Source organism: Paramormyrops kingsleyae, chromosome 19 (assembly GCF_048594095.1).
Source record: "Paramormyrops kingsleyae isolate MSU_618 chromosome 19, PKINGS_0.4, whole genome shotgun sequence".
NCBI lineage: Eukaryota > Metazoa > Chordata > Actinopteri > Osteoglossiformes > Mormyridae > Paramormyrops > Paramormyrops kingsleyae.
The window spans coordinates 16,172,645-16,225,047 of NC_132815.1; the positions used below are offsets into that span (position 1 = coordinate 16,172,645).

General features: G+C 43.7%; 3 protein-coding genes and 1 non-coding gene across 5 annotated transcripts; 3 read left to right on the plus strand and 1 right to left on the minus strand.

Moving 5' to 3' along the window:
* Positions 1–3,901: 3,901 nt before the first annotated feature.
* rnf8 (ring finger protein 8, E3 ubiquitin protein ligase) lies at positions 3,902–14,025 on the plus strand. Of its 2 annotated transcripts, none has more exons than XM_023799754.2 (8): positions 3,902–4,147; positions 5,189–5,317; positions 5,400–6,062; positions 8,537–8,596; positions 8,663–8,743; positions 8,824–8,928; positions 9,163–9,367; positions 12,871–14,025. In XM_023799754.2, exons 1-8 carry the CDS (start codon positions 3,968–3,970, stop codon positions 13,479–13,481), a joined length of 2,034 nt encoding a protein of 677 aa, XP_023655522.2. In that variant the 5' UTR covers positions 3,902–3,967; the 3' UTR covers positions 13,482–14,025. The 2 variants fall into 2 exon arrangements, with proteins under 2 accessions (XP_023655522.2, XP_023655530.1); XM_023799762.2 differs by having other exon boundaries at positions 9,163–9,374; positions 12,871–13,039.
* A 4,834-nt stretch (positions 14,026–18,859) lies between these two features.
* On the plus strand, positions 18,860–28,425 carry tcte1 (t-complex-associated-testis-expressed 1). The gene is made up of 6 exons (XM_023799793.2): positions 18,860–18,939; positions 19,741–19,869; positions 21,024–21,222; positions 22,363–22,922; positions 24,157–24,606; positions 26,029–28,425. Exons 3-6 carry the CDS (start codon positions 21,030–21,032, stop codon positions 26,233–26,235), a joined length of 1,410 nt encoding a protein of 469 aa, XP_023655561.1. The 5' UTR covers positions 18,860–18,939; positions 19,741–19,869; positions 21,024–21,029; the 3' UTR covers positions 26,236–28,425.
* Positions 26,609–38,696, minus strand: tmem151ba (transmembrane protein 151Ba). Its single transcript, XM_072702508.1, has 2 exons — positions 36,709–38,696; positions 26,609–32,612 (listed from the first exon to the last, which is right to left on the minus strand). The coding sequence occupies exons 1-2, from the start codon at positions 36,790–36,792 to the stop codon at positions 31,185–31,187; spliced, it is 1,512 nt and encodes a 503-aa protein (XP_072558609.1). The 5' UTR covers positions 36,793–38,696; the 3' UTR covers positions 26,609–31,184.
* A 12,815-nt stretch (positions 38,697–51,511) lies between these two features.
* trnas-gcu (transfer RNA serine (anticodon GCU)) lies at positions 51,512–51,593 on the plus strand. The gene has a single exon. It is a non-coding gene; the product is annotated as a tRNA-Ser (tRNA).
* The last annotated feature ends 810 nt before the right edge of the window (positions 51,594–52,403 follow it).

The window sequence follows — 52,403 nt, forward strand, 5'->3', positions numbered from 1 at the left end:
ATTGTTATTAACCCATGAGACCCCCTGAAAGCCTCAAAAGCAACATTTTAAGGGGGTCTCAAGATCGGTATTGCGCAACAATAGGGACATGGGGAACCCCCCCCCCCCCGATTATTGACGGGTTTTTCGCACACTGTGTATAATAATATAATAATATATTAAACATAGTGGCTAAGGTTATATATGAAGCAATGGCAGATTTTTCTGGATAGAAAAGCAGAATGTTTGTTCTTCTATCAAAATTATTATCTAAATTAATGTTGTGGTAATTGGTATATAATGTTTTAAAGGTCTTAAAAACAGGAAGGGAGGTGGCCTACCTGATGTTCAAGGGCAATTCATTCCATAATTTTGGTGCAATGACTGAAAAAGCACGATCACCCCTAAGCTTCCTCTTTGTCTTATGGACAACTAACAACGAATGATTTGCCGACCTGAGAACACGTGGAAGAGCGTACGGCTGAAGCAGTTCGGACAGATCCTGTGGGGCAAGGCCATAAAGTCATTTTAAAAAAGTAAAAGTATTTTTAAATCAATCCGAATACGAACTGTGATGCTAGCACTGGAGTAATGTGCTTGTGTTTGTTTTGTACCCGTTAAAAGCTGAGCAGCAGCATTTCGCACCAGCTGTAGTCGGTCAAGTGACCTCTGGTTACGCCCAACATAAAGTGCATTGCAGTAATCCAGACGAGTCGTAATAAACACATGGATTAAGATCTCGAAATGATGCAGAGAGAAAAATGGTTTCACTCTGGACAGTTGTCAATATTCTGTTGACTCAATAACTGCCGAGCTCCAAATTTCCTTTGGCATTAACCCCAGCACATAAACAGTGCATCAAGAGCTTCATGGAGTGGGCTTCCATGGCCGAGCAGCTGCATGCAAGCCTCATATCGTCAAGCGCAATGCCAAGTGTCAGATGGAGTGGTGCAAAACATGCTGCCACTGGACTCTGGAGCTATGGAAACATGTTCTATGGAGTGAAGAATCAGGCTTCTCTGTCTGGCAGTCTGATGGATGAGTCTGGGTTTGGCAGATGCCCGGAGAACGTTACCTGCCTGACTGCATTGTGTCAACTGCAAAGTTTAGTGGAGTGATAATTGTATGGGGTTGTTCTTCAGGCGTTGGGCTTGGCCCTATAGTTCTAGTGAAGGGAATTCTTAATGCTTCAGCATTCAAAGCCATTTTGGACAATTTCATGGTCCCAACTTTTGGGAGTTTGGGGATGGCCCCTTCCCCTTCCTGTTCCAACATGACTGCGCACCAGTGCACAAATGGCAAGGTCCATAAGGACATGGATGAGCGAGTCTGGTGTGGAGGAACTTGACTGGCCTGCACAAAGTCCTGACCTCAACCCCATCAAACACCTTTGGGATGATTTAGGACACAGATTGTGAGCCAAACCTTCACGTCCAGCACAAATGTCTGACCTCACAAATATCCTTCTGGATTAATGGGTAAAAATTCCCACAGACACTCCAAAAACTTGTGGAAAGCCATTCCAGAAGAGTGGCAAAAGGGGGGACCAACTCCATATTGATCCCAATGGATTTAAAATGGGATGTCGTAAACGTTCCAAGTGTCCCAATACTCTTGTCCATATAGTGCATTTCCCCTACACTTCTTACTTTAATCTTCGGTGACACTTTACTTGAGGGGGCACAAATAATGTAGTAACACACTCTTAATGTATGAAGTACTTAATGTATAAATTAATCAGAAACTAAATGGTACATACTGGTTCCATGTTTGTTCATCATAATGGTTTATGCATTTCATGTGGTTACTATGTTCATGATTTGTACTAGTAGGCTTAACTCTGTTACTAATTAAGTTACTTGTGCATGTAAAGCTCAGTGTCACACCTCCTGTTTTTTAGTTGCAGATTAATGTTTTTATTTTTTGGAGGGTAGAGTAATGAGAGTTATTCGAGAGAAAACCTGCAATGGTAACAAATAACAGCCAAATGAGTCCCTGTAGTTGACCTTGTTTGTATTGATCATAAGAATCACTTTCTGCCCATATTATAGAAACAACTGCATAACAACACATGTAATTTTAAATATGACCATTAACGAAGACCCAATGAAAACAAAATTTAAAATTCAGTAGTTCAATTTATGAGTATAAAATTTAGCCCCCACACTGATATTAAATCAGTTTTGGATCATACTATTTATAAATGGTGAATTTTACAAACACATACACAACAAACATAATTTATAATTAGTTCTTGTAGATTCTTTATCTGTACCTCAATTACAATTTCTCACAGTGTACTCTGATCAAAGTCAAGTCAAGTTTATTTCTATAGCACATTTACAGCAGTTGTAACACTGCACCAAAATGCTGTACAAGGATCAACAAATCAGTAGTCAACAAATCAGGCTGGCTTTGAAAGTGTATAAGTAGGCCTAAATCATTGTGGTAGGATAAAGACCACACAGCCACTAATGAGAATTCTGATCCAGAAGGTAGATTAGCTATTAAAAATAACGCTCTTATTAAACTTTATTGGTACCTGGGGATTGTGAATATTTTCCCTGGACACGCTGGGACAGTCTTTCCAAATTGGCTGTTAATTCACATTACAATTTTATTGTTAAGGTAACTCAGAGAGTTTTGTTGTTGTAATTATTATTGTAGAGATAAAAATAACCTGAACCCATTATACTTTCAGATTTTACATCTACACTCCGCAGATTTCTGAAAACAGAAATGTCTTTTATAATATTGCCATCTAGTGGTAGTTAGTTCATTTCCAATTTCGGTGAAAGTTTTACACCTCTGAATCTGCTATGGTGCCTCTGTTGAGCCCCTAGTTTAGGGCAAATATAAATATTTAAGTTGGTGAGTAAAAAAACTAGGCTGAACAAAAAAACTCCACCAATGCCAATCATGTGACAATGAGATCAATCATAAAATTTGCCTGGTGTACTAAAATATGCTGAATCTTGAAAGCAACAAATGATCAACTATTAATGATGTTGACATCACTGAGAATTTTTGTGTTCACCTATTTTGTGCATTTGTTTTTGTTCATTTGTACTTGGTTGGGCAAAGTTCAAATGGCGATGTTTTTGTCTCTGTTGAGCCACCTCTGATTGCTATTATTGAGAACATTTTGCTATTCTTTTTATTTGTAACTTGTCAGAAGTAAACGAAGATAAAGTCCATTTAAACTTGGGTATCTTAAATCGTACAAGTTATACATTTAAGTAAGAAATCTGGCTTCGTGATACAGGCCCCAGGCATGTATACTGCCCGGTTACATTTGAAAAAGATGTTATTCATTTTGAAGGACTCGCAGATGTGTGCTTCGGGAGTAGCGCTTGTGTGTAATTGAAAGTGTTATAAATATCTGAGCTCTTTTTCAATAAAATTGTATAAAAACATAAATGCTTGATGCGACTACCCGCGCTATTTTTCGTTCTAGGAACGAAATAGAAACGTTCAAATTGGCCAGTTTTCCAGATGTTCCCAGAACACTGGCCTACTACTTATTACAACTGCTACCAGCAAAATAACTTCAAACAAAGGACATGGTAGAACAGCGGGTAACACTGACGCTTTTTACTTCAATGATAATGTGCTCGAGACTGGACGGTGTATTTGCAATATACAGGTATATATGTAGCATTTTCATAAAATGTTCTACTATAAAACAATTGTCAACATTAATTGCGGGATGTTCAGGCTGACATCGGCAGATCCTTTCTTAAAATGCAAAACTTAGAAATAACATTCCATTAACGTTACACAACGTTCTCTGCCTCCATTTAGAAGACTTTCACATAACGTTCCCTTTGATTATGCGTTACGATTATCAATGAATTAAATTCATCAAATTATGTGAGTATAACCTATGAGTATAACGTTCAAGAGCGATGCATCACGGGAAGTGGTGACGCTTTTCCTTTGCGTCATTTCCGTTGTGTCGCTGTAACGGACTAGAAGTAGAAAATGGATGTCGCTGAGTTTGGTCTTTTTCTGCCAGTGTTTTGAACATGATGTGGACGTAATGGAGCAGGAAGGTGTATCGAAGCCCCCAGCTGCCGAGAGCAGTAGCTCCACAGACAAAGAAATATGGTGTTTGAAGCGAGTCGGAAAGAATGCCGAGTGGCTCCGGCTGCCGGAAGATACAGAGGTAGCCGCTAACTGGAATAACTTTATTTAGTGAAGGATACTTTAATTGTCTGTTCTTCCAAGTTGGGCAGCCGGTTAGCAGTCACCACTCTTGGCAGACGCATAAGCCCATTTTATCATCTTAGTACACATAACATTTAGACTGATGTGGGACGCGGTGGCTGGATATCTGCTTTAGTGTGGATTCAGGACTGGTGTTGCCGTTTTTCTGTTATCCTGACGTACCACATGTCTTTGCCATAAGACTATGCTGCTCTACCTCGTTCTGTGTGCAGATAGATTGTCTCTGGTTGGTGTTGGGGTGTGTGTGTGTGTGTGTGTGTGTGTGTGTGTGTGTGTGTGTGTGTTTGTTTGTTTTCAGCAGGTTTTGTTGCTATAATAGGTGAGACTTATACATTAAACAATGAGCAGTGAAGTGTTCATTTGGCTTATGGAAATCCTTGGTCACAACTATTGCAAAGATTCTTCATGTACAAAACTGTACAAATTCTTTAGGTTTGGGTCACAATTTATTTTAGTTCTGAAGAAATATTCTATTCTGCCTGGTACCTCTTGAGTCATTGGTTAATTTCCCACCCCTTGGATTGTGGTGGCTGGAATTTACATATTCCCCTGGACTCCAGTACCAAGGTGCCAGTGCGCATGAGCACTCTTTATTGGACAGGAATTCCTTTCAGTGTGTACCCAACTCCATGAGCTGTGTTTCCTGCATCAACTGCAGGACATTGTGTGAGCGGTTATCAAAATCAGATGAGTGGCTGTGGCAAGTGTCACAGGAGGATCTTTAATAATGTCAACTATAGACTGAAATTCACACAAAATTGTCTGAACAAAGTTCTTCATGATGCTTGTAATAAAATTGCAATTTGCTCCTGAACCTTTGCTTGCCCAGCATGGGAGGAAAATTCATTGTGGGCCTAAGAATGAATGAATGAATGAATGAATGAATCTGTCCCATTGTTAAAGTCTAGACTGGACCATGAGAGTTGTAGACTGATTGGACACACTCAGGTTTACTTCCAGGCATCTGTTGTGTTTACAGGTTACACTTGGACGTGGTCTGAATGTCACCTACCAGATATATTCCTCGACATGTCCTTTAATGATATCCAGGAAGCACTGTCTGTTTAAGCAGAACGATGATGGCCAGTGGACAGTGACTGATAAAACGGTAAGGCTATGCTAGCTTTGTATGATGCTGTGAATGCTATATGAATAACCATGACCTGATTACTTCTTTAATTTTATCTCAGAGCCTCAATGGTGTGTGGGTGAATGAGGAACGGATCCCAGCTGAGAAGGCAGTGATCCTCAGTGTTGGGGACTCAATCAAGCTGGGCGTTCCTGTCGACGGCATGCGGGTGGAGTTTGAGTACGTGCTGGTGCGGGACTTCTTGCGGACTCTTGATCCCTTCTTGTCGTCCTTATTGGCCAAGGAGCACAGTGCGGGCTCCAAATCTAGGAAGGCTAAACGAAAGTTTGCTGTGGAGGAGACCTCTGCTCCCGCTGAGTCACAATCCAAGCTTTATCGGTGCTCCACCTCAGATAAACTCCTGGGCAGGCCGTGCCCCATTGGGAGTGCCCTGCCAGCAAGTCCCAGGTCCCTGGAGGCCGCAGGGCCCAGCCAGGTGTCCCCCAGTACCGGGATGTCGCGTGTACTCTCTGATGGCAGCTCGGGGATAGCCTGTGTACAGCAGCACAACCAGAACATGCAGATGATGAGGAACCAACTGCTGGAGCTGGAGCGACAGGTGGCCGGCCTGCAGGCAGAGAGCCCCGGCCAGCAGGAGGAGATGAGCAAGCTGCTGCAGCAACAAAGTGCACTGCACTTGCAACTGAAAAGCCTGCAGGAGGCACAGGTGCATAGGGTGAATATGCTGGAGAAGTCCTTCTATGAGGAGGAGAAGCGCTTGGAGGTGAGCAGTAAAGCGGGTCTGTCATGCCATGGGAGCAGTGGTGGGTGTGCAGTATTGTGCAAAAGTCTTAGGCAGTCAAAGAAAACGTTTAAAGCTATTTATCTGCATGGAAAGTATATATTTGCTCCGAATAAAACACAATTTAATATTAGACCTTATGAAAATGAAGAGTAACAATAAGAACTAGCAAGAATTTATTCTGTCCTCCAAATAGTTCCTGATATCTTGCTGAATGGCTTGAAGACACCGCCTTGGTTCCCAAACCTCTTCAGAGGGGCATCTCAACCATTGCCTGCGTTTGCTAAATTTCACCACCAGTTCAATTAACTAGTTAAATTAGTTCTGAAAAACCAGTGAGGTATTGATTAGCCATGCAAAATGTGCAATGGGATCAATTCAAGAAATACATGGGTGTGTGGCATGGTTGCTGAAAATACTGGTCTGATGTTATGAGAGGTATTGAAATTTGAAAGCTAACACACTGACAGACATCATAGTTTTACACCAACATGAAGATCATTTAAACATTTTCTTTGCCTAAGATTTGAGATTCCATATATCCCTCACTGACAACAGGGTGCCAGATTAGTGGGCCGTAAGACTAATATTAAGAGTCTAAATTAGCTCTTAAATTGATCTTCAAAATGATCTGTTTAATAATCATAATAAAACTGTACTGTATTTCAAGCCAACGACTTGTTGAAGTTGCGTGATGTTTTCATGAGCGTCACGAAGTTGTGTGTGTATTCGCTATTACAAATCATTGTATTTAAGCCTAATTTTTAGTAGAATATCCTTTATGGCTGTCCGTTCCTAAGTACAAGTTGTCTGTAAGTTGGTTGTTCATAACCCGCGGACAGCCTGTATTACAGGACTTTCATTTTCAGTCTGTTATTAACGTGCATTGGAGATAGTGATGCCTAGGGGAAAGTCGAATTGAATGTAGGGAAGGCAGGGAAATCAAGGCAGCTGATGAGGGCTTGAACAGTTGGTGGTCTGGCATTTTCTCATACAGGGGAGCATTTACAGAAATGTGCCAGAGTCTTAAGCAGGCAAACAAAGTGTTTAAAGCTGTTTATCTGGGTAGTAAGTGCACATTTGTTCAGAAAAAAAGCACAATTTAACATTAGAACATATGCAAATTCAGAGTAACACAATAAAAAAACTAGTAAGAATTTCTTCTGTTCTCCAGACAGTTACTGACTGGATGAAGACCACTTCAGTTCCCAAACCTCTCTTCAGGGGCACCTCAGCCATTCCACGTATTTATTAAATTTCACCATCAGCTCCCTTAAATAATTAACATAATTTTACAAATTAATGAGATGTTAATTAGCTATGCGAGGTGTGCTTGTGTCCAAGTCAAAAAATACATGGGTGTATTGGATGGTTGAGGTAAATCCTGGGGTGACTTTAGCGGACGTTTAGAAATGGCTAAGCTAACACACTTTGACATAATAGCATAGATTTACATCAACATAATGATCATTTTCTTTGGCTACCTTAGGCTAATGCACAGTACAGTATTTGGCTGACTTATTTTGTGGCACTTTGAGATTTATTTTAAATGTAAAGTGCGTTACAAATAAAATCTATTATTATTATTTATTATTATTTGCAGTGTGAATTATGCAAAAATAAACCGGCATGGTCCAGCAGCATTTAAACAGAAATGTCTCGGTGCATCGGAGTGGTTACTTTGGGGTTTGATATAGAAAGTATAGAAAGTACCTATATTTAGCACAATAATATCAGAGACTATGGCATAATTTTCAGTTTCACTCATTTCTCAATTATGGGTATGCTTCCGTGTAAAGTATCCTTTTTTTTTTTTTTTTTTTTTGAAACTCTAGCCTGGCTCTACCCTGCTTCTCATTGATGAAGGGCTACTTCCTAACTTTAGGGGTCTTCAATCCCGCTTCTAAGAGCCTGTTATGAATTGTCATAGCAGTGCACTTCACACCACTTAATGTTTCCCATTCTTTTTGAAGGTCACTTGATGTTATCCTCACATTTATGAGGCACTGTACAATAAGTTGACCGTCATCCCTGGCATTAGAAAGTTATTTCTGCCCTCTACCTGGCTGGTTTTTGGTCATTGCCAGTGTCTCCTGCTTCACCTTGTTCTTGTGTACTGTCATCTTAGAAACTTTGAGCCTAGATGCAGCCTGCTTCGCAGTGTAGCATTCTGCCAGTGGTGCCAGGATTAAACCAAGATTTAAATAGTGGTCTCAATTTTTTGAAGAGCTGTATATACAGTTGAGTTTGAAGCTTCAAGATGTGATTATTGAGGCGCAAACCAGCGACCTTCTGATCACAGGCAATGAAAATTAAGACACACAGTACCCCCTGATTGACAGTCTTGTCTTATCTGTGCAATTAAATATATTTCCTGATAATTGTTTAACTGTCAGATTCTTACGTCTGTTGAATTGTGCATACATTACTTCATGACGTGTTGGTCTCTCTCTAAGATGGAGAAAAAACAACAACGGGAGAGTCTGAAGAAGCAATTGGAGAACACGCTGCTTGAGGTAGGGAAAGGGCTCTGGGGCTTTGGTAGGACAAGGCTGATGTAAACCCCTTTGTCACTTTAACAGCACAGGAAGCTCATTGAGGAGCTGAAGCTTTCTCGTCAGGGCTTTGAAGAGATCCTTCAGGCTAAAGATAAGGAGCTTGAGGTACAGCAGCGAATACCCGGTACGCAGCGTTCACCATGAGATGTCATAAATGGTACGACCCTGACACCCTTGTCTTGCAGGAGAAGGAAAAAGCCTGGGCTCAGAAACAAGAAGTGGTATCTCAGATGACGGAGGTTCTGGAAAGCGAGCTTCAGTGTATCATCTGCTCTGAGCTTTTTATTGAGGTAACTCCTTACTTCCATGAGGGTCTCTACCAGCAGCAGCCCTCCTGGGAATCCAATCAGCAGACATATCAAACTTACTGATCATACTAACGCCCTGGAGGGTCCGGCTGTTGTGCTTTTTTGCAGAATCTGTAATCTGACCTATGTCTGTAAATGGCCAGTCATGAAAAACTAACCAGGGCATGTCGCTGACTTGGAAGAAGGCCTTGTGACGTGACTGTTTTTTTGGAACAGGCTGTAACGCTGAACTGCGCCCATAGCTTCTGCCTCCACTGCATCGGACAGTGGCGAAAGCGCCGGAACGAGTGTCCCATCTGCCGACAGGCCATTGCGTCGCAGTCCCGCTCCCTGGTGCTGGACAACTGCATTGACCGCGTGGTGGAGAAGCTGGGCACCGAAGTGAGGCAGCACCGGCAGGCCCTCCTCAGGCAGCGGGAAGGTGAGAGGTGTGTGCCGACTCACCGCTCTTCTCCTGTGCTCGTGCCAAGAGGGGCGGAACTTCTCCAGTCAGCCCCGCGAATGCCCATAGTTTAGGCCTGCACAATATCACATTGTAATATAATTGCGATTATAGGCTGCATGCGCAACAATAACCAGGGCTTTAGATGATGGGTTTAAACATTTGTCTGGACACCAGTTTTTCGGTACTATATGGACGTTTAATTACACCCACAATTTGGCTAGCAGATTAGTAATACGCCTCAAATATTAATGAGATGTGTATAGTAACGCCTGAAAGTTAATAATCTGTATAAATTCGGCACACGGCTGAACAATTTTATCGATTTGAAATCAAAATCGCAATTTGATACAGTGCGATTAGCAAATCACGAAGGCTGTGATTTAGCACATGCACCAGACAGAACGTATGACCCAAAGCTAATTGATATTGATACTGCTGCTAAGCTGTAAGTGAATTTATTTATTTCTTGGTCGGAGTTCTGCCGCAACCTTTAACCACCAGCAACAACGTACTTCTGCGTATCACACCATCTTTGTTAATAGGCCATCGTAAAAAGTGACACTGATGATGTTTTCTCATATGTTTTATATTTGTCGGAGTATGACGTTAAACTGCATCCGGCCCAGCAAGCAGTCCTCCCACTTGCAGGGGAAAATTTTGGGGGTTGGTGGTGAGATTGGCACTCCAGCCACCGTAAAACAACTCTCAACAGCTTGGAATAAACAGGAACGATACCCTTCTACTCTCCACGGGAGTAGCTCTGCTGCAGCCGCCCACAGGAAGGGGATGGGGGAAAGCCTTTGGGAGCCTCATCCCCGGAAGAGTTGAAACCGTTGGGTCAGACTTGTTAAGGATCACGGCTGGTGTGGTGCTGAGGCACCTACTGCATGGTGGCATTTGGGTCCCAGTTTGAGGTGGTCCATCCGGGGTAGGCGCATGGAACGTCTTATCCCACCAGCAAGATGACCACCTTTGTCAGCTGTTGGAGGAGCTTCGTAAACTCCGCATTTCAGTGGCGGCACACTCTGAGGTACACAGACTGGGGAGAGGCCAAATCTTTTGGTCTGGTCTCTGATGGCTGCCAAACTAAGGGAGTAGCTTTTGCTGTAGCGGATCAGCACCTCCCAATGCTGTCTGATGTTACTCCTTTCAACGAGCGTATTATGAGACTCAGGCTAAGGCACTCCTTGGGTGTCTTGTCTGTTGTCTCAGTGCATGCTCCGACCGCGGTGAGTGATGTCTCGTTGAGGGACACATTTTACTCGCAACTTCGCTCGGTGGTTGAAGGGTGCGCATGAGGTGATGCTGCTCTGGTCATGAGTGACTTCAATGTGACCACTGGCACTGACAGGGCTGGCTATGAGGATTGTGTTGGTCCCCATGGGTCTGGAGACCAGGGTGAAAGTGGCTCCATGTTCCTTGACCTTGCGAAAGGTCAGGGGCTGCGGATCGCTGGATCCTGGTTCCAACGCCCTGAACCGGATCATTGGACTTGGTACTCCAATACTGGTGGTGTGGTGAAGGAGATTGATTACATCCTTGTGGGCAGACGCTGGAGGCTCCTGCAGAACTGCAGGGTCTACAGAAGTGCCCAGTTTGTGAATTCTGACCAGAGACTTGTTGTTGCTACTCTGAAGATTGTTTGGATCCAGTACGCTACCACTCACTAGGAGAATGAGGTTGGACTTGGCCAGACTACAAGATCAAGTTGTGTGGAAGTTTGCACGCAGTTTGTGTGAGGAACTTGCAGACTTTGGTGCGACTGCTGACTAATGTGATGTGGGAGACCTTCTGTGATAAGACCCTGAAGGTTGCCGAAGGTTGTGTTGGTATTGCCAGTGCGAATATCGACAGAGGTTCTTTGCAGCCTTTGTCGATTTTTATAAAACATTTGGCTCAGTCGAGAGAGTTGCCCTGTGGGACTTCCTGAGACTTTGCGGGATCCCCTGAAGTTGCTGGACGTCTTGGCCGGCCTGTACACTGGTACTGTGAGTGCTGTGCAGAGTGGAGGGAGAACCTCTGCGTTCTTTCCAGTTGACTTTGGGGTTCGCCAGGGATGTGCTCGTGCTCCTACTTTGTTCAGTGTTTGTATGGACTGGGTGTTGGGCAGGGTCGTGGGGTCCAGCAGCTTTGGGGCGTCCGTTGGTGAAGAAAGATTTACTGATCTTGACTTTGCCGACGATGCTGTGATGTTAGCGGAGTCAATGGAGGCTCTGATCGGGGCTCTCGAGAGACTCAACGAGGAGTCTGAGTGTCTGGGATTGCTGATGTCCTGGATAAAGACTAAGATCCAGACATTTAATGACTTCTTAGGCGCAGCCATCAGTACTTTGTCTGTCTGCGGGGAGAATGTCGACCTCGTTGAGAGATCACTTACCTCGACAGCGACATTCATGTCTCTGGTGACTCTTCCTGTGAAGTTAGCACAAAAATTGGGAGAGCATGGGGGGTCATGAGGTCGCTGGAAAGGGGGTGTGTGGCACTCTCGATTATAGAATATAGACCGGTTACCATCAAAATATTATCTCGTGGTAATATTGAACTGAAGCTTAACATATAAAAAATTATATCACAAATCGTAATCGCAATATCTGTCAGAAACGTCAGATATTTTCCCCAAATCGTTCAGCCCTAATTCGGTATATGCTTATTAAATTTTGTTAGCAGAGCACGTTGCATGCTGCTATTTTGGTAAATCATGGAAGCCCATAAGCACTGAAGTGGCGGTGAAGAAAGGGACAGATCAGCAGCCATAACATCTTTTAAAAGAAGATATTATAGGAGAAAAAAGGTGTCTCTGGTGTGGAGGTACTTTATGCAGTTTAAAGTCCGACACATTTAATAAAAATAGGGATGCGACAAACTTATAGTGTGTGCTAGTTTTTGCATCTGATTAATATTTTAAGCGTACTACTAATCTGCTTACCAAATTGTGGGTGTAAGTAAACGTCTATATAGTACCGAAAAGCCGGCGTCTGGACAAACGTTAACGCCTGTCATCTAAAGCCCTGGTGATTATTGTGCATATGCCATGTAATTGCGATGTGATATTGTGTAGCACTACCTTAGATTATAGTGAGCAACAGCTCCCCCCCACCTCAAAAAAGAGACTGGGCTCTGCATGAGAAGCATTGACTGTCCATCTGGAATAGACATCTGTGAAGTTCGGTGTAGGATGACGGGGACCAGCCTGACTAGACATACTGTTTGTTTGTGTGCCTGTGTGTGTGTTGGTCTGACATCAAGCACACATTGGGTATCAAGGAAATCTTTGGTTTTTTTATTGAAAGGGCTTCAGTTATTATTAAACTGACAGTCTAAGGAATGTTCATCAAGTTTAGATTTCTGAGAGAGCCTGTGCAAGGACAGATTGAACATTGGCCAAAATAACCTCGTCTGTCTGTCTGTCTGTCCGGCTCCCCCTCTGTCCGGCTCCCCCTCTGTCCGTCTGTCTGTTTCTGTCCTTGCCTCTCTTTTAGCCCTGGATGTAGCAGCACCCATTACCCCTGAGACCAGCCCCAGCAGCAGCTTCCTAATAGTCAGCAGCAGTGACATCTCATCCTCAGAGAGCAACAGCATCATCATGTCCCCAGACTCCTCTCTGGACGATGACAGCATTGTGTCCCTGAACGCCTCTCCAGAGAGCAGCCGAGTGTCCCCGATCCCCTCTTCAGAGAGCAGTCGAGTGTCCCCGATCCCTTCTCCAGAGAGCAGCCGAGTGTCCCCGATCCCCTCTTCAGAGAGCAGCCGAGTGTCCCCGATCCCCTCTTCAGAGAGCAGCCGAGTGTCCCCGATCCCCTCTTCAGAGAGCAGCCGAGTGTCCCCGATCCCCTCTTCAGAGAGCAGCCGAGTGTCCCCGATCCCCTCTTCAGAGAGCAGCCGAGTGTCCCCGATCCTCTCTGTGGATGATGACAGCCTTGTATCATTGGTCCCCTCGTCAGAAAGTAGCCATGAGTCCCCGGTGCCCTCGTCAGGCAGCAGCCAGGGGTCTCCCGTTCTGTCTTTGGAGAGCAGTCTCGTGTCCCCTGTGACCTCCCCAGGAAGCTCCAGCTGGAGCGACGTCTCTCTTGCCTTCAGTGACATCATGTAGGGTACCATCTGCGTTAGACTGTTATTCTTTTGATATTTTTTTCCTTCTTTTGAGTGCTGGGGGGGTGGGGGGTTAAGTGTATTGCAAATTTAGCCAAAATTTTACTTTATTCTGTGCTGTCATGCAATTTACATTGATCACCTTCCCTCTCGAAGCACTAAAAATGTTACCTCAGGCACTGTTTGTGCTGCATTGCAGTTGTATTGCTCTTATGTAAAATATAGGTACACAATTTGGGTAAAATTAGTCAATTTCATAAAACCTTAATGTCAAAGCTGTGTTTGTGTGATTATTGTTGGAAGTTTCACTGGAAACTGAGTGTAGGAAGCCGAAAGCAATCTTTTAAGAATATTTTCATGACGTTGGACAGTTAGTGCCTTTACGTGACACAAGGTGGTGCTATTGTGTCAGTGTTAAGGAGTAAGATTCACAACACTAGATCATTTTAACATTTATCTGTGAAACTTTGAGGTATTGAAAGTATTCAAGTACTAGTGAAAGAATTTGAAGTATTCAAATATGCAATAAATATTTTTATACTGAAGTCTTATTTCTGAAAGGGGTTTTATTTTTTTAAGGATCATTGTGACTGAATCAGTTAGGAACCTCTGAGGTGCGTAGTTGCCACCCCAGAAATTCGCGTGTCCGGATTCGCTATGATTTTGGGGTGCGAGAGTGTGGACTCCGTACGTCGCTTAGTAAACGTTAAAACGGCCTCCTTTTGTTTTGTGTAAGTCATTATGGATGATGTTTTTATTCCGTGAATATCATCAAATTTCTCTGTATTCCTCTTCTCCGGAGTAGGGGACCGTGTGATATACCTTATGGTTTAAAATAGGATGACCAGTTAATCCATGTCAGCACTTTGTGCTACTTCTGGTTTTACAAACTACTTTAAAACTGAAAGGCTCCTTTTCTTGGCTAAATTGTTCGGTTCTTCCTATGCGTTGACTGGTTTGTTTTCCTGATTAAAAGACTCATCCAGCTCTTCTATATTAACATTAGTGACACATGCATGATTATAGGAAACGGATCAGTCAGCACACAGCAAGAATGCAGCGCTTAAGGAAATACTTTTTTAACTGAAATGGTCGTTTATAAATCCTGTCCAGGCTCAGTGTCCTCCCTGACATGGATTATCTGCGCACCCTGTTTTAAATACGTTTAAATTATATTCATGTATTATGTGACCTGTTAACTGTATCTGATGTTCTGCCACAAATTTCACACGTGGCCAAAAATCGTTGTGTATATGATAATGGTTAAGGTATTTTACTCAAAATTGCAGAGCGGATAATTAAAACATTTCTAAGTAAAAATGCAACGATTTCAGGCAGTATTTTGCATTAGCATTTCAAACATGTTGATATATCATCGTGTGCGTGTTTTCACTAAGAAAAGAGATGTTGCTTTTTATAAAGCTTAGCGTACAAGCGGGCATCGCCTTGTTCACGTGCCAGATCACGGCCCAGATCGGTTACCAGGCAACCTTGGCTGTTTCGCTCGCTTTGGCGCGTGCCCAGTGGTCCTGCGTTGAGGCTCATCTGCTGCTTTTTGCTGTTTTGCGCCACGAGATCGTAAATATAAAATGCGTTTTGTGCTCTTTCAAAATCCCACGTGAAACTAAAAATATAACCCATTACTTGTTAACTTTAAAATGCATTGTGAACATCATGAAGGTTTACAGCGATTAGTGGGGTCGTAATTTTAATTTGAAAAAACTGACTTTTAAAATTAGTCGATTTTTAAAATGTTGTACCATGCAAAACGGAGAGTTTAATCTGCCTAGTTTATTTAGGCATGTGTAGCCTGCAGTTGCAGAGTGAATATAGCTTATGTTATTTGAGAATACTTCATTGCGCTGAGGATCCCAGTCTGACTGTCTCCATACCTTTCCCAGCTTTATTGGTTCTCTCAAGTTTAATGTTTACATCCTGACTCCCATCTGATTGCATAATTAGATTGTGTGTTAACTTGTTTTTTTTGTTTGTTTTTTTTGAGCAAATCAGATTTAGCTTAGATTAAATAATATATAGAATTTAGTCATCTTTAGAGATGATTTAAAAACAAAAACAGTCTCCAAGATTATTTACTGTTCTAAAAATCAGGTATTACATAACAGACTGGTGGCCCTTTCCACACACTTCCAGGACGGAGGCTTCACATAGACTTTACATGTGTGTGCTCTGTGATGGGTTGCTATAATGTCCAGTGTGTTTCCTTACCTTCTGCTGCCTGGAACAGGCTCCATCCCCACCACCACCAACCATGCTATACTGGATAAACAGCTAGAGATGGATAATGAATTTATTTGAATAAATTTCTTGTTTCACATTGTTTTTCCTACTTACACACATTGCTGTAACATAAGGCCTTGGCTTCTCTCTATGCTGATTACATCAGCTTCCCCTCCTCCCCATATGAAACATAGGCTATAGGGAGTAGCCCACCTTGAATTAATGCAGCCCATCAGTACACCAGTCTCAAGATGACTCATGCATTAAAATTCAAGACTGAAGGTGTCTGACCTCAAAAAAATGCTCTCAGAAAATACACAGATATGAAATTCTGGCTGCTTCTCTTTTAGAGGAGGGTGCTGGTGGCCGGCAGTGCTTCTTAAAAAAAAAACACTGAGTCCATTGATTATACCAACATGATTTCTGTCACTTTTATTTACTCTGTTCATACAGAATGATCAGGTGTCATTGACTCTAATGGTCAGCTGAATAATAACATATTGGTAGTTCTGGGCTATATGGTTCACAGCAGTTTGTCACAAATTGCTATAAGCAGCAGAATTATTCTAAAATGTAAATGCTCTGTGTGAGCATTATAACAGCATGTAAGGCTAATAATTTCTTAACAGTACCCTTAATTAGACATACCACGTACCATGTGATCGCATTAGAATTCAGTTTGTCTGGCCAGAGTTAGTATCCGATGCATACATTTGAGGTGATTCATTAAACACCGACATGATCTTTAAGTGTTGCTTAGAGAAGGCTGTATGTAGAAAACAGAAGCCGTGAAGCCATTTGTTCTGTACCGAACAGCCTGCTGAAGAAAGCAGAAATATAGAGGTTTGGTGTGTAAATTTGCTGCGTCCTACAAGCAGTAAAATACTGCGCAGTGCAAATATTCAGTACATAGGCTACCTTAATGAAGACTTTTATAACTTATAAAACACTAGTTTTCCACTTTGATATGATAGCAGTGAATTTCTGAAAATGAAAGGATTAAGATTACATAAAAGGGAGCAGTAAAGTTACACCAGATCCAAATAACCTGAGGGACAGTTAATTCAGGCTTAGATTATAGGAACCTGCAGCATTAAGAATGGTAGATAACTGACATGCACAATTAAGCAAATAGCTTGACATGCCACATTGATAAAGTATTAACTCTTTCACTTCAGATATATTGTCCTCCATTATGTATTCAATTTTTTAAACAATTTTGTGTCAGACCACATCAGATAATTACAATTTTACTACCTGCCAGGAAAATGAATCCTATAAAACTCACGAAATCTCTAAATATAATAAAAGCTGATTTTTTATGTATCTGGCATGATTCAATCAGGCTACATTTCAATATATTCACGTGATAGGGGATATATTTCAAACAAGGTGGCATTTTCTTATACATTGGCGTCACTGGTAATCGTAGAACGTTTGTATATGAACATAGTCTGAGCGAGCAGCAGTGCTAGAAACTGAGGAGAAAATAAAACTCGATATCAACATAATGATTGGTCTCTCCATATGGTGAGATGTGGTCATATGGGCTGGAACAGAGGGAGGGTCTGAAGGCAGATTTAAAACCACGCTCCATAGGCGGATTCCGTACTCTCGTGAAGGGTAATTCCACGTGGGGCTGTCCGATATGACCACACGGGGGAGACAGAGACACATGACCCTGGGCCTCCGCCCTGAATCAAGATGCTGTGCAATGGTCTTAGATTTGACGTATCATTAAAAATATCGCTGGCCTCGACCAGTTCATGTTTTGCTCTGGTCTCGAGTCTCTACTGTATTATTCACGGCTCTAATTAAAGCTAATTAAAGTGTATCTGCTCGTATCATCACTGAACGAAGACCAGTCTATTTATCATCACGTAATTTCAACCTATCGATTGACACCCCAATACCTACGTTAGAGCTGTTGATAGAAGCAGATTTTTATAGTTGCTTCTCATTTTGTGGAAATGTCCCGTCAAACATTACGACCGTGGATGGAGTCGAAATACGCCATGACAGTCTGAATTAGGCGTTAGACGCGGTGAATGAAGCCAGGGTACAGGAAGGGTGGGGGAAGAAAGACGCTTGCTGACTCCGTGGAGGGGCTGCCAGGCTGCGTGGCATCGCAGCATTCCGGTTTTTACAACCCTCCGCCCTATTTAAAAGGAACCAGCTGTCCCTAAAGATGCCACTCGCAACACAAGGTCCTGCCTCTGCTGTTTTCTGTCCAGGAGGCAGAATCCGGTTTTCTCAGCAGAATTTTACCACCTTTGCCCAAATCGAGCTATTCATCAAAATAAAACGCTCCCCGGGTTTTCTGTAAAATGACAAACGCATCTACTGTATATTAACCGGTTGGCATTAAACATTGCTTCTTTGAAATATGATTAACATGCACATTCTTCCTGCTAATGCATGCATACGTAAAGTGTCCGCATTCCGTGTCACATGCGCCCTCAAATACTCCACCCAGCACTGCGATTGCAGTAAAATCACATTTCAGTAGTCGCTGTAAAGGGAGTCTTAGTCCCCATGCCTATATTAATGAATTGGATAATCTCTTTCCATCACATTTGCTTGCTGTATTCCCGCCATTGAGGTTTAAGAACAGACCCGTCTTTCCATATTGCATTTAGGATTCACATTAGCAGAAATTAGCCGAAATTGTCCTGAAGTGTAATTAAATAATTGTGTAAACTGATCTTCTGGACATCCTAAACCCAGTTCCTCTGTCCAGAAAATGCAAGCCCTTAGGGCATACTGACATTCAGAGTCCTATTTATAGATGATTAAGTACTTTCCTCTAGAAGGCTCTTTTATATGTTTCGATAATTATTTTTCGCACTAGGCCTATATGTTAACATATTTAGAATAAGAATTTATCGTTTTCCGTGTTGTGTTAGAATATTTGCCTTCTTACCTATAAGATTTTGTGTGAATGTTCCCAGTACCTATCTCTCGAAACTGCTATTTATAACCATGACTTAAATCCTAATTATCAGAGCACAGATAATAATGGCGGCGATGCGGCCGTGGAGATAATCGGGTGTGCTCCCCGTAATAACCTTCCCATTCGCCCTGCTCTCGCTGCAGGCTGCTATCAGATTTACTCTGCCAGATGTGTGATAAAGGGAGAGAGAGACACACGTGCATGTGATTCTTAGCAACTGCGAGCGCCAGGCCGTCTTTTCCCATTTACCGTTTATTCAATTAGTGCAGTAAGTATTCAGGATGCGGAGATTAGAGGGAAGGTAGGATCTACGCAACACGCCGCCAAGTTACTGCGCACTTCGCAATTACGCATCCTGGGTATCTAATAAGGAGGGAAGCGACGCGGTCGCTGGGCCAAATCATCGCACCAGACACGGAGCCGTGTGACAAGCCAAACTCAACACACTGCACTGATCTTTATATGTAATGATATGGACAGAGTTTTTCATAATTAATTATAGTGACCAGATAATCCATGTCAGGAAGGACACTTTGAGCTAACAAAGTAGCCTACTTTAAAACTGAAAGACAGCTCTGCTTGGCCGAATAGCTCAGCTTTTCTTGTACTTTGGTTTGTTTCCTTGATTGTGCTTATGTGCTCAGTGCTTATGTGAAATCTTTGGTCCTTTTAATTGAAAAGGTATAGTTTACAAATCCTGTCCAGGCTCAAAGTGTCCTCCCTGACATGGATCATCTGGTCACCCTAACTTCATTGCATGAGTTCAGTCGCGGTCTCAGTTCATTCATTTTTCATTGCACCGGCGATATTTTTGAGTGTAGTGTTACTCACTGAGCTTGGGCCGGTAGGCTTTTAGGGCTGTGACATATGTGTTTTGAAAGCATGACTTTTTCTGCAGTAGAATCTGATCCCGCGGTACCATCACACCACTCAGCCAAATGTCCAGCATTCACCCCCCCAGTATCAGCATCCTTAAACCGTAACCCTCTCCCGATTCAAACGTACCCAGAATCATGTTTTATCCTCATGGCATTATACAAATGCGCCTTGTCTCGGTTTTTTGTGTCAGGACATTTTCAGTTGCCATTGCCCACATGGCCGCAGCTCTATTAATCCCGCAAAGAGCTGCTATTGGTCAGACCTTAGAGTCGGTCGTCAAGGAGACGCTCAGCCCCACAGAAGACAACAAACGCGTGTGGTACGTGCGCCTCTGCCCTGCGGCTTTAGCATTACCTCTCTCTTTAAAATCCACTGTAAAATTTTCACAAAATTTACACGGAAGTACAGGTAGCACTGTTTTCGGGTCTGCTGCTTTTAATGTCTTTAGTTTTCGCAATGGTAACCCTCTCAAAATGCAAAACGCACCTTTTCATGTGAGGAAACTAGGTCTTGCTTGTTGACAGCATTTCAAACTGATTATTACATTTTATTGAAATTACCCGAGAAACACAGACTGATGGGCTGCTGCAAAGTGAGCTTCGCCGTAGTTTAATGAGTGTATTTATGCAGACAGCTGTTTCAGCTCCTTTGCACCGCGGTAAAGACAGTTTCTAATTAACAAATTAGGGATTCCGTTGAATCCGCTGCAGTAACGTGTACATTAGTAAACAGTCGCATTTTTGTTACTCGCGATTCGTGAATTCAGATGACGTCACCCCTATGCAGAAATCAGCCGATAATATAGTTTGCATTTTTATTTTATAGACTGAATAATAAAAAAAAAACGTACAAACGATATAAACAGAATCAGCCAGGCTCATCCTGACCAGTCTGATTTGTGTTTTTTTTTCACAATTCAAATAGGCTCAGTCATTGATAGATAAGTGTGTGTATCAGGCAGGTAGTATGAAAAGAGGCTGTTTTTACACTTAAAGCTCACTAACAATGAAAATACCATAATTTTATTTACGTCTATGGCCACTGGCCATGGCAGCACTAACATAACACGCTTACCTGTGACTGACTGATCTCGTTTGGTCACTATGAGACAGAGGAACCATATAAAGGCTGTCAGGTATTTGGCAGAATATCACCCAGTGGAGGATCCTGGGAAGGGCAAGATGGGCACATGCCCGAGTGGCATCTTACATTTTAACCTTTGTCACACATCCCCTCCCCCAGATTTTACCCAGGGCACCAAGTATGCCCACATCACCTGTGATAACACCAGCAGATTCAGTGCAGAGAAGTATTTGTGATATTAATCTTTAATCAACATATATAAGACATTTTTTATTGTTTTAGTAAACTCTGATGCAACATACAAAACCAGTGATAGGAAGGTCAACCTGAATTGCTCTATGTAGAGGATTTTAGAAATTTGCTCTGTGTCACCGCGACATATCTTTGCAGAAAGGGATGGCAGATGAATTGCAAGGACCAGGGAATTCTGCGCACCAGCTGCAGGGGACGACGCTACCTGTGGGCATGCTTAGCCCTGCGGCAGGACGGAGAACACGGCGGATCATCGCCGAGGACCCGTCCTGGTCCCTGACTGTAGTCCCTCCCCTGACAAAACTCTGCCTGCAGCACATAGTGACAAACTTTGAACGTATGCCTATTGATTTAACATGTTGGATGTAAACTAAAAATATGTTTATTTCTAATTAACAATAAAATTAACAAAAGAGTCATGCATTCCATGAAGAGTTATCACTTAATTTATAATATTTAAAGTCTATTTAAGTGATATACACAGTACTGTGCAAAAGTCTCAGACAGCCAAAGAAAATTATGTTTAAATGATCTTCATGTTAGTGTGAAACTGTGATGTTATGCCTGTCAATGTGTCAGCTTCAAAACCTCTACTAATCTCATCTCGGTATTTGCAGCAATCATCCAAAACACCCATCAAATCCACCCACCTCATACAGCTAATCAATACCTCATTAACTTTTTTAACTAAGTAAATGAATTAATTAAGTGAGCTGGTGGTGAAATTGAATAAATACGCGGAATGGCTGGGGTGCCCCTGAGGAGAGGTTTGGGAACTGAAGCGCTGATCATCTAGCCCTCCTGCAAGACATCAGTAACTTTTAACAGAAGAAATTATTACTCATTTTTTTTTGTTACTCTTAATTTTCATATGTTCTAATGCTGATTTGTGTTTTTTTATTCTGAGCAAAAGTGATTTGCTTCCCAGATAAACAGCTTTGTAGCGCATATAATTGATGTGTTTCTTTTGACTGCCTAAGATTTTTGCACAGTACTATAAGTAAACTGGAAGCTAATATATTGGGAAGCTTGGGTTCCAGTCTTCATGTTCTCCCGTTGTCATGGAATTTTTATAGTTCCCAGTCCAAAAACATCCTAAGGTGAATTGGAGTTGCCAGATTGTCTGTAGCTGTGTTAGTGTGAGTGTGAGTATAAGTGTGAGTGTGAGTGTGAGTATAAGTGTGAGTGTGTGTGCCTTGTGGTGGGTTGGCGCCCCATCCAGGGTTTTTTCTTGCCTTGCAACAATAGTCTCTGGACCCTCCAACCCTGCATAGGAGAAGCAGCTAAGGAAAACGAATAGATAGATAAAGTAACCTAACCTTATGACAAATTATTAAATATAAATTAACCGCAAAATCTCAGGATTCCAGGCTATTGAGGTCTATAAGTCAAGCAGAATATGGTTGATTTCAAGCACAATAGCAGCAGCGGTTTTTGATATGTTTGGTGGTTCCTTCTTTCCGCTTTCACCCTGCAGGTAACCCCATCCTCAACGAGCTTCTGCCCAGCCACAGAGCACCGGTGCTGGAGATGCTGCCTCCACAGCTGCCCCTGAATGTGACGGCCGGCCTGGTCGATGATGAAGGCTACTGGCAGAGGTGCTGTGTCCAGCGATGGCCCGCGTGCGACGTCTCCGCGTACGGCCACAGTTGGAAGCGCATGTACCTCGAGCGACACCTGGAGAATGCCATCGAGCTCTTTGTGCCAGATGTCACTGATCTGAGGTCGGTGTTGGGCCTAGTCCCACTGAGCAAAGACTATGTGCGGAGGTTGAATATCTCCCAGCTTTTACCCCCTATTAAGGAGCCAGAGGAGGACGACGGCTCGGACTCAGGCAGTGACACGAGCTTCAATGGGCCCTCTTTGGACCACTTCGATTTTGGGGTCCTGCTGGACAAGCTCCCAATGTTGGAGGAGCTACACCTGGTCTATGGTGTCCATGGCTGTGGCATGAACTTCAACTGGAATTTGTTCGAGTTCACCTACCGTGACTGTCAGGCTTTGGGCGTGGCTTTAAAATCATGCCTTACTTTGAAGGTGAGGAGCTGCGTAAAATGGTGTTTCCGAACCCGGTCCTCAGGGACCCACAGAAGGTCCATGTTTTTGCTCCCTCCCAGCTCTCTGCTGGGCTATTAGATACATCTGTGAGGGAGCAAAAATGTGGACTGTCTGCAAGTCCCCTTGGACTGGATTGGGAAACATTGGTGTTCAAGTTATAACTACAAATAACTACATCAGTTAATGCCATCTATCTGCTGTTTTCATTATGTGCCGTGTTGAGGGGGCCCGATCGTAGACGCGGGGTTCAGTGGTTTCCAGCCTTAGCGCCTAGCTCCAGAACAATCGTTTGTGGTTTCACTTTCATTTCGGTTTATTTTCTGCCTGTAGGTCTGGTGGTGTAACGGGGTATTCAAGGCTGCAAGCCGGACCCCTAATAAACTAGCCAGCCAGCTTGCAGTGCAGCCTTCATATCTGATGAAAGACAAATTGCCTTGTACTGTTGAGAGTTGTGGAGGTAGAACTAGGTCCGTTGTACAATAGGCACACCATCCATGAGCTCAGATTAATGGAAAGTCTCTCTGCCCTTCAGATGTAATATATCCTCCTGTACACTAGGGATTCATCAATTTGAATCGGATACTATAAACTTTGCATTTGTACTGTATTCTCATTACTGGAATATAATCTTGCCCTTCAGCCAATGACAGTGACTGGACCAAAGAATCATCATTTATCAGGGATAGACTCCGAGCACGAGGCATGGGGATGACCCACTTTTGGCACGGAGCAAGCCCGAGCCCGATAAACACGACTCAGCACTGGAGGGGCCAAGCCTGACACTCAAGCTGAAAACTGACTGCTAATGCTGACCAGCTGGCTGTAATCGGGGTTAAGTGAACTGCAAGTATTGTGAGGCAGCTGGTCTGAGGCACAGTGGCTGGCAGGAGGGCTTCCCGCCATGTGATTGGTGTTTCTTGCACCGTGTGGGGTTTATAGGCTATGTGCAAACATTCACAGGCCAATTATAGTGTCACATCATTGTCCATTAACAACAGAACGAACAACAGAAGAATCCTTGTGCTCTATTGTCTGGGGATGCAGTTTGCTGTAAAATAATTCATTGCAGAAGGAAGTCTGCCTCCACGTGACATCACTTTTCTGTCAGGTTCATGGTCTGCTTTCAAATGTCATTCATTTTTAAACAGTACAAAGCATTCATTCATTCACTGTACAACCCACAGTACAATACTATTTGTCTGTCTGTCTAAAGGTGTTCAGAATCCACCAGAGCAAAGTGGACGACGAGAAGTGCCGCTTGCTCGTGAAATGCTTGCTGGACCACCCTTCCTTGCGGGAGCTCGACCTGTCCCACAACCTGATTGGAGACGGGGGGGCCCGGGCTGTGGGCAAACTACTGAACCGGAGCAAGCTAGAGAGGCTGAACTTATGCGACAATGCAGTGTGCGGTGCGGGCGGCCAGGCCATAGGCCACGCGCTGCTCGCCAATGGCGTGCTGACGCATCTCAATCTCAGGCTCAACCGGCTCAGGGATGAGGGGGGGCGGGCCATCACTCAAGCTCTCTTATCGAACAGGACTCTGGAGTTCTTACACCTGGGAAGCAACCAGCTGACTGAGGCCACAGCTACAGTCCTGTCACAGGTCTTTGTTCAAAACAGCATCTTGGAAACTGTCAATCTTTCCTGCAACAGGCTTGGGGTGGTAAGTACCAGGGTTAGGAGTACTTTAATGTGTGTGCATGTGTGTGTGTGCGAGGAGGTTGACCTATCCTTATGGGGACACAATGTCCCCATAACGTGATAAATATCCGTTTTTTTTCCCTTATGGGGACCGGTTTCCTGGTCCCCATAAGGGAAAACTCTATTTTATAAAAATCGGTGACTGCTATGAAAAAACTAAAAATTCAAAAACGGTTGTATTTTGTTTGGTTACTTATGGTTATGGTTAGGGCAGGGTAGGGGTTAAGGTTGTCATAGTTAGCGTTAGCATTTTTCCCATTGAAATGAATGATCGGTCCCCATAAGGATATGTTTACCCTACATGTGCGTGTGTGAATGTGTGTGTGTGTGTGTGTGTGTGTGTGAGGTAATGTGCCCTGTAATGTGTATGCAAAATACTGGGTGGAACTATGAAGCATTGAAACCTCAGGTGATGTATTGCTCAGCCGGTTGAAATATTGTGCCAGTGATCAGAAGGTTGCTGGTTCAGATCCAGTGGCTGGCAAGGGGGTCTGGCTTAAGCTCATCACAATCAATGCAAAGCAGTGGGTCTCGCAGGTAACACATGAAACTTGACACCTATGCTAATATAACATTTTAAGAGGGGTAATGAGGAGTTAAGCGTGTGTGAAATTCAGTGGTTTTACATTGTATTTTTGTACTTCAAATCATGTTAAGCCTTTTGACGTTAACCATATTGATTCATAAGATGCATTATTGGCTGGGTCCAGATTAACTTGCGGTTCGGTCCAGATCTGGGACGCGGTCTGGACTTTGAGAATCCCTGCAGCACAATTTCTTCTATGTATCTTGTGTCAGCCGAAGCACTAAGCTTAGCACATTTGAACATTGCTAAACTGAGGACCATTCCCTCTTAGTTTCAAACCTGAAAACTGACTGTAACTCTCTGATTAGGAGGGTGGAGAGTCCAGAAAGTTCCCACTGGAAAGTGTGAAACAGCAAGTTGCCATTAAGCCCCCACATCAGGATACCAGAACATCTCATTCAAACAGACACAAAGAGTGCATATTAACTGCATCCACATTTACTATTTTGTGGATTTCCCCAGAGAGCTTATTGGCTGTGAATGCTAGTTAAGGGTAAATTATTAGCTAGTTTTTCAAAGATTTCTTCGTTTATTTTTGTGACAACTAAATATAGACTCCCAGCGACTCTGAAGCCTTTGTGTAATTAATATGAGTTATTGTACAAATTCTTTATTACCTTACAAGTATCCGTATCAAGTGTTTCACAGCTTCAACGGATAGCATAAAAATAAAAGATTATTTGTCTCTCATATAGCTGACTGCTGAGACTGTTTATAGATCCGTTTCGTTCAAAGCTGTAGGTTTATAGTCTTCAGTGACACTGATGTATGTTTGTCTCTTGCGGGTTTGTTTTTAAGGAGGGAGGGAAAGCCCTTGAACAAGGCCTGATGTGTAACGGCACCGTTTTGGCGTGTGACCTTCGCCTGACTGAGGTCAGCCTGGAGAGTGAGGGTCACGTCAAACAAATCCTGCAGGAAAACCAGGTGAGAGCCAGGATGACGAGGATCCGGAGTCCGGCTTTTCCAGGGACCCCTGCTGAGGTCCCTTTATCTCAGAACCAATAGATTTTGTACAACTTTCATTCTCACAGTAAAATGTAGGTGAATGAATACAGAGTACAAGTGTCCAAGCTGGGATTGAACAAGATAAATATCACATTATGTCTGCTTAGTACATTAGCTATTACATACAGTATATCTTAATTACTGTCAGTTATTTGTATGTTAGCATAATGTCTTTAGCTAATTTCAGAGGTTCCTGGTTTATTAATTGTCAATTTAAAGTCTTCAACAGCAGTAAATGTTTGTATGAAGGAAATGAACTGATAATAGATATCAGATGTGTCGGAAAGTGCTATCGGCTGAGATATTGTCAAGTAAAACTGGACACGCAAAAACAAGTACATAACACAGTGAAACGATACGTTTGACACATTCCAACTGAAAACGTGATGTTTTATTCAGCCTTTTTGTAATGTTGGTACACAGATTTGGTTCTTAATCTTTGTAACTGTATATATGCAACATAAAGGCAACATTGTGAGTGGTAATATACATAAAGATTAGGTTTTCCAGTCTTTTACATTTATAACTGTAGGATCATTACACACCAGACTAGCGAGTTACCTCATCTACAGAGTATAAAATATGTTCTGACTCCTGCAGTTTCAGGTAAAACATTGATCTTCTGTACACTTATACCAAAAATGTATTTGGAGAACTTGAGTTGGATATTGTGGCATTTTGTTGAATGTAATTATACTTTTACACACTGCTATGAATATGGCTAACCTATCACGGTTCACTGAGATCATGTTTATTAAAGTAATTTAAGAGTCACAGGCCGACTGTTCTCAGGCGAGGGTCCCCCAACTGTCTAACTGGATAACGTTTACAGAGTGGCAGGTGTGGTTCTGGAACATTCCACAGTCACATTCCCCTTTGAACAACATGTACAACATGGTCCCATAACATTCCACGGTCACAATCCCCCTCCACGCAACATGATTCCAGAACATTCCATGGTCCCAATCTGTTCCATACAACACGTATAACATGATTCCAGAACATTCCATGGTCACAATCCCCTCCGTACAACATTTGATCATAGTGGTTAAAAGTTCCCAGTGCAACACGAACATTCTTACAATCCGTCTGCTCCAGCGACGAGTATGAAGAGTGCACCTTCATGGGAACATGATAAGCAATGCTGAAACCGAACAGTGCTGTCCCGTGTATATATATTCAGATTATAAAGCACCAGATGTATACAGCTGAATTATGTTATGTACATGTACAGTATTTTCTCTTTTTGGAAAAATTCTTGGAGACTTTTCAGATGTACATGGATACAAACTGCTTGAATAAACCAGATACCCACGGCTCATGAGTAAAGGCAGCACTCCATTGCGCAGGTGAGACATTCACCAGCACATAAAAAGTCTGCTGCCCCGTCTGTTCCTGCATCCCCAGATTATTTACAGGGGGGAAAATGCAGCTTTTCCAAATAAGTCCCACATCATGGCATTATATAAAACACAAAGAAATTAGTTTTTGCAAACCTCTGACAGCAACATGAGTGTTAACAGTCATCGTTTTCAGCCTCTTCACTCGTTAAATAAATGTGTGAAATATACTGTTATTTGTTACTTTCTCAATTTCGTTTAATCACAACGGCATTTGGACATAATTTTATTTCGACGTTTTGGATTAACTACTTCATTAGAGCCATTTTTCTTAAACCCGGGACCCCAATTAAAAACAAATCACTTTTACTAATGCGTCATCAAATAAATAAGAACTAAGGACCAGGAGGGCTGTAATATTACATCCTCCAGGGGGAGGAATATTTATTGCTCCACATAGGGGGAGGGGCCTTTTCTTTCTCATTGGATATCATTTAATGGTTGCGCAGTTTCCTAACTCTGAGTGGTAAATCAGCATACTCGTGTGTCTGATATGCCCAAGGCGTGTAGTTAATCGAAGACTCTGCATGATCGGTGCGTGACATTCTTTAGCTCACGGAAAGCTCTAGACCTCCTGTAGTTTGATTGGTATGATGTCAGCAGCAGAGGAGCTTTGGGTCCCCTGAGTTTTGCATCATAAAAGTCAATCGAAAGGTCATTTATTCAGAAGGTATTAGAGTCTGTTACAGGACAGACTGAAGCATATACACTGTAAACGTAAAAGACCGTCGGGCAGGAACGCGATGGGTGAGGCGGTTTCTTGGCTGAACTCCTGAGACTCTTGCATAGTTATGCACCGTAAAAAAAATGACCAGGTACTGAGTGCCTCAGTCCTCTCACTGACCGCTTTGATGCGTTTCAGATACATGTAGATGTGGGTTTTGATAGTTTGTACGATCACATCACAATTACAGGGTTACAGCGCTGGAAAAAAGGGAGCAGAAAAAAACAGTATTTACCTTCAGATATTCTTATAATCAGTCTGAAAAGTGGACTTGAAAATATCTCAAAGTATACAAACTCAAAGACAGGTCACACACAGCTAAATTCACTGGGAAATTCATAACGAACACACTCGTCAGGTTTGGGAAAACAGTCAGGAAAATAAATGATTAAAAATCCTTTGAAATCTATACATTCCTATACAACCTGGTTCATTCCTGAGGTTACCGGGGTATGTACGGTGACAGAACTGAGTTATGGAGGTTTCTTTTTACTGTGAAAATGTATGAATTGGTCATGGATTCAGCTACCAAAATTATTGGCTTTAAATGAACTAAATGAATTAAAATTGAATGTCCAGATGTTTCTGGGGGTGAGTTTCTAGCAATCACTGCTTGGGGGTGTCGATTCAACACACTTGTGAATATGACAGTTGACAGGCTCAGGAGGGCTTGTGCTAGGTGGGAAAGTGGTGAAGTTTGTCTTTGATGATTCAATAAAAATTGTATGAAGCAGTGCCATCAACTCCTTAGGCGACATTGGTGGCCACATAGGAACCACATGGGCATCAAGTGGTACTGATATGAAATGTACATTTTGGAAGTTTGCTTTTTTTAACTGATTCAGTCGATTGTATTTTTAGGCTGCATCAAACTTTCAGTTCCTCCATGACGCCCAAGCTTTTATTTAACTGCAGTACGGCTGACTTACAAGCTGGTCAAATGCGTTCGCAGCTGAGCATTTGTTCGATGAGGCCCCCAGGCACTTCAGTGACTGAAACGAGGTAGCAGACAAAAGGAGGAATGAAGCTCTATAATGGGTCGAGCGCATGACACAGCCTGGTTAATCGCGTTGATGGTGAATGTCATGTCTGAGGACAGAAAACAGTTTTAAAAAGAACAGCAAACGTTTGGATTCTTTCTCGGTTTGTAAACATCAGTCCTGTAGTGCTGTGGACCGAACCACTAATTAGCTTGACATTTGTCGTAACAGTTGCTGTTGTTGTTAGTAATTCATTGCTAAAAACCTTTGTTATTGTCAGAGGGCTTTTTAAAAAATATATCAAGACCCGTGCCAGAGCCTTCCTTTATGGAAGTGGCCGCGTTCATGGAGAAAGCAAACATTCCGCATCACCAGGAATTCTCTTTGAAGTTTTTGTGTCCTTTGGCGTCCCTTACTAAATAATTCACCGTACCAAGCAGAGTGCTATAAATAGATGGGCAGGAAGGATAAGAAACATGACTGCATGTCTTCATATTTTACATTCCCTACGTTCAGTTACTTCCGGAGTTAGTGTGACACTTTTGATGTCTCCTGTTACCTTTTAGACTCTGTATGCCCTTAAAAGAGAAAGTGGCATCACATGATCACATTGAGGGGTGTGATTGGCTCCAGACAGGTTCCTGAAAAACTGACAGACACCCACTTGACACAACAAAAAAAAAAAAAAAAAAAGGAAATTCCACCATTGTTTAAAGCACTCGCAAAACCAACTTTGCTATTGGTGAAAATAACTAGTTAGCAGAAGCAATTTACAAAAACAACTTCATAATATTGTCTCAAATCTGCTAAAAAAAATAATTTCAAAAGTCAAAAATATGATTTTTTTTAAATAAATATCCAGAGGTCGATTATTTTTCAGATCATTGGTAGGCTGTAACCGTGGACGGTCTGATCGCTTCCTAAGCAATCTTTAGCGAAGGGTCACCAGCCGCAAGAGGCTACAATTTCCACAAGTAACAACACACTTTAAAAAAACAAAAGACGGAAACCTAATAGCGGCGTAGGAACCCAAAGTCCTAAAGTGTGATTTTGTGCAGAGGGGGAGCCGATGGCAAGATGTTATACCGTAGCAGGACGGAGGATATGTAACGTGGCTAGCTGTGCTAATTCATCTGTTACGATCATTACCGTCACCCAACAGACTTCTTATGCTGGTCTGCGACATTGCGTTAACGGCGAGCCGCTGGCGGTACATTATCGAAGAAAGTGAGCAAGCTTGTGGACACATGACGATCCAAAGCATGGTCACATGACCGTGCGATGCTTACGGCGCTGAAAAAACAGCTGTGCGGTTGCAGTCCTTTGTAGTGGAGACCTCTGCCCAATTTGACCTCTGACTTCATTCCCAGTTAATTTGTTCGTTGATGATCGTAAACATTGTATTCCCTCGCTGAACCTTTATTAGAAAAGAGTCAAATTCAGCGACTGAATCCCTAAATTAATCTTTGTTCCAGTGCATTGTTTTTAAAGATTATTGCCTTTAATTCCACAAGTTCATGTTGGCGTTTAACCCTTTACCTTCCCAAGTAGGTTTAGTTTCTGTTTAATGCATTGTGAGATTAAACCTGACACCTGTCCTTCGCTGTCAGTCAGGGTTCTGGTTAAACAGAGCGATCCTGGGAGGACACAGTCATGGATGAGCAATGATCGAGTGAGTTATGAGTGACCCCAAAGGCTGAATCATCCCACAGGCGTCTAAGACGACACTTATGGGAAAACATCTCAAGGATGGGAAGGCTCGACTTCAATGCTTCGTGCCCTAGGAGACATTCCGGGTTGACGTCCCCTCCCCCCTAATACTGCTCCTTCCTGAAATCCCAACCGTCACAAGGAGGTCTCCACGCAGGAGCCATTGCGGTGCAGTGACCGGTGGTTATGGTTCAGGCAGCCCTCGTCACGGTGCACGATAAGCACGGGGAAGAAGAGCGCGTCCTGGTAAGCGGGTGGGCTCTCCTCGCCGGCGGCCCGGCCTGACAGGCAGCGGCTGCTCTCGGCGGGGCAGCCCTGCTCGTTGAGGCTGCCGCTCTGGCTGCGCCAGAAGCAGCTGCGGCGCGAGCCGTAGAGCCGGCCGAGCGAGAAGCGGCTGGCGCTGAATGGCAGGCGCGGGCTGCCGTGGCAGATGCTGAGCGCGCTTCGCGAGAAGATGGAGGAGCTGCTGATGGTGCGGTGGCAGCGCTCGCAGTTCTGCCGGTAGCCGCAGACGGTGTAGCCGTTGCAGTTGGACAGCTGCGCCAAGTCCATGAGCATGGCCTCTGAGTAGCTAGGCACCAGCTGCTGGTTGGAGCGGATGTGCCACTCCAACTCGGTGCTGTCCACCGTATTGACGCGGGGGATGCGGCGGCAGAAGGGCCGCTCATCGGACGGCGTCACGGGCACGTAGTCGAAGCCAAACAACTTCTCCACGTGGTAGTGCACGTAGGCCGTGCGGTACTCCGTCAGCACCCGCAGCGGCCAGGAGAGCGTGAGGAAGGCGGCCGCCCAGAACACGCAGTGCGACACGTACCACGGCAGGTGGTCAGGGTCCGAGAATGCCAGCACGTACTCCTTAAAGTCGACGTTCTTGAGGTGCATGCCCTCCCGGGCCTCCATATAGTCATCCAGGCCCTCGTTCTCTGTGAAGAACCGGGCCCGCTGCGTCAGGTATGAGTTTTCCGACTCAACGTTGGCGAAGCTGAAGCACTTGGTGAAGCGCAGCTTGGTGACGGGGAAGCTGTCCAGGCCCAGCAGCTGTTTGGAGATGTCCTTGACGCCGCAGTTGCCGTAATCAAACTCGGCCTCGGCCACGTGGGTGTTGACGCGCTCGTGGTACACCTGCGTGGTGGTGTAGGCGTCACCGTTGCGGTAGCGCGTGACCTGCCGCGTCCGTCGCACGTAGTGGTAGCTGATGGCCTTCCACCAGATGCAGGGCGTGGCCTGCCGCATGCGCTGGATGCGCTCGCACACGCTCGACACGTCCACCTTGTACTGCAGCTCGTTCCTGGTGTAACAGTGCCAGCACTCCACCAGGTAGACCACGTAGAGCATCACTAGGAAGGCCAGCGGGATGTAGATGTAGCCGTTGGAGCAGGGGCTGTCGTGGTACATCATGGACTTGCCCTTGTAGGCGCTGTCAAAGGTGAGCCGGGTCACCTTTGTCACGTGACACCATGTCATGGCTCCCACGCAGCTGTACATGAGCATGGAGAGCAGCAGACATTTCCAGTGTGACTCCCGGCACAGTGCCTTGCTCAGGGACTGTTTCAGAGGCCGCTGCTGCTCAGCGAGGGGCGGGGGAAGGGGGGGAAGGGGCATAACAGACAGCAAACGAGAGCGTTAGTGGTCACTCGGAGATGCAAGAAGCCCAGGCAGCTCGTTTAGCTCGTCTCGACTGTACGGCAACTAAGCGAATCTTAAGCGTTCCTGGCGATGAAATTTGCGAAACACAAATGGGATGTGACTCGACATCATTCAGATGAAGCTGAGGTTGTAATGGGGAAGGTGCGATTCCCTCTTACTGCTGAAAGAACCGCTGCCTCAGGGAAGGGGACTGTCAGTCGCTAATTAATGTCTACCTCTTAATTGTATATTGCGTCTTTTATAAATGATGATGATTATATTTAGGCTGAACGCTTTCCATAAGTGAAGGCCCTCGATGTTATTTTTGTGCTGCTCCTTCACCTCCTGTCACCGTGCAGCTTAAGTAATAATTAGCAGAGCGTGGCGAGGGCCGCGGCTTTGCACGCGACTGCCACTGTGAGGCGCCAAAGGTGACAACTACTTCCTTCCTATTAAATATTAAGCATTAATTTGACTCCGCGCCCTCATATCTTATACATGAACACTGGTGGCCACGTGCTCCTCCTCACATGGCGCGGTGGGAAATGTGCACGTCTGTCTCCCTGTGGCACGCAGACACCCAGGAGATGTTTTCAAGCAAAATACAGATGAAAAAGCACAACACAAACCTCCTTTTAAAAAGTTATAAGAATAGCATAAATAATCTTAATAATGCTATCAAAAATAATTATAACCAATTATTATTATAGTACTGATCACTATTATAGTACTGATCATCCTATCAGTCTCTGTGAAATGATGCAGCCTTCTTTATACTCAGTGCTCACAACGTGTATGCGTGTGTTTTATGACCTCCACGCGTTTTATGCATCGATTCCGTGCATCGTGAGGAATTATCGCTACGCATACGTGAGATGCAGTACCACCAAAAAATCGGGGTGGCAGTATGGTCACCTTTTGTCTCAAGGCTATACGAGTGGGGCAGTGGCACTCTAGTGGTTAGGGAAGCGCATTTTTGATTGGAAGGTTGCTGGTTTGAAGCCCCGATTAGCAAGGCAGCCCTCCTCCCTCCCCAGCACCGTTTCCTGGGTGCTGAATTAGCTGCCCACTGCTATTTAGCAATGTCACATGTTGGTTAAATGCAGAGGATGCATTTCATTGTTGTGTATTGTGGCATGTCAACAATTAATCACTTCACTATTATCATTTGTTATAGTTACTGTAATGGCTGTTCTTACTGGTATTATTACTGTTGTTGTTTTTCATATACATTTCATTCATAATTCCTTACTTAAGGCTCCATGGCCACGACCATTAGAATTGACTCCCAGTATAAAGCGAGAATTGAGCTGGATCTTTAATCTTGTCGTGGATCCACAGGTACTTCAATGACTGTGTGGTTCGGAGTGTGTTATACGGCAGTTAGCTGGGGGCCCAAGCCTGGAGGGAGGGGCAGGGCACAGCCCAGAGGCCCAGGCACTGCGACAGCCCCATAAGCCATATTGCAGATGGAAACTCTCAAAAAAAAAAAAAATCTCCACTGCAAAAATGTTGCAAAAAGTGACTAATACGTGAACTCAAGATGAAACAATGTTGTGCATGAAGGATAAATGTGCACTGCCCCCCCCCCCCAACAACATATGCAGGGAGGGACCTACTGGTAGGGCTTTTGTCTCGCTACTGGCCTGGTCTGTCCAAAGCTGCCTGCTACTGGAGCCACTGCCTTCATACACAGTGTTACTTCAGGAATGGACATGGTGCTAAGGCTATCTGATGAACCATAGAACCCCCCCCCCCCCCCAAAAAAAAAGGAAAACAGGAGGGCTGTCGCTAAACCTTTAGTTACTGTCAAAGTAACTAACGGTTAACTTCCCTAATTCAAAGTTTTTCTGCTGAGTCCATATGCCCCAACCTTGGTAGTAATTTAATAGTTTTTATATATACTGAAAGTACCAAGGAATTCATTTTGTTTATTATGCTAAACTAAATATCTTATGCAGTCAGTGGAAATCAAAGTACAGATGCCTGGGTGGCCTTTAGACAGTGTCCGCTGTGTTTTGGCTTCACTACATAATAGCCTAATTAGCATGGGGTCTCAGATGTTCCAAAAGAGAAATGACTTAAATATTATCCATCCATTTCCCAACCAGTCACAGGGGAGGGGAGGGGTTGCTGGAGTCTATCCCAGGCAGTACTGAGCACGAGGCTGAGGTACACCCTGGACAGGATGGCAGTCTCTCGCAGTGAGCATTCACACAGTCACACTCAAAGGGTAATTCAGAGATACTGATCAGCTTGACCGCATGTTTTTGGAGTGCGGGAAGAAGCCAGAGTGCACAGGGAAAACCTGCCCAAGATGGGGGGGAAAAGCCAATTCCACACACAAACAACAGAGGCGGGATTAGAACCCACAACACTGGAGGTGTGAGACACCAGAGCTACCCTGCTGTTCCCACTTAAAGATACTATTTTTTTTAATACAATTTTTTATATTTTGAAACTTTTAAAATAAATGTATTAAAATGAAACAGTAAACAATGTGATATATAGATTAGGTAGTCTTTTTATTGAAACACCCAAATGAAAAAATAGAGGCCGCATAATTAATTGTCATTTTGTAATTATCATCATCATCAATCATCATCATCATAAAAATGTAATAAAGTATGTGCTTAATGATAAATGTACTGTAGATTTCCCTTGAGTGTAAATTGTTACGGGCTATTGAAAGGCATGTTATATGTATGTGATATGCATGTTCAGAGCAGAACACGTGCTTCGCATGTGACACAAGGCGACGTTATTAGCCTCTGGAAATGGACTCAACGATCTTATTTGATGATGGTGAACAAGCATTCGTATTGTCATGTTGCACCATGTGTGCAGTCTTTCACAGACGACGTCTTTAGTGTTAACCTGAAAAAGCTGTAATCAAGGAACGGAGTGGGGAAAGACTTGGGAGTCCAGCTTATGATTTACACCCTAATGTACAGTTTCCTGTGGCTGAAATGTTGAATAATACCACATCTCCATGCAGTTATCAGCCTGCCTCACCTCCAAAGGAGGGGACGTCGCTGCGCTATTTTAGGAGTCTTTGTGCTATTTTCTGACAACATGCTGGATTTCGTGGTCTGCCCATGACAAAATGCTATAATTTGGATTTCTTACCCATTTAGATACAGGGCCAGGTAAAATGTTTTGATAAAATTATGCAATTTAGTGCAGTTGCCAGATCATTGTAACTACGATGATTCCTAACTTGGAACAAAATTTATTTTGAGTGCTTAATATCCAGCATGTCATAAATGAATGTTATGATTTAGATGTTGAAATTCCAGACAGGCTTTTTTAAAAACGACGAGCTTTTGTCACCTGCCCGGACAGATGTACGGTGCCCTGTGTTTGACATGCAGATGCCCGGCAGGACATTTTTGTCTGTCTGTGTCACATGTCTCATTTGAATATGTTGAATATGTGAATGCCGCACCCCACTAACGGTGAGATAAGTGACATGTGCGATAAACAACATTCTTATATTACGGGACGTTTTGCAAGTCAAAACCTATAGCTTTCCACTTAAATAACGACTAATGAAATGCAGTAATAAAGAGCCCGATTTTGCACTAAATCACAATTTTCATCTCTCATATTCCGATTAACGACGAACCACGTTAAGCTCCAGTGGCATTGCTCACATTAATGTCGTTATTAGGCTGTCCCTTACCCTTTTTAGAAGAACCAGCGTATTCAGTGTCGTGCATTTCACTGGCTTTAGCCTCAGAAATTGTAAACCACATAACATCGTCTCACACACACGTACTTCCACGGCATCTCACAACCTTTGTTTACCTTGCCCATGCCCTATGATTAACAGACAGGGCCGTTTTGATCGCAACTACAGTGAACACGCACACGCAGCGCTTGATTGATCACTCATTAGATTTAACGATTAACGTTTAAGTGTGTGATTGTGGGCTTAGAGTAGCTTCCAGTTTCTATTTCAACTTGAGGCTTTACGCGTCGCCCGGCAGGAAATGGGACGCGGGGCTGTAGGTGCGGGGTTTGCTCTTACCTCCTCCCGGGGGCTGTCCGCATCCTCCTCGGGAACCGTGGTGGTGCTGCTTTCACTGGCTGTTGCAGCTGACGCTGGGGACATGGTGATGGTGCTGGAAACGATGGGGCATGGATCACCTCAAGAGGAACCAGGTCCGAATCGCAAAATAACAAAAACACGCCGGTCATCATCCAAGCCAGCCCTCCCCTAAGCAAACCACAAACGCTCAAACGTAGCCGGTCGACGGCTCGCCAGGATCCGGCTGCTCTCCGGTGTCTCTGGGTCGATCTGAATTTGCTGCATGGCTACGTGTGACTTAAATGCAAACCCGAAAAATGCACTCGGTCCAAACATCCTGCACGACTTTACGGTGCAAGTCGCTGGAAAGAAAATGGTTGTCGAGATGGACCATCAGGGAGGGCGCTGGCGTCTCAGCAATCTTTACCCATCGACTATGAAAACGATCATAAAAAAACACCCTCAGTCACAGCCTGGACCGAAAAGTCATCAATGATTTATGATGTAATGACTGACGACGTGGGACAGTAGCGCCGTTTATACACCCTACCCGTCGATGTGGAAAGGATACGATTTTAGATCCATTCACTTATCAGTGGCATGGCGCGGGTATTGTAATCCTCTGCAGGTAACAGCCTCCACAGGGCTTATGTGAGATGTTTCTCCGTCCTCCTCATCTCCGCTGGGAGGGGTGCATGACCTTGTCTGTGCGCCTTGCCTTCTCAACGCAGCCGGGAATATGAGTACAGCAACGTTCAGTGATGCCAGTACAGTGAAAAGGCTTGTAAGAGAGAGTGAGAGCTGTAAACAAAACCTCATCAATACAACATGCTTTAAAAACGACTATACTAAATGTATAGTGGATTATTTTGCGTAAAACGCAGAATTAATTAATTGATTGATTTAACGTCAATTCATGGGTATAAGCAAAAATTTTGGTCAATGGCACATTTTATCTGTCCTTGTGGTTTTGCAAAATGCAACGATTAAATTCTTCAGTTTCAAACGACTGATTTGCATCGGCTATTTTTGTCGGGAAGGATGTGAACTTGATACCATGGTGGCAGGGAGACTGCAGTGGGATGGGCTCCAAAATGCTGGTTAAGATAGGAAGTTGGTGCAAACACACCTGAGCTCACAGTCGGCGTAAAATTGCCAAAAGGAGAAATGCTTTCGTGTTTTTAAATGAAAGACATTTTCACACCGTAGGGTAGAAGAACGAAGCAGGTGGCCAATCTGATCACAGGCACAGATAGCTATTTACCAAATTTACTTTACATAGCCTAACAGCGTCATTCGTGTGAGATGAATCGACGACTGAATATAAATTACTGATGTCTGGGCCAATATTTCACACAGACTTAAATTCATTTAGGTAAATAAGGATTGTGCACGTAAGGATGCATTTACTCAAGTGTTAAAGTCTTAAATGACTCATTGGACCATTTACCGAATTTAAATATGCTGATTGTTAAGAGTTAATTATGGACATAATCCAATGCTCCTCGAACGATTTATTTATAGTTGATGAACACTCCTTATTCAAAGTGGACGATTTAAGAGCTATTACGACACATAGCGGTTGGCTCTCACTGCCAGGCAGATAAATTCCTAAGTGTATTTTCAGTGACACCTTCTTCTGGAATCCAATAATCCCATAATAAAGTAACAACCAAATCGTTAATGTGACATTCTATCAAGTGAACAATTACATTACACTGCTTGAGGAATTCTATAGTTAGATATTGGGAACACCGTCCACCCATAACCACCTAATTTCGTCGATTCGCCTAATATGAATAATAGCCAATTAAGTTAAATCAGTATGTTATCCAGAGGCTACTGTCGTGCCACCTTTCTGCATCTTAGCGTCGTCGATTTGCCGTCGGCAGGTATAGGCTACATTAAGTCAGGCGGAAACTGACATTTATATTAAACCAAGTGGGAAATAGGCGCCCCCGTGTGGATATTTATAATAAACAATAATAATAATAATAATAATAATAATAACTAGAAACTGCAAGCAGTTACGAAAGGGTCCAAAGCGTAGGATGATCGGACTGGTAGGACAGTAGAGGAATAAGGGCAGAGATCCGGCGGCCATGGTAGTAGACAGTCAGAAAGAATTAGTCAGCCATAACATGATGGAGATTCAGCGTAGGTCTAATGAGATATGACTATATATGTTCCTGGATTTGGCATGACATTGTGAATTTGACTGACAATAAAATTTAAGTGTAGAACAAGTAGGTCAGGAGATATCGACCAAAACATGTTGTGGGGCGCAACGGCGCCCCCCTCTGACTGACTGGGATGGGTCGGAGAGGCTAAGTAGTGGGTAGGAATAGGAATCTTATTGCCAAATTTGGTCGGCCTAGGACTTACGGTTTAGGCTGGGCATTCAGTTTTAGGGAAGAAAAATAATTATAATCGAACCCTCCGGAGTAGTGCATAAGCCTGTCTTAATGGCTGGGTTAATAACAAAAATAGAAGCTTCATTGACCTTCATGTGGAAAACGCCTTTACATCTCCACAGCTTGCTTTACGGAGAGCATGCTGTGCACATCGGGCTGCCTAGCTCAAGTACCCACCGAAGCTGGGTTCGAACCGGCGACCCTCTGATTACAAGCATACAAGTTTAGCCCACTGAGCCACCCACTGCTGTGAGTAAAACGGGTGGGATCAGTAGACACCTTCCTACCTGATCTGGAAACTGATTTTACCTCAATGAGCCTAGGTGGGTCTTAGATGTATATAGACAGTGGCGTAGCGCTCCTGATTGACCGATTGACACGAAATTTGGACGGTCTCTCTGTGGTACAGTCCTACATCAGTGAGCCAACTGTTGTAATGATTGGCTGAAGCATCCCTAAGATATAGCTGTCTGATTGAAATGGGCAAGACACCAGTACAGTCAGGGTGTGGCTGGTGGCTGTATCTTACCGAAAGTCTAAGATTTTTCAGTAAATCTTTAAAAGGACTGTCTCCTGATTTGAATGACACCAGATTTATGGATGTTAGTCGAAAATCCTAGGAGGTTAACAAAAAAACCTGTTTTCAAAACATCTGTAAATCATGCAAGAAGGCAAAGATGTAGAACCAAGATCTATATGCAGTTTGATTCGTCAGGACATAGTGAATTGGACTGGCAATAAATTTCAACTGTAGGCTTGACAGGTCTGGAGATATAGGCAGAAATGCAAATCGGGGTGCTGTAGCGCCCCCATCTGACTGACTGGGACGGGTCAGTGGGATTGAGTAGTGGGTAGGAATAGGAATCTTGTTGCCAAATTTGGTCAGTCTAGGACTTAAGGTTTAGGCTGGGCATTCAGTTTTAGGGAAGAAAAATAATCATTGTTCAACCCTCTGGAGTAGTGCCTGAGCACGTCTAAATTAACAATAATATAAGCTTCATTGATCATCGTGGGGAAAACGCCTTCACATATCCCCAGCTCACTTCACGGAGGGTATGCTGTGCACATCGGGCTGCCTAGCTCAAGGACCCACCTAAGCTGGGTTCGAACCTGCGACCCTCTGATTACAAGCATACAAGTTTAGCCCACTGAGCCACCCGCTGCTGTTGGCAAAACTGGAGAGATCGCTGGACACCTTCCTACCTGATCTGGAAACTCATTGTACCTCAATGAGCCTAGGTGGGTCTTAGATGTATATAGACAGTAGCTTAGCGCTCACGATTGACCGATTGACACGAAGTTTGGAGGGTCTCTCTGTGGTTCAGTCCTACATCAGTGAGCCAAATTTTGTAATGATTGGCTGAAGCATCCCTGAGATATAGCTGGCTGATTGAAATGGGCGAGGCACCAGTACAGTCAGGGTGTGGCTGGTGGCTGTATCTTACCGAAAGTTTAAGATTTTTCTGTAAATCTTTAAAAGGACTGTCTCCTGATTTGAATGACACCAGATTTATGGATGTTAGTCAAAAATCCTAGGAGGTTAACAAAAAAACCTGTTTTCAAAACATCTGTAAATCATGCAAGAAGGCAAAGATGTAGAACCAAGATCTATATGCAGTTTGATTCGTCAGGACATAGTGAATTGGACTGGCAATAAATTTCAACTGTAGGCTTGACAGGTCTGGAGATATAGGCAGAAATGCAAATCGGGGTGCTGTAGCGCCCCCATCTGACTGACTGGGACGGGTCAGTGGGACTGAGTAGTGGGTAGTAATAGGAATCTTGTTGCCAAATTTGGTCAGTCTAGGACTTACGGTTTAGGCTGGGCATTCAGTTTTAGGGAAGAAAAATAATTATTGTTCAACCCTCTGGAGTAGTGCCTGAGCACGTCTAAATTAACAATAATAGAAGCTTCATTGATCCTCGTTGGGAAAATGCCTTCACGTCTCCCAAGCTCACTTCACGGAGGGTATGCTGTGCACATCGGGCTGCTTAGCTTGAGTACCCACCGAAGCTGGGTTCGAACCTGCGACCCTCTGATTACAAGCATACAAGTTTAGCCCACTGAGCCACCCGTTGTTGTGGTTAAAATGTGTGAGATTGGTAGACACCTTCCTACCTGATCTGGTTACTCATTTTAGCTAAATGAGCATAGGTGAATTTTAGACACATTTAGACAGTGAAAGTAGCACACCTATTTGACCGATCGACACGAAATTTGGAGGGTATCTCTGCGGTACAGCCCTTTATTAAAGAGAGATATTTGGTAATGATTGGCTGAAGCATCCCTAAGATATAGCTGTCTGATCGAAATGGGAAAGGCAGCAGTACAGTCAGGGTGTGCCTGGTGGCCGTACCTTACCGAAAGTTTATGTTTTTTCCCTAAGTCTTTAAAAGGACTGTCTCTTGATTTAAATGACAACAGACTTATGTAGGTGTGGTGAAAATCCCAGGAGGTCAATGAAATGACCTGTATTCAGAGAAATATAAATCATGTAAAAATGCAAAGATGGAGAACCAAGTTCTATATGCAGTTGGATTCTTCAGGACATAATAAATTGGACTGGCAATAAAATTTAAGTGTAGGCTTGGCAGTTCTGGAGAAATAGGCAGAAATGCAGATGGGGGTGCTGTCACGCCCCCATCTGGCCTAATGAGATGTCCTTTACAGGGTGGGCTAAGGGTCAGAGGACAAATGTACCAGTTAAATTTGATTTGGATTGGTCATCATTAAGCCAGTCAAATTGCTGCTTGATTTTGATTGGTCGATGGCGGCCACTGTTTCAGGACTCATGACTACCATTGTATGTGACTGACCTCAGGCTGCGTCCTAGTACATACCTTCCAAATTTCAGTTCGATTGGCCAAGGCAGTCAGAAGATATTGGTAGTTTTTCATTGTAGCGCCCCCTATGGACGAAATGCAGCCCGCCCTGGAACGTGTCCCCAGAATGGTGTAGGGAGGTAGGATATCAAATTTGGTCAAGGTAGGCCAAGGCACGGCCAAGTTATAGCCATCAGACCAAAATGGGACAAATATGGACATTGTTTGGGCGTGGCAAATGGCCGTAGGACATAGCAAAGTCTGAAATTTGTGGATGATTCTTGATCAGCTCACAGTTCTGATTCGTTTGACACCTCAATTGTCTGACTTGGTAGGACAAGCTAGGACTTTAAGAGATAAGTAGTATTTGCAAAATATGCAAATTAGCAAAAAATCTAAGTAGGCGGAGCTTTATGGTCCCATTGACTTTTTGGTAGAGCATGGCCGTCTGTATCAGCAGAAACAAGAATTTCGACTGTAGGACAACCAGGACAGGAGATATCGACCGAAACGTGTTGGGGGGCGCTACGGCGCCCCCCTCTGGCTGAGTCGGACGGGTCGGACAACCTGAGTAGTGGGTAGGAATTCCAATCATCCGACCAAATTTGGTCAGCCTAGGACTTACGGTTTAGGCTGGGCATTCAGTTTTAGGGAAGAAAAATAATAAAAACTAGAAACTGCAGGCAGTTACGAAAGGGTCCAAAGCGCAGGATGATCGGACTGGTAGGACAGTAGAGGAATAACGGCAGAGAACCGGCGGCCATGGTAGTAGAAAGTCAGACAGAATTAGACTGCCATAACAGGATAGGAGATGTAGGACAGAGCAGGACGGTCTCAGTAGTAGGCAGACATTACGATGTAGATGCTTTTAGTGCAGGTGTAACAGGCCAGTAAACATCAGAGAGTACACTGTGCACATCAGGATACCTAGCTGAAACACCAACCTAAGCTGGGTTCGAACCGGCGACCCTCTGATTACAGGCAAACAGGATTAGCACACTGAGCCACCCGCTGCTGTGGGTAAGATGAGTGAGATCAGTAGACTGGTTTTAATGACAGCAGATTTATGTATGTTTGGTGAAAATCCTACGAGGTTAACAAAATAACCTATTTTCAAACAACTATAAATCATGCAAAAAGGCAAAGATGTAGAACCAAGTTCTTTATGCAGTTGAAATTCGTCATGACATAGTAAATTGGACTGGCAATAAATTTCAACTGTAGGCTTGACAGTTCTGTAGATATAGGCATAAATGCAAATCGGGGTGCTGTAGCGCCCCCCTCTGACTGACTGTGACGGGTCAGTGGGACTGAGTAGTGGGTAGGAATAGGAATCTTGTTGCCAAATTTGGTCAGTCTAGGACTTACGGTTTAGGCTGGGCATTCAGTTTTAGGTAAGAAAAATAATTATTGTTCAACCCTATGAAGGAGTCCCTCAGCCCGTCTAAATTATAATAAAAGAAGCTTCATTAATCCTCGTCTCCCCAGCTCACTTTATGTAGGATATGCTGTGCACATCGGGATGCGTAGCTCAAGTACCCACCGAAGCTGGGTTTGAACCTGCGACCCTCTGATTACAAGCATACAAGTTTAGCCCACTGAGCCACCCACTGCCGTGGGCAAAATGGGTGAGATCGGTAGACACCTTCCTACCTGATCTGGTAACTCATTTTACCTCAATGAGCCTAGGTGGGTCTTAGACACATACAGACAGTGGCCGTAGCATTACCGTTTGACCGATCGACACGAAATTTGTATGGTATCTCTGCGGTACAGCCATACATTTGCGAGAGAAATTTTGTAATGATTGGCTGAAGCATCCCTGAGATATAGCTGTCTGATTGAAATGGGCGAGGTACCAGTACAGTCAGGGTGTGGCTGGTGGCTGTACCTTGCCGAAAGTTTAAGTTTTTTTCTGTAAGTCTTTAAAAGGACTGTTTCCTGATCATAAAGACAGCAGATTTATGTAGGTTCGGTGAAAATCCTTGCAGTTTAATGAAATAACCTGTTTTCAAAGAACTATAAATCATGCAAAAACACAAAGATGCAGAACCAAGTTCTATACGTTGTCAGGTTTGACATGACGTTGTGAATTGGATTGGCAATAAATTTCAACTGTAGGCTTGACAGTTCTGGAGATATAGGCAGAAATGCAAATCAGACTGCTGTAGCGCCCCCATCTGACTGACTGGGACGGGTCAGAGGGGCTGAGTAGTGGGTAGGAATAGGCATCTTGGTGCCAAATTTGGTCAGCCTAGGTCTTATGGTTCAGGCTGGGCATTCAGTTTTAGGGAAGAAAAATAATTATAATCTAACCGTTTGGAAGAGAGCCTGAGCCCATCTGAATGGCTGGTTTAATAAAATTTTTTGTATTTTTTTTCCTCTTGCTTTACGGAGAGCATGCTGCGCACATCGGGCTGCCTAGCTCAAGTACCCACCAAAGCTGGGTTCGAACCGGCGACCCTCTGATTACAAGCATGCAAGTTTAGCCCACTGAGCCACCCGCTGCTGTTGGTAAAATGGGTGAGATCGCTGGACACCTTCCTACCTGATCTGGTAACTCATTTTAGCTCAATTGGCCTAGGTTGGTCTTAGTAACATATGAACAGTGGCCATAGCGCTCCCATTTGACCAATCGACACAAAATTTGGAGGGTCTCTCGGTGGTACAGCCCTACATTAGTGAGAGAAATTTGGAAATGATTTGCTGAAGCATGCCTTAGATATAGCTGTCTGATTTAAATGGACACGGCACCAGTATGGTCATGGTGTGGCTTTTTTACGTACCTTACCGAAAGTTTATTTTTTTTCTCTCAGTATTTAAAAGGACTGTCTCCTGATTTTAATGACAACAGACTTATGTAGGTGAGGTGAAAATCGTAGAAGGATAATGAAAAAGCCTGTTTTCAGAAAAACATAAATCATGCAAAAACAGAAAGATGCAGAACCAAGTTGTATATGCAGTTGGATTCAGCAGGATATAGTTAATTGGACTGGCAATAAAATTAATGTGTAAGCTAGGCAGTTCTGGAGAAATAGGCAGAAATGCAGATGGGGGCGCTGTCATGCCCCCATCTGGCCTAATGAGATGTCCTTTACAGGGTGGGCTGAGGGTCAGAGGACAAATGTACCAGCTAAATTTGATTTGGATTGGTCATCTTTAAGCCAGTCAAATTGCTGCTTGATTTTGATTGGCCGATGATGGCCACTGTTTCAGGACTCATGACTACCATTGCACGTGACTGACCTAAGGCTGCGTCCTAGTACATACCTTCCAAATTTCAGTTGGATTGGCCGAGGCAGTCAGAAGATATTGGCAGTTTTTAGTTGTAGCGCCCCCTATGGATGAAATGCGGCCCGCCTTGGACCGTTTCCCCAGAATGCTGTACGGAGCTGGCATTTCAAATTTGGTCAATGTAGACCAAGGCACGGCCAAGTTATAGCCATCAGACCAAAACGGGACAAATTTGGACATTGTTTCGGCGTGGCTAATGGCCGTACAATACAAAAATGTCTCAATTTTTTTAGAAATTCTTGATGAGCTCAGAGTTCTGATTCGTTTGACACCTCATTTGTCTGATTTGGTAGGACAAGCTAGGACTTTAAGAGATAAGTAGTATTTGCAAAATATGCAAATTAGCAAAAAATCTAAGTAGGCGGAGCTTCATGGTCCCATTGACTTTTTGGTAGGGCATGGCTGTCTGTATCAGCAGAAAAAAGAATTTTGGTTGTAGAACAAACAGGACAGGAGATATTGACTGAAACGTGTTGGGGGGCGCTACGGCGCCCCCCTCTGGCTGAGTCGGACGGGTCGGACAACCTGAGTAGTGGGTAGGAATACCAATCATCCTACCAAATTTGGTCGGCCTAGGACTTACGGTTTAGGCTGGGCATTCAGTTTTAGGGAAGAAAAATAATAAAAAAAATAATAAAAAAAATAATAATCCTAACAAAAACAATAAGGTTCCATAGCACTACGTGCTTTGGACCCTTAACTAGAAACTGCAGGCAGTTACGAAAGGGTCCAAAGCGCAGGACGATCGGACTGGTCGGACAGTAGAGGAATAACGGCAGTGAACCGGCGGCCAGGGTAGTAGAAAGTCAGACAGAATTAGACTGCCATAACAGGATAGGAGATGTAGGACAGAGCTGGACGGTCTCAGTAGTTGGCAGACATTAGGATGGAGATGCTTTTAGTGCAGGTGTAACAGGCCAGTCAACATCAGAGAGTACACTGTGCACATCAGGATACCTAGCTGAAATACAAAAATACTAAGCTGGGTTCGAACCTGCGACCCTCTGATTACAAGCATACAAGTTTAGCCCACTGAGCCACCCGCTGCTGTTGGTAAAACTGGAGAGATCGCTGGACACCTTCCTACCTGATCTGGAAACTCATTGTACCTCAATGAGCCTAGGTTGGTCTTAGATGTATATAGACAGTGGCGTAGCGCTCCTGATTGACCGATTGACACGAAGTTTGGAGGGTCTCTCTGTGGTTCAGTCCTACATCAGTGAGCCAAATTTTGTAATGATTGGCTGAAGCATCCCTGAGATATAGCTGGCTGATTGAAATGGGCAAGACATCAGTACAGTCAGGGTGTGGCTGGTGGCTGTATCTTACCGAAAGTTTAAGATTTTTCTGTAAATCTTTAAAAGGACTGTCTCCTGATTTGAATGACACCAGATTTATGGATGTTAGTCGAAAATCCTAGGAGGTTAACAAAAAAACCTGTTTTCAAAACATCTGTAAATCATGCAAGAAGGCAAAGATGTAGAACCAAGATCTATATGCAGTTTGATTTGTCAGGACATACTGAATTGGACTGGCAATAAATTTCAACTGTAGGCTTGACAGGTCTGTAGATATAGGCAGAAATGCAAATAGGGGTGCTGTAGCGCCCCCATCTGACTGACTGGGACGGGTCAGTGGGACTGAGTAGTGGGTAGGAATAGGAATCTTGTTGCCAAATTTGGTCAGTCTAGGACTTACGGTTTAGGCTGGGTATTCAGTTTTAGGGAAGAAAAATAATTATTGTTCAACCCTCTGAAGTAGTGCCTGAGCATGTCTAAATTAACAATAATATAAGCTTCATTGATCATCGTGGGGAAAACGCCTTCACGTCTCCCCAGCTCACTTCACGGAGGGTATGCTGTGCACATCGGGCTGCCTAGCTCAAGTACCCACCGAAGCTGGGTTCGAACCTGCGACCCTCTGATTATAAGCATACAAGTTTAGCCCACTGAGCCACCCGTTGCTGTGGTTAAAGCTGGTGAGATCGGTAGACACCTTCCTACCTGATCTGGTAACTCATTTGAGCTGAATTGGCCTAGGTTGGTCTTAGTAATATAAAAACAGTGGCCATAGCCACTGTTTACAGGGTAGGCTGAGGGTCAGAGGACAAATGTACCAGCTAAATTTGATTTAGATTGGTCATCATTAAGCCAGTCAAATTGCTGCTTGATTTTGATTGGCCGATGGCGGCCACTGTTTCAGGACTCATGACTGCCATTGTACGTGACTGACCTCAGGCTGCGTCCTAGTACATACCTTCCAAATTTCAGTTGGATTGGCCGAGGCAGTCAGATGATATTGGCAGTTTTTAGTTGTAGCGCCCCCTATGGACGAAATGCGGCCCGCCTTGGACCGTGCCCCCAAAATGGTGTAGGGAGGTAGGATTTGAAATTTGGTCAAGGTAGGCCAAGGCACGGCCAAGTTATAGTAGTCAGACCACAATGTGTCAAATTTAGATATTGTTTGGGCTAGGCTAATGGCCGTAGGACATAGAAATGTCTGAAATTTGTGGATGATTCTTGATCAGGTCAGAGTTCTGATTCATTTGACACCTCATTTGTCTGATTTGGTAGGGCAAGCTAGGACTGTAACAAAAAAGTATGATTTGCAAAATATGCAAATTAGCAAAAAATCTAAGTAGGCGGAGCTTCATGGTCCCATTGACTTTTTGGTAGGGCATGGCTGTCTGTATCAGCAGAAAAAAGAATTTCGATTGTAGGACAAACAGGACAGGAGATATCGACTGAAACGTGTTGGGGGGCGCTACGGCGCCCCCCTCTGGCTGAGTCGGACGGGTCGGACAACCTGAGTAGTGGGTAGGAATACCAGTCATCCTACCAAATTTGGTCGGCCTAGGACTTACGGTTTAGGCTGGGCATTCAGTTTTAGGGAAGAAAAATAATAAAAAAAAAAATAAAAATAAAAATAATAATCCTAACAAAAACAATAAGGTTCCATAGCACTACGTGCTTTGGACCCTTAATAATAATAATCCTAACAAAAACAATAAGGTTCCATAGCACTACGTGCTTTGGACCCTTAATAATCCTAACAAAAACAATAAGGTTCCATAGCACTACGTGCTTTGGACCCTTAACTAGAAACTGCAGGCAGTTACGAAAGGGTCCAAAGCGCAGGACGATCGGACTGGTCGGACAGTAGAGGAATAACGGCAGTGAACCGGCGGCCAGGGTAGTAGAAAGTCAGACAGAATTAGACTGCCATAACAGGATAGGAGATGTAGGACAGAGCTGGACGGTCTCAGTAGTTGGCAGACATTAGGATGGAGATGCTTTTAGTGCAGGTGTAACAGGCCAGTCAACATCAGAGAGTACACTGTGCACATCAGGATACCTAGCTGAAATACAAAAATACTAAGCTGGGTTCGAACCGGCGATCCTCTGATTACAGGCACACAGGATTAGCACACTGAGCCACCCGCTGCTGTGGGTAAGACGACTGAGATCAGTAGACACCTTCTGGTAACTCGTTTTAGCTCAATGAGCCTAGGTGGGTCTTAGATGTATATAGACAGTGGCGTAGCGCTCCCGATTGACCGATCGACACGAAATTTGGAGGTTATCTCTGGGGTACAGTCCTACATCAGTGAGCCAATTGTTGTAATGATTGGCTGAAGCATCCCTGAGATATAGCTGTCTGATTGAAATGGGCAAGACATCAGTACAGTCAGGGTGTGGCTGGAGGCTGTATCTTACCGAAAGTTTAAGTTTTTTCTGTAAATCTTTAAAAGGACTGTCTCCTGATTTGAATGACACCCGATTTATGGATGTTAGGTGAATATCCTAGGAGGTTAACAAAAAACCTGTTTTCAAAACATCTATAAATCATGCAAGAAGGCAAAGATGTAAAACCAAGATCTATATGCAGGTTGATTCATCAGGACATAGTGAATTGGCCTGGCAATAAATTTCAACTGTAGGCTTGACAGGTCTGGAGATATAGGCAGAAATGCAAATCGGGGTGCTGTAGCGCCCCCATCTGACTGACTGGGATGGGTCAGTGGGACTGAGTAGTGGGTAGGAATAGCAATATTGTTGCCAAATTTGGTCAGTCTAGGACTTACGGTTTAGGCTGGGCATTCAGTTTTAGGGAAGAAAAATAATTATTGTTTAACCGTCTGAAGTAGTGCCTGAGCACGTCTAAATTAACAATAATATAAGCTTCATTCATCATCGTGGGGAAAACGCCTTCACGTCTCCCCAGCTCACTTCATGGAGGGTATGCTGTGCACATCGGGCTGCCTAGCTCGAGTACCCGCCGAAGCTGGGTTCGAACCTGCGACCCTCTGATTACAAGCATACAAGTTTAGCCCACTGAGCCACCCGTTGCTGCGGTTAAAGCAAGTGAGATCGGTAGACACCTTCCTACCTGATCTGGTAACTCATTTGAGCTGAATTGGCCTAGGTTGGTCTTAGTAATATATAAACAGTGGCCGTAGCCACTGTTTACACGGTAGGCTGAGGGTCAGAGGACAAATGTACCAGCTAAATTTGATTTGGATTGGTCATCATTAAGCAAGTCAAATTGCTGCTTGATTTTGATTGGCCAATGGCGGCCACTGTTTCAGGACTCATGACTGTCATTGTAGGTGACTGACCTCAGGCTGGGACCTAGTACATATCTGCCAAATTCCAGTTGGATTGGCCAAGGCAGTCAGGAGATATTGGCAGTTTTTAGTCATAGCGCCCCCTATGGACGAAATGCGGCCCCCCTTGGACTGTGTCCCCAGAATGATGTCCGGAGGTAGAATTTCAAATTTGGTCGATGTAGGTCAAGGCAAGGGCAAGTCATAGCTGTTAGACCAAAATGGGCCAAATTTGGGAATTCTTTGGGCGTGGCTAATGGCCGTACAATACACAAAATGTCTCAATTTTTTTAGAAATTCTTGATGAGCTCACAGTTCTGATTCGTTTGACACCTCATTTGTCTGATTTGGTAGGACAAGCTAGGACTTTAAGAGATAAGTAGTATTTGCAAAATATGCAAATTAGCAAAAAATCTAAGTAGGCGGAGCTTCATGGTCCCATTGACTTTTTGGTAGGGCATGGCTGTCTGTATCAGCAGAAAAAAGAATTTTGGTTGTAGGACAAACAGGACAGGAGATATTGACTGAAACGTGTTGGGGGGCGCTACGGCGCCCCCCTCTGGCTGAGTCGGACGGGTCGGACAACCTGAGTAGTGGGTAGAAATACCAATCATCCTACCAAATTTGGTCGGCCTAGGACTTACGGTTTAGGCTGGGCATTCAGTTTTAGGGAAGAAAAATAATAAAAATAAAAAAAATAATAATAATCCTAACAAAAACAATAAGGTTCCATAGCACTACGTGCTTTGGACCCTTAATAATAATAATCCTAACAAAAACAATAAGGTTCCATAGCACTACGTGCTTTGGACCCTTAATAATAATAATTCAACCCAATTGTTAACACAGCCCAATAAACTTACCAATGGAGACTGGCAACAACAAATATTGATCGATAAAGTTTCGTGTGGTCGGAGGCATGAAAAGTAGTGTTTTATTGCAGTTGTCTGTCATGGTTTTAATGCACTCTGCGGAACCATAACACAACATTAAAAGGTCCGGTAGCATCAATGAACGCAGAAAGGGCAGGATATTAACTATCGTCCCTTTTAAAGTGATACGTGGTACAGTTAGCCTATTCCTTTTTTAATGTCGTACAATGTTAAATTTGTGTGTTCAGATAAATAGTGAGAGCGGAGATACCATTTATTTCTTGATATTTTTTCCCCAGAAGCCCTATATCAAATAATGTAACCTGTAAACATGACTATGAAGTCGTATTCTTCTTAAGCTAGCCACTTTAATTATCACCTCGTCTGTTTAACGATCATATTTAAAAAAAAAATGTACCGGGTAGTGGCAATATGTAACAAATGAATTTTTTTTTTTTTTTCCCCCTTACAAGTATAACACTGATATTGACCAGAATCCCAGTCATTCTCCTGATGAGCCAGCGGATGTTAATTCCATAAATTTTTTTCCCCTCCTGGGTCCTTTGTTTACCAGATCAGTAGATAAGTGCCTAGGTAAACCATTCAGTTTGCTGTTCTTCTCAGCGAGGGGAAACACTTGATTTTTATATTTGACCACTAGATGGCCGTAATACCTAAAATTAAAATCCGTAAAATGATTTCACTTGAGTAGCTATGCAGAGACGCGTTATACCTACGTGGTATTCTTATAAACCAAATTTATATGATTTCATGGTACCCCTTATTTATAGCAAGACGAGGTGGCCGAGTGGTTAAGGCGATGGACTGCTAATCCATTGTGCTCTGCACGCGTGGGTTCGAATCCCATCCTCGTCGGTTACTTTCTATTTAGGCGTGGCGTTTTACTCATTGGGTTAGGACGCTGTCGTAGTGATCAGAGGATCGTTGCTTCAAATGATGTGGTTGCCAAAGAGGCTTCACCTTTGGGACCCTTAAGCACAAATTGCTCCACGGGCGGGTAAACTTGTACTACATGCGTACTCAAAACCTTTCAGCGCAAAATACCCAAAATAAGTGTCAGATACTCGCAACCACCAATTTATGGGGGCGGGGTCCCCTCGCAAGATTGCCTTTCAGTTTTAAATGTTCAGTAACATACCCTGGCAATCATTTCACGACCCCCGCTTTGGGAACACCCCTGGCCTTCCGTATGCTGCTTTGGATAGAAGCATCTGCTAAACAAATTAATAATATTGCATTACAATTAAAAAAAAAAATGAACAGCAGCATCATCTATCCATCCATCCATCTCCTACCGCTTTTCCGGGTCGGGTCGTGGGGACGGTAGCATCAATAAACAAAAAAAATCCAATAAAGAACAAAGAATGGGCATAGCACGTTGCTAATAATTGTTGCTAATGTGGCAGGAGTTGCAAGGGGAAAGGCCCAAACAAACCACAGTAGCCTGACTACGCCACCCCAGGTCCTACTGCCCAGGGACACAGACTACCTCGTCACTGGGAGAGCAAAAAACAAGGAAATAGTACTCAGGGAATTACACTTTTATTCACCTCAACACAACAGGATCAACCAGAAGTTAGAAACAGTAAACAGTGACAATAACCAAACCACAATTACATAATACAACACAAAATCACAGCCCCAAACATCACACAGCCCCGCATT

Excerpts from the sequence above, each read along its gene's own strand:
- tmem151ba (XM_072702508.1), bottom strand. The coding sequence starts at position 36,792 with ATGTCCCCAGCGTCAGCTGCAACAGCCAGTGAAAGCAGCACCACCACG. Across the intron at positions 32,613-36,708 it reads CGGACAGCCCCCGGGAGGAG|CAGCGGCCTCTGAAACAGTC; the intron begins GTAAGAGCAAAC and ends CTCGCTGAGCAG.
- rnf8 (XM_023799754.2), top strand. The coding sequence starts at position 3,968 with ATGTCGCTGAGTTTGGTCTTTTTCTGCCAGTGTTTTGAACATGATGTG. Across the intron at positions 5,318-5,399 it reads GGACAGTGACTGATAAAACG|AGCCTCAATGGTGTGTGGGT; the intron begins GTAAGGCTATGC and ends ATTTTATCTCAG. Across the intron at positions 8,929-9,162 it reads GCTCTGAGCTTTTTATTGAG|GCTGTAACGCTGAACTGCGC; the intron begins GTAACTCCTTAC and ends TTTTTGGAACAG.
- tcte1 (XM_023799793.2), top strand. The coding sequence starts at position 21,030 with ATGGCAGATGAATTGCAAGGACCAGGGAATTCTGCGCACCAGCTGCAG. Across the intron at positions 22,923-24,156 it reads AATCATGCCTTACTTTGAAG|GTGTTCAGAATCCACCAGAG; the intron begins GTGAGGAGCTGC and ends GTCTGTCTAAAG. Across the intron at positions 24,607-26,028 it reads CCTGCAACAGGCTTGGGGTG|GAGGGAGGGAAAGCCCTTGA; the intron begins GTAAGTACCAGG and ends TTTGTTTTTAAG.